At 49.4% G+C, this 71,841-nt stretch overlaps 1 protein-coding gene across 3 annotated transcripts; it reads left to right on the forward strand.

The window, feature by feature from the left end:
* Nucleotides 1–19,038: 19,038 nt before the first annotated feature.
* Nucleotides 19,039–38,370, forward strand: LOC130682335 (uncharacterized). 3 transcript variants are annotated; one of them, XM_057496716.1, is made up of 4 exons: nucleotides 19,042–20,755; nucleotides 36,404–36,740; nucleotides 37,221–37,485; nucleotides 38,315–38,370. In XM_057496716.1, coding segments are annotated over exons 1-4 (867 nt in total). In that variant the 5' UTR covers nucleotides 19,042–20,491; the 3' UTR covers nucleotides 38,316–38,370. The 3 variants fall into 3 exon arrangements, with proteins under 3 accessions (XP_057352700.1, XP_057352699.1, XP_057352701.1); XM_057496717.1 differs by lacking the exon at nucleotides 38,315–38,370 and having other exon boundaries at nucleotides 19,039–20,755; nucleotides 36,490–36,740; nucleotides 37,180–38,164; XM_057496718.1 differs by lacking the exon at nucleotides 38,315–38,370 and having other exon boundaries at nucleotides 20,077–20,755; nucleotides 37,180–37,352.
* The last annotated feature ends 33,471 nt before the right edge of the window (nucleotides 38,371–71,841 follow it).

The following is a 71,841-nucleotide window of genomic DNA, read 5'->3' on the forward strand; positions in this document are numbered from 1 at the left end:
CTACTTAACCTCAAGTATATTGTCTGGAAGGTGAGGTTAATTCTTTGTACTTCAAAGATTTCAAATTTAAGTCAATTGGTTTACCTGGATTTTCAATATCTTGCAAAATGAAATTATTTTATATTTTAGTAACAGTTCAGAGTACTAACATTGCTAAGTACCTTACCTCAACAGCTTCAGTAATTAGATTTTTATTACTTTTCCAATTCAGTCATTTGCTTTTATATTCATTTCTTGTCCCTTTTAAAATTTCACACTATTGAATGAATTACATTGTACTTATCACTGAATGAAGGAGAAAAATATCTTCATTGCTCATTACACTGTACAGCTCAGACTTGGAATTCTAGAAATATTTAATGGTGGAAGGATTACTGCAACAACTCAATTAAATTACAATTTGAAATAAAATGTGTACCCATTTCAAGCCCTGAGTATTAAATATAAAGCTTGCTATTGATTACCAGTCAACAGCTTAATTTTTGTCTCTAAAATGCCACACAAATACTACAATAGTATAATTTGAAACATATTGGCCACTTAATGTAGACTAAATTGAGCAGAATCACAGAGCAGAGGACTGTAGCAAAATACATGATTTATAAAATGGGTCAATTTGTAAACTGTTCTACATCATAGAACGATTGTAGAAAAATGTAAGTTCTACATGTTGTTTCAAAGAACCAGTCACTTTATTACCTTAGGCATGCCAATCAAATGAAAATTATTCCAGTGTCTAACGTTTAGATATGATTCAAAACCAAGATGCATCTTTTACTGGCAAAAACAGGTATGTAGACGGTCTCTTTTCTGACTACCCTATGAGTTCACCTGATTAAGATTTCTAATGCAAAAGAGGCAGGCCAGATGCTGGGGACTCAAATGCCATCTCCTCATCTGAGTGCTGTTAAGCAGTTCCCATGGCATTTCTCACAGACTTTCAATGTGTGCTTGTCACTAAACTCAATCCCAGACATAAAACAGAAAATGTAAACTCCTGAGGGAGAAGCATTGAGTAAAAAGCTTTCCTGAAGTCCTCAGAGTGCTGTGCTTTTATTGCCAAGGCCTCAGTCAGTAATCTCATTCCCCTCATCTTACACAACCAAGGGTTTGACATGGATGGATATTAGGCTGAAGTAAGGAATGCACAATAAAAATAGGACGTAGGTGTACACACATGCATACATATGAGTGTTCACAACTAATCTCCATGTTTAAGACATTGCAAATTCCATCTTCCATATTCATTCCTAAAAATGTGTGTTGTTATTTAGAAAATATACTTAGCAGGTAAAGCTGTGTTTGTAGGGTAGAGAAAAAGAGAAAAATATTTTTAAGGGTTATTGGTTCAATATTTTATATATTTTTATTATACTGCATATAATATACATACATGCATAATACACACATATTACAATTTCCGTGTTTTTACAATTCTTATTTTCAAAATAAAGCTGGAAAAGAAATAATTTTACAGATATATTCTTCTATTGTTATCTAAAATAATAGAACATCAAGATATTTTCTTAAGAATTTGTCAAGTAAATAAAAGATACCTGGCAAAATTATTTAGCTTAAGTCTTCATTAAAGAAGACTATCAAAAGCTATAACTTATCAGAGGCTATAAAATAACTAGTTAGAGATGGGAAGACTGAAACATAACTCTTAGGGAAGAAAGAATGCTCAAAAAAATCTTGAGAAATTGGCTCCTTAGGAGAGAGGAGAGAGAAAGAAGGGCAAGAGAGAACTGAGCTAATTATACACTGAAGCAGAGTAAGTTGGAATGTCCTGGGCACACATGCGGGAATTCCAGAGGGTGCTGATGACTCCAAGAAGTGATGACTGTTTTTGCTGGTTTGGTTATGCAGTCATTTTTGTCCCAGGAAAATTATTCCCCATGCATAATTACAAGATGATTTGGTTCTCTCATGAGCTCCCCAAGTTATAAGTACCAGAATTGAATAAAGAGAATTGATCATGTACAAATGTTGATTGATTTCTTAAACTTCTTTAGCTCAGGGATAGGAGAAATACTGTTTCCTTACATGTATCTCACCAAATTTGCAGACAGAGTAGCTACACATGGGTTAGCCCTGGGTGAGAGGGTTCCTTCTATTCCTTAAATATAATTATAATAATAAAACAGTAGTAAGAAAAGCTACTAACTATACTTCAGCCAGTGTTCTTTATATAGCATAACTCATTCAATCCTTTCACCATCTCTAAGAGTAAAGTGATGTGTAAATTAGGACTCCAAAGTATCATAGTGGTGAGGATAGGATTCGAGCCCTGAAAGGGCTCTGTTTCCATCCCCTTACACTCTAGAGTAAGTTCCTCTAAACTGCTTGCACTGTTTATAGAAGGAAGAGAGAAACTACCATTTATTGAGCTCTTTCATTTTGATGTTGTAGTAACTGTATATATGCTCTCTCACTTAAATACCTCCCCACATTCTGTAAGTTGATTATTACTGCCCCAGATTACTTAAAATAAAGTAATTTGTCAGAAGTTATAGTGCTAGTAATTGACAGGATATATTCACACTCATATCTGTCTGACATAAGAGCGCATATCTGATTGCCTTTTCAGCCAGTGAGTGGAATACTATCGTCAGTCCAAAGCCTCTGTCAGAGTTTAATTTCATCTGCAGTCTTCCTAGTACCTTTAAGCTTTATGAAGGAGCTTAAGTTAAAATGATGATACCCAAATTTTCCTTATAGTGATAGGAAATCTTTGGGTTATATGGGCACACATCTTTCTAAATGAAAATGTGATCTATACTGTGTCTTCAAGTATTATTTTGGAAATTTGTATTAAGCCTTGGAAAAGAGTAGACAATGTAAACATAGATTTTCTTTCTTTTCATGAATGAAAAGACCACCTTAAATTTTCTTTAAAATTCTTCAAGGAAGAAGAGAGAAATTTTCTTCACGAGCCAAATGCAACGCAAGGCTTAATTAAACAATGAATATACAGGCATGAATACAAAGCTGTTGTTCTAGATGTTGTTCCAGTGGCATTATTTTAGGGAAAGCTGAATGAGAGTTTCATGATGTCTCGGGTTCCTTCCTGTTGCGCGTGTTTCCAGGGCCAGTAATAGCGCCCGGCGTAGGTATGCCCTCGGACTCACCTGTGCTGAAAGAAGGGGCTCAGCATGGTTGTGGCTGAAGCACGTGAGAGCAACAGAACAACATTTATTAAGTATACCTATTAAAAGAATTTTGGAAGCTCCATTTGTCCATGGGACCTTTTTAAACTTTGCTGGCTGGGGCAGAGGAGTGGTACAGACTTGTGAGAATTAAAACAATCAAGTCTACTGCCGAATCTCAGTAGCAATCATTAAACTCAATTCTAGAAATCCGTAGTTTGGTCACACTACCAAAACGGTGGCACTTCACCACTACCTAGATGGTAGGATCTATATAGAATAACTTGCAAGGAATACCCTCAAAATATTATTTGAAGTGGAGGCAGGGAAGAAAGAACTGAATAGGATCTAAACAGAAATAGAGAAAATGTGTGTGTGTGTGTGTGTGTGTGTGTGTGTGTGTGGCATATATAGATGAGGATGCTTTAAATATCAATGGTTTTTCCTTCCCCTATAAGTAACATTTGACTTAAGCCAGAGCTAATATTGCCAAATGAGCAAATATGCATGCATAAACCCCTAACATCTGGCAACGTTTTGGAGTTAGCTGACATTTACTTCTTGCAAAGGAGCAGGGATTAAATCAAACAGAATCTCATAGGATCTAATATTGGTAAAGATTTCTCTCAATTTTTTCACTGTTTTTGAAGAAAACCAGGACAATTCATTATCAACTAAGAGATTAAAAGGAGAAATCATACATGATTTATCTTTTTAATGTATATATTTTTGTCAGTAGGTACATGTAAAAAAATGCAAAGCAAAAACATGAATTGTAGATGATTTAGAAAATGCAGAAACATGTAGATAAGAAAGAAAAATAGCTCATAACTCCTTAATTCAGGGAGAAATACTCTTAAAATTTTTATGTTTCTCCACTATGTTTTCTTTATAGGTACAGATAGGCAGATGACAGAAATGATGAAAGAAAGAAAAATAGACCTAGTTAGAAGACAGATTGCAAGATACATTACTTGTGTGCTTTATAAACATTTTTTGAAGAACTAAAATCAAATTATATAAACTCTTTGTGACATGCATTTGACTGCAAATATATGCTGAATATTTTCCAATATCATCCAATTCAACTTCTTTGCTGGTAATAGGTCTATTCAGGTTTTCTGTTTCTTCCACGGTCAGCATTGGAAGGTTGTATTTTTCTAGAAAGTTGTCTGTTTCTTGTAGGTTATCCAGGCTGTTAGCACATAATTTTTCATAGTAATCTCTCATAATTCTTTGTATTTCTGTGGTGTCCATAGTGATTTTTCCTTTCTCATTTCTGATTCTGTTTATGTGTGTACACTCTCTTTTTTCCTTGTTAAGTCTGTCTAGGGGTTTATCTATTTTGTTTATTTTCTTGAAGAACTAGCTCCTGCTTTCATTGATTCTTTCTGTTGTTTTATTCTTCTCAATTTTATTTATTTCTCCTGTAATCTTTATTATGTCCCTCCTTCTACTGACATTGGGCCTCATTTGTTCCTCCTTTTCTAGTTTCATTAATTGTGAGTTAAGACTGTCATTTGGGATTGTTCTTCTTTCCTGAGGTAGACCTATATTATAATATATTTCCCTCTTAGCACGGCCTTCACTGCATCCTACAGATTTTGTGGTATTGAATTCTGGTTGTCATTTGTCTCCATATATTGCTTGATCTCTGTTTTTATTTGGTCATCGATCCATTGATTATTTAGTAGCATGTTATTAAGCTTCCATGTGTTTGTGGGCTTTTTTGTTTTCTTTGTGTAATTTGTTTCTAGTTTCACACCTTTGTGATCTGAGAAGCTGGTTGGTACAATTTCAGTCTTTCTGAATTTACTGAGGTACTTTTTGTGGCCTAGTATATGATCTACTCTTGAAAATGTTCCATGTGCACTTGAGAAGAATGTGTATCCTGTTGCTTTTGGATAGAGTGTTCTGTAGATGTCCATTAAGTCTGTCTGTTCTAATAAAAAAAATATCTGTCTGATAAAGGTACTGCAACTCCTGCCTTTTTCTCCCCATTAGTTGCATTAAATATATTTTTCCATCCCTTTACTTTCAGTCTGTGTAAGTCTTTGGGTTTGAAGTGAGTCTCTTGTAGGCAGCATATAGATGGGTCTTGTTTTTCTATCCTTTCAGTGACTCTATGTCTTTTGATTGGATATTTTAAAGGGACTGCTCTAGAAGGAAGCACTCCTAAGGCTTAATAGATGTCACCAGAGAAAATAAAATCACAGTAAAAAAAGCACACCAACCAAATACTAACTAAAGGCAAAAAATAAAATCAACTACCCACAAACACAGACAAAAGAAACACAAATGAGTACATATTAAAATACCTAACATATAAAGAATGGAGCAGGAGGAATAAGAAGGGAGAGAAATAAAGAATCATTCAGACTGTGTTTATAATAGCGTAATAGGAGAGTTAAGTTAGACGATTAGATAGTAAAGAAGCTACCCTTGAGCTTTTGGTAACCACGAATCCAAAACCTGCAATGGTAATAAGTAATTATCTATCAGTAATCACCCTAAATGTAAATGAACTAAATGCACCAATCAAAAGACACAGAGTAATAGAATGGATAAAAACACAGGACCCATCTGTATGCTGCTTACAAGAGACTCACCTCAAACCCAAAGACATACACAGACTAAAAGTGAAGGGATGGAAAAAGATATTTCATGCAAACAATAGGGAGAAAAAAGCAGGTTTGCAGTACTTGTATCACAGAAAATAGACTTCAAAACAAAGAAGTAACAGGTCTCGAAGAAGGACATTACATGATGATAATGTGGGCAGTCCAACAAGAGGATATAACCATTATAAATATCTATGCACCCAACACAGGAGCACCGACATATGTGAAACAAATACTAAAAGAATTAAAGGAGGAAATAGAAAGCAAGGCATTCATTTTAGGAGACTTCAACACACCACTCACTCCAAAGGACATATCAACCAGACAGAAAATAAGGACACAGAGGCACTGAACAACACACTAGAACAGTTGGACCAACAGACATCTACAGAACTCTACACCTGAAAGCAGCAGGTTACACATTCTTCTCAAGAGCACATGGAACATTCTCCAGAATAGACCACATACTAGGCCACAAAAAGAGGCTCAGTAAATTCAGAAAGATTGAAATTCTACCAACCAACTTCTTAGATGACAAAGGTATAAAACTAGAAATAAATTTTACAAAGAAAACAAAGAGTCTTACAAACAGAGGCTTAACAACATGCTCCTAAATAATCAATGGATCAACGACCAATTAAAAACAGAGATCAAGCAATATAGGGGACAAATGACAACAACAGCACAATGCTGCAACTTCTGTGGGATGCAACAAAGGCAATTCTAAGAAGAAAGTAAACAGCAATCCAGGCATATTTAAAGAAGGAAGAACAATCCCAAATGAATAAAGTCACAATTATTGAAACTGGAAAAAGAAGAACAAATGAGACCTAAAGTCAGCAGGAGGGACATAATAAAGATCAGAGAAGACATAAATAAAATTGAGAAGAATAAAACAATAGGAAAAAAAATCAATGAAATCAAGAGCTGGATCTTTGAGAAAACAAACAAAATAGATAGCCCCCTAGCCAGACTTATTAAGAGAAAAAGAGAATCTACACACATAAACAGAATCAGAAATGAGAAAGGAAAAATCACAATGGAACCCACAGAAATACAAAGAATTATTAGCGAATACTATGAAAACATATATGCTAACAACCTGGATAACCTAGAAGAAATGGACAACTTCCTAGAAAAATACAACCTTCCAAGACTGAACAAGGAAGAAACAGAAAATCTAAAAAGACCAATTACTAGCAACAAAATTGAATTGGTAATCAAAAACTACCCAAGAACAAAACTTCCAGGCCATAGGGATTCAACTCTGAATTTTATCAGACACATAGAGAAGACATAATACCCATTCTCCTTAAAGTTTTCCAAAAAATAGAAGAGGAGGGAATCTTTTCAAACTCATTCTATGAAGCCAGCATAACTCTAATACTGAAACCAGGCAGAGACACCACAAAAAAAGAAAATTACAGACCAATATCCTTGATGAACATAGATGCAAAAATACTCAACAAAATAGTAGCAAACCGAATTCAAAAATATATCAAGAGGATCATACACCATGATCAAGTGGGACTCATCCCAGGGATGCAAGGATGGTACAACATTTGAAAATCCATCAACATCATCCACCACATAAACAAAAAGAAGGAAAATAAAAACATGTTCATCTCCATAAACACTGAAAAAGCATTAGACAAAACTCAATATCCATTCATGATAAAAACTCTCAACAAAATGGGTATAGAGGGCAAGTACCTCAACATAATAAATGCCATATATGACAAACCCACAGCCAACATCATACTTAACAGAGAGAAGCTGAAAGATTTTCACCTAAGATTGGGAACAAGATAGGGATGCCCACTCTCCCCACTGTTATTCAATATAGTACTGGAGGTCCTAGTCATAGCAATAAGACAAAACAAAGAAATACAAGGAACCAAGATTGGTAAAGAAGAAGTCAAACTGTCACTATATGCAGATATCATGATATTGCACATAAAAAATGCTAAAGAATCCACTCCAAAACTACTAGAACTAATATCTGAATTCAGCAAAGTTGAAGGATACAAAATTAATATACAGTGAAATCTGTTGCTTTTCTCTACACTAACAATGAACTAGCAGAAAGAGAAATCAGGAAAACAATTCCATTCACAATTGCATCAAAAAGAATAAAATGCCTAGGAATAAACCTAACCAAGAAAGTGAAAGACTTATACTCTGAAAATGACAAGACATTCTTAAGAGAAATTAAAGAGGACACTAAGAAATGGAAACTAATCCCATGCTCTTGGCTAGAAAGAATTAATATTGTCAAAATGGCCATCCTGCCTAACGCAATCTACAGATACAATGCAATCCCTATCAAAATTCCAAAAGCATTCTTCAATGAACTGGAACAAATAGTTCTAGAATTCATATGGAACCACAAAAGACCCCAAATAGCCAAAGCAACCCTGAGAAGGAAGAGTTAAGCAGAGGATATCTGGCTTCCCAATGTCAAGCTCTACTACAAAGCCACAGTAATCAAGACAATTTGGTACTGGCACAAGAACAGACCCACTGACCAGTGGAACAGAATAGAGAGTCCAGATATTACCCCAAACATATATGGTCAATTAATATACGGTACAGGAGTCATGGATATACAATGTGGAAATGACAGCCTCTTCAACAGTTGGTGTTAGCAAAACCAGACAGCTACATGTAAGAGAATGAAACTGGATTATTGTCTAACCCCATACACAAAAGTAAATTCAAAATGGATCAAAGACCTACATGTAAGTCATGAAACCATAAAACTCTTGGAAAAAAACATAGGCAAAAATCTCTTGGACATAAACATGAGCAACTTCTTCATGAACATATCTCCGCAGGCAAGGGAAACAAAAGCAAAAATGAACAAGTGGGACTATATCAAGCTGAAAAGCATCTGTACAGCAAAGGACAGCATCAGTAGAATAAAAAGACATCCTACAGTATGGGAGAATATATTCATAAATGGCATATCGGACAAAGGGTGGACATCCAAAATATATAAATAACGCACACACCTCAACAAACAAAAAGCAAATAATCCAGTTAAAAAACGGGGAGAGGAGCTGAACAGACACTTCTCCAAAGAAGAAATTCAGATGGCCAACAGGCACATGAAAAGATGCTCCACATCGCTAATCATCAGAGAAATGAAAATTAAAACCACCCTGAGATATCACCTCACAGCAGTCAGGATGGCCACCATCCAGAAGACAAACAAGAACAAATGTTGGTGAGGATGTGGAGAAAGGGGAACCCTCTGACACTGCTGGTGGGAATGTGAATTAGTTCAACAATTGTGGAAAGCATTATGGAAGTTACTCAAAAAACTAAAAATAGAAATTCCATTTGACCCAGGAATTCCACTCCTTGGAATTCACCCTAAGAATGCAGGAGACCAGTTTGAAAAAGACATATGCACCCCTTTGTTTATAGCAGCACTATTTACAATAGCTAAGAAATGGAAGCAACCTAAGTGTCCATCAGTAGATGAATGGATAAAGAAGATGTGGTACATATACACAATGGAATATTACTCAGTCATAAGAAGAAAACAAATCCTACCATTTGCAACAACATGGAAGGAGCTAGAGGGTATTATGCTCAGTGAAATTAGCCAGGTGGAGAAAGACAAGTACCAAATGATTTCACTCATATGTGGAGTATAAGAACAAAGCAAAAACTGAAGGAACAAAACAGCAGCAGAATCACAGAACCCAAGAATGGACTAACAGTTACCAAAGGGAAAGGGACTGGAAAGGATGGGCGGGAAGGGAGGGATAAGGGGGGGGGAGAAAGGAGGCATTATGATTAGCATGTATAATGTGGTGGTGGGGCACTCGGAGGGCTGTGCAACACAGAGAAGACAAGTAGTGGTTCTACATCATCTTACCACGCTGATGGACAGTGACCCTAATGGAGTTTGTGGGGGGACTTGGTGATGGGGGGAGTCGAGTAAACGTAATGTTCCTCATGTAATTGTAGATTAATGACACCAAAATAAATTTAAAAACAAACAACAACAACAAAAGAAAACAAATCCTACCATTTGCAACAATATGGATGGAGCTAGAGGGTATTATGCTCAGTGAAATAAGCAGGATGGAGAAAGACAAGCATCAAATGATTTCACTCATTTGTGGAATGTAGGAAAAAAGCAAAAACTGAAGGAACAAAACAGCAGCAGACTCACAGAACCCAAGAGTGGGCTCACAGTTACCAAAGGGAAAGGGACTGGGGAGGATGGGAGGAAAGAGAGGGATAAGTGGAAAAAGGGGCATTACGATTCACACACAAATTGTAGGGGGTGTGGCAGCGGGGGTGGCAGTGCACTGGGAAGGCAGTATAACACAGAGAAGACAAGTAGTGATTCTGTAGCATCTTACTATGCTGATGTATAGTGGCTGTAATGGGGTAGAGGTGGGTACTTGATTATGGGAGGGGGAGTCTAGTAACCATAATGTTGCTCATGTAATTGTAGATTAATTATACCAAAATTTTAAAAATGATTTTTCAGATAAGACAGAAAAGTATGAACCATTAAATAAAATATTGATAAGCCAGAAAAAAACAAAACAGAACAGAGGGGCATTCCCTACTGATGGAAGTTTATAAATTAATGTTTAAAGATATAGTTCAGGCTAAATAGGCATAATTACCCAGGATGTATGTAGATGTGTAGTAAGCAGAGAGACATATACAGATTAATAACACAATTTAAGGACAGTTTACCATCCTTCTCTCTGCATGTAAGATAGGCTTCTTGGAAAGCCTTTATCAAGTTCATTTGTTTTTCTCAGCATAAAGTATCATATATAGAAGAAAAACAAGTTTAATGAAATCTTTTATCTACTTAGGTTTGTTGAAAAATCAGAGGGAAAAAAATACCACTGCATTTTGCTTCACTTCAACTCCTCATTTCTACCCTGCAATCTCAAAATTATAAAGGTAAGGTAAAGAGGATGTGATAACCTGGAACTACTGATACACTGGATAGGGACAGACAGAGAACCTAGGCAAAACCTGTCACTTGTCACCTACTGTTCCAAACAGAACGGGCAATGGTGGGGGAGTCCTTCTATCACCCCCAAGTTGGAACCAACCCATTTCCATGATTAATCTAGGTTTTATTACAAGTGACCTAGCTTACTTTGTGCCTTAATCACATTCAGTACAAGCAATGCAAGGAATCCATAAGATGACACAAAATGAATCCCACATTGAGTCTTCCCTGCACTATGTTCTATTCTACCTGTATTTATATTTATAATGCCCAAATGAAGATGTGAATTAATAAAATGTGTAGGAGCTGCTGAACAGGGCATCAGACACTGAGCACGTAATAGGTTGGGGCATAAAATTACTCACACAGATAAATCCTGGAAACAGCTGCCTAAAATATTCTTTATATTGGAAAGGTCACTACTCAGGATTTTATAGGCCATTTCTTGGCTGAGGCCCAGATGGCTTATGGCTTTACAGAAAGGTGACGTTGAATTCTATGTTTGATAGGTGGCTTTTATCACATCTCTGCATTGTCATTTGTGGGAACAGGACCAGCAGACCCCTGTAGACGTGAGCACCTTAGTGGTGCATGTAGGCAGAGTCTGTACATCTGGCCTTGAGTGGGGCTCCCCATACGGTGGCCACAGAGAACCTGGGCTGCTTTGGTGACACCAGAAGTTCAGGAAGAAGCCCAGGGACAGGGCCGATCCAGTGCCTTCTGAGCAGGTCTCGCGGCATGAGGTGAGGAGCAGGGATGGGATGAGTCAAGGCCCAGCCCAGAAGCCCCAGTCTGCCCTCAGCTGCCGTGGTGATGCTGGGTCCTGGCCTGAGAGGAGCAGGGGGCATGGGCTGGGGGTGGGGGTCTTGGTGCCCAGGGCACTCTCAGGCCTGGCTCTTTCCCTCAGGAGCCACCACCAGTGCTGCGGTGAAAGGAGGCTGTCCGGGGGGAGCAGCAGTCTGTCTGGGCCAGGAAGAGCCCGTCAGCACTGGGGCCAGCTCGGATTTCTCCAGGGCCCCGCGGGTCCCCCGTCACACTGACGCCCCAGCCCTGAGCCTCCCAAGCCAGCCTCCCCACCCCATGGCCAGGTGGTGTCTCTCACTCTGAGCAGAGTGTGCTCCAGGCCGCTGGGGCCCCTGCTCCCCACCGTTGCCATGTTTTCACTGCATCAGTGGAGCCAGGGAGGACCACAAAAACACATACAGAGGCTGCGGGGACACTGAGTCCTTGCTAGCCCCAGACCTCAGGGGTCCCCATGGAGATGGGGGCCCCAGGCTGCCGTTGACTTCCCCTGGAACATGCCCCTCCTTCCGTGGTCTATTCCCGAGTCCCCACCCTCACTTCTCTCTTCTTAGCCTGGCCCCTCAGGTGAGAACACGGGTGTGAAGATTTGGATATTTTCAGAGGTCTCAGCAATTTGGACTATAAATATGTCATAATGAGAAGTGGAGAAGCAGGAGTCAAAGGGTGGAAATACACTGGGTGCCCACAGTGCAAGGGTAATTTTCTAGAACATTCCACTTTGGCTTCCAGGCCCTCCTCCTCCAGGGCTGCATTCCCGGCCCTGCCCATGTTCCTCTGTGTTCCAGGATGGCCCGTGTCGCCCGTGGTGGGCACGGCCTGCCCAGACAGCTGCCCCTGGGCTCCGGAGTTGTCCTTGCTGTGGGCTCAGGTCCCACACAGAGCCAACACGACAGGGCACAGAGGCTGGGGCAGCTCTGGAGTGCGTTCATTCCTGAACTCCTGGGCAGGTCCTCTGGGTCCTGGAGCTTTCAAACCCAGGCACCCAAGGGGCATTTGGACTCTAATGTTGCCCCTGACCATGGAGGCCCCAGAGGGGGCCGGGCAGGACAGCAGACCAGGGCCCAGGGCCCAGCCCACCGGCGAGCCCAGTGCAGGGGCGTTCTGGTGTTGCTGGACAGAGAACAAAGGGAGTGTGTGGTCATGGCTGATTTCAAACACCAGAGGCAGGGAGGTCTGAACAGCCAGTGTTTACTTCTCAGTTGGGAGGCTGGGCATCTGATATACGGCAGATCTGGTGTCTGGTTGGGGCCTGGGGCCTGGTCACTAGAGGGCTGTCTGCTCACCGTGTCCTCATATGGCCCAAGGGACAAAAGAGCTCTCTGGGCTCTCACGCAAGGGCACCGATGCCACTCATGGAGGCTCCACCCTCCCGACTCAGGCACTTCCCAATGGCCTCCCGTCAGGCTTCAGGATCTGCTTTGGGGGACACAAGTCCTCAGTCTGTTGTAGAAGTGGTGCAGGAAATGTTCTGGGGTCAAATCTCATCCCAGGGCCCAAATCCACCATAAATTAGAAGGGGTCTGGCCCTGCCTGACTGGTCACATCCTTATCACCCACTATGTAAACAGCATGAGGGATGGAAGCACCCAGACCTAGGACAGCAGGACAGGGTAACAGGGAGGCTGCTAGTCAGGGGGAGAACCCAGAGGGCACCCCAGAGGAATCTCCTGCAGGATGAGAGCACTGCGGGCCACACCCCCACCCTGCCGCCCTGCACCCCTGCCGGTGCCCCACCCAGGAAAGGGACAGCCGCCCACCCCGCACCATCTGCAAGCCTCTGGCCACTCCTGCTGTGGTGAGGAGACCACCCTGGAACCCCCAGAGACCACCAAGGCCAGGGAGGGGGCCACCAGCCAAGGATGAGGCCCCTCGGGCCCAGGGTGCTGCATGCGTCTGCAGCAGTGGTTTTCCAGGTCAAACCCTGCTCAATCAATCTGGGTCTCATATCAAGAGCTGTGCCTGCTCCTCAGAAACCCAGGGCCTCTGCTGCTCAGGGGCGCCCACATGCAGGCATTGGAGCTGGGGCTTTCCCAGTGCTGCTGACTCAGGGCTCTGCGGGGCCTCGGCAGAGTGAAGAGGGACAGTGTGCTCAGGGGGGCCCTTCGGGCCACTTGGGTTTGCCCCTGACCTGGGGGTCTGTCCTACTTCTCTCCCTGCCCCTTCCCTCCCTGGGGTGGGCTGCGGGTGGCATTCCCTGTGTGACTGGGCCCTCTCAGCACCACAGCCAGGATCTCCCTCATCCACACAGACAGGCCTGCTCTCTGGAGGACACTGATCTGGGACATGGGCTTTAAAGCACCATATTTCTGAAAGCCTAACAACCCTGTAGCTCTGGCCACTAGAAACAGAAAAACCATAAAGGGTGAGTTTGCTGAAGTACTGGTGCAAGAGCTTCGGGAAAGCATCCTGGTAGGATGCCAAAGCAGACCCAGTCCTCCCTGGGGACACACTGGCCCTCTTCCTGTGAGCTCCTACACATGCCTCAAGACCTCTCTAGCGTCTCTGCTCCTGGGACCCCTCCCTGCAGGGCCTGATTCTCCCTGCTCCACTGGCTCCCGCCTCCCCACTCTCTCTGACTGTTCAGGTGGCCCACCATCTTCACTTGGGCGTGGTTTGGCCTGGCCTCTTCACAAGGGAGCTGAGACCAGCAGTGCTGGAGGAGGGCCCAAGCCTGGGAAAGGTGCCGGCAGAGGGACTGTGGGGACCAGGGCCATGGAGGCCGGGGACTCGGGGACCCGGGAGTTAGTGCCACCGAGCACATGCTGAGTGTTGGTGCCAGGAGCCCCCCACTGCATTTCACCACCACGACACCCACAGGTGGGCCCCGTCCCCAACAGGCGGGGTGGAAGCAGAGACCCCACAAGGTGGATCCAGGCGATGAAGAGGGTGAGAGGCAGACCCTTCTTCACTGGCTGACCTTTGCGGAGGGGAAGAGCATTGGCCCCCCCCCCCATCCTCAGAATCTTCACAGTTACAATGAGGAGCAATGTGGGGGTTTCATCCCAACAAATCTGTCCGTTTCTAAAATCTGGGCACGATGCTGCTGCTGGGATTCACACCCAGGCGTATGCCCGTGTGCCCACTGCCCCTCTGCCAGGGCTCTCCTCACATCCCTCTGCTGCCACCTCTGTGCCAGCCTGTACTGGCCTGGTGCTGCAGGTTCTGCTCTGGATGGATGAAGGGAACAGGTGCGTGGCCTGTGGGACAGCCAATCTTGGCGTTTCTCTGAGGCTACCTGGAGTCCTGGGCAGTAAGGGGACCCCAGACCCTACAGCCCAGCTCTGTGGCACAAAGCTTCAGTTTCCTCTTCTGGGCACAGGAGGAAATGACAGCTAAGCAGGCCTGGAGAGCGGGTGTGTGAAGTGTGGCATGCCCAAAGGTGCTCAGAACAGGGTTCCTGCCCATGGGAGGCATGGCCACTTTAGAGGAGCCCGTGCAGGGTGACTGGGCTGTGCTCTGGAAGTGGAGAGGTTTTGAAAGTGAGGAAACCAGTGAAGGCAGCATAGCAGGGGTGTCTAGCAGCCGTAGGGCCTCAGGTGGGGCCTCCCTGTCCTGAGGAGGAGAGGCAGGAGCTAACGTGGTGACAGTGTCAGGCCCTGGACACTCCCGGGAGTACCCAGCCCATGCTGCTGGAGGCCACTCAGGCCCACCCTCCCCTGGACCACGTCTGCCTGTGAGCCCTCAGGGAGCGGCCCTCCCAGAGAGCCCAGTGGAGACAGAGGCTCTGCCCATGAGGCTGGCTGGGCCCAGGCACGTGTGGTCGTGTGTGCTCTCGATGTGCTGTTTTGGTGGTGGTTGTGGAGTCAGACAGGAGGGTTGGCCGGGCACAAAGCACAAAGCAGTTTTCACTGGGGTCACGTCACAGACTCTCAGCCCCACAAGGACTGCAGGCTTTTGTCTTCCTCTGAACCCACCTGGCACCAACTTCCTGTCCATCTTGAGTGGCTGATGCTGGTTTCAAAGCAAGACCCCTGGGCCCTCTAACCTCCCCTTATCCCTCGAGCCCACTGGCAGCCAGGTCACCCACCCTTGGGCTCTGGGGGTGCATGCCACACCCTACCTGGGAAGCCGCTGAGCCTACGGCTGTGCATCATTTCCTGGAACATGGAGGAATTCACTGGCACAAGGTGTGTTTCCCTGGGCCTCTGTTGGAGTCACAAGTTTTCTGAAAGCTGGCCAGTAAAATTGTGCAGTGAGGGCAGGCTTCCTGGGAGCAGCTGTATTGCTGAGTTGCTGTGTGACTTTGGGCTAGCCCTTTAATCTTCTGCGCTACTATTTTTACATTATTTTGAATGACATGAAAGATTATGTAATTGTTAGGCATCACTGTTGTATGAGGTTGTCTCATTGCTGTCATCTTCCTGGTGGACCAGAAGAAACCCTGGGAATCCCCAGTAGGCAGTTCAGCTCCTACTCATCTAGTATAAGAGCTACTCTGTCACATCAGCAGGACGAGCCAGCCAAGGACGGGCTCACCAGGGCTTACCAGCCAGCTGTCAACTGCAAGGCCCCAGGGAATTAGGGCAGAGCGTTACTGAGTGGCTGGGCAGATGTACACACACACCTGCACATGCCTTTCCACACCTGAGCATGTGCCTGTGTGCACACACAGGAGATAGGTAGGTGCACACACACATGTATGTCACACACGTGTGCATGTGTGTTCACATATATGTGCATGCACTTGTTTGTGTACTCACATATATGTACAGCTCCACACCAACTCTTTGCACCAGCAGGAACTACACTGAGAACTGTGAATGGACACAAATGCAAGGCAGGTATGACAGCAGGCTGACATCCATGTCCATGTCCCAGCAGACACAGCAGATGGGCAGAAGCCACTGTTTAGGTAGCTCCTGTCATGGATCCAAAACCTGCCTTGGAAGTAAACTATAAAGGACAAAAGGCTAACCTGCCCCCTCTCTAAACACACTGGGGTGCTAACATGGGCCAGGCACCCCTGTGGACCAGGGACATACCTCTTGCTGCCCAGCTGTGCATGCATTCCCTGTAACTTCCAGGATAGTCTTAGTCTGTCTCCTCCTGAGTCTCTCCGGAGTTAGAGCTCTGAAGACAGAAGGCACCATTGTGTGCTCAACCTGGAACTTAAAAATTGAAGCTGATATCAGTGCAGACCATGAACCCAAGGCCAGGGGAGGCAGTGTCACCCTCACTTCTGGGTGCCTTGGAGGTGGGTGCCAGCCTCTCTGATGACCTCCTCCACACTCTGAGGGTCCTGGGCGCTTGGGGTTCCTCTTGATCAGAAGAGCGACAGCACAGGGCAGGGAGTGGCAGTGTGTGTGTGTGGGAAGTTAAAAGAGACACCAACACCTGAATCCTCCTGGATCCAGGAGGAGCCACTGGGGCAGATGGTAAGGGCTTTTTAGTTGCAGACTTCTGCATCTTCAAGAGACACTGTACACACAGTAGCCAGAGGATGGGGGCCTGGAACACCATGTACCCTGCCCTGGCAGCTCCTCTGACACAGTCTCCCGGAGGGTGCTGAAGGCCCTGCCTCCTGGGTCCTTTTACAGGGGGGCAAACACAACTGAAGGAGCAGGGGCATCACCCCAGCACATCCAGGTCTGCCAGACCATGCTGGCTTCTGGCAATGCCCCAGAGCAGAGGGAACAGGTTCCCCATGGCATTCCAGGCAGAGAACACACAGAATAGAGCAGGTGAAGCTGTTAGGCTCTGAGAAACTTCCAGCTTTCTAAAAAAAAAATGCAGAAACTTCTCTCTGGGCCAAGGACAAATTAGCTAAGGACAGACACAGTGCGATGATCATTTATCCTCTGGAGCCAGAGAGGATACTGGGATCCTGTCCTTGCCTCATGACTCAAGGTCAGAAGTGGCTGTTTTCCCTCATTATTTCTATTTTTAACAACTGTGTTCAGGCCTCTTGCAAAAATAGCAGGAGGTGAGAACACTTCAAGTGCTACATGCCCCCCACTGTCAGAAAACTGCAGGATGCGGGGAGAACTGGCCAGGACTGGGGCAATGCGGCATTAAGTCCTCCACCAGCAAGGCTACAGTGGCCCCTGGCGATGCTCTGATTCACCTGCTCACTGCACCAGTGGGTAAACTAAGGCAAGCCAGGGCAGGCACATGCCAAGGTCACACATGGAGAGAGGTCTCAAAAGAGTGGGCACTGGTCCTTCTGAAATGCAGGCCCAGAAGGGAGACCTGGCTGCAGAGAGCCTGATGGCAGGGGGAAGGAACAGGACTGCCCTGTTGGGTGCCCCAGCTCCTTAAGGTGCCTTCTGGAGCATACTCGGAGAGCTCAGAACCTAGACATGACCCCTGCACAAAGAAGCTAGGACGAGCCCTGTGGGGGGAGAGCTGAGGGATGAGGGACACACCTGGGAGTCTCTTCTGTGCATATGTGTGTGGGTACATGTGAACTCATATATGTATGTACATGCCATGTCCCTAGGCCCGGAGGAACAGGACTTCTCTGGATGGGTCTGGAGGCCCCAGCCAGACCCCGGCTCCTCCCACCGCATGAGGCTGGGCGTCAGCCCCCACCTGGAGCCGCTGCACGGAGATGAGTAACTGAGAGGACAGAACTGCAGGGCTCTGCCTGCCTGACTCAGAACCACCTGTGCGGGTCCCAGGTCAGTGGGGGTACGGCTCTGGAAAGGGCTGTCTCCACCAAGCACCTGTTCTCTTCCCCCTACTAGGTCTCAAAGCTATCGTGTGGCTCCAGGCAGAGCCAAGTTTCTGGGCCCTTGGAAAGCATATGGGAGGGGCACAGCAGCAGGACAGCCAGTGCCCCACTGGGGGCAAACCTGCCCACACACCCCAGACCCACCAGCTCCTGGCCGCCCTTGGCAGCACTGTGGGCCCCTGGGACTAATCCTCTGGGGCTCACGATGGCCTTGCATCTGGTTCCCTGACCCTGAGCTCACTAAGCAGCCATCCTGGAAGGCCTTTGAGGAGCCTGGCCTGCCCTGAGTCTGGGACACAGAGAACTAGGAAGTCATGGGCCATGAGGAACAGGGACATGCATCGGGCCCCAGATGGTAGATTCTCAGTGGGCTGCATGGTCAGAGGCCTGGGGCAGGGAGGCTAGTGGCCGGTGCCAGCACTCTGAGACTTGCTGTGTGTCACACAGCCTGACAAAGGAGCTGCAGTGCCTCCGGAGCAGCGGAGGGTGGGAGAGAGACATGGAATGTCCCAGGAAGAGCCATTGTCCTGTCACCCGCCTATTAGAAGTCAGTCCCCAGGGCCTGGCCATGCACAGGGGAGGGGACCCCATCTGACACAGAGCCCTGCGAGTCACCTGTTGTGAGCCTGTCACCTGGCTCCGTCCAGCTCTGTCCTTGGGAAACCCACCCAGGTGCCACAGGTGTCCTGGCAGATCTGCATGGCCTCCTTGGGAATCAAGACCCACAAAGCTATTCATCCCTATGGACCCCACGAGGAAATCAACTGTAGAAACAAAGGAAAGCTTAGTAACAACAACAAGAGGTAGGCTCGCGTTCCTGGAGACCCTGGTGGCTTTACCTGTGAGTGCTCACATGGGGGGAGAAGAAGCATGTCTGCACCTGCGGGATGGAAGGTGAACGATGGCTCCAAGGGTGCTGGGATATGATGCAGTTCATACAGTGGTCGTTTTCAGAGACCTAGATCTTGAGAAAATAGTGCCAAGTAGATGTAAAAACAATTTGATATGTGCACTAGGGAAAGACCATGTAAAACGTCCACATTAGTAATGAAAATGGTAGTGGATGTGAGCAAATGGGAGCAAGAATTTGTACAGTAAAAGAATTACGGGTGTGTTTTCTTCTCAAATTTCTCTTTCACAAAAAGTCAGCATTTGCTAAAATATAAGACATGAAAGGAGTTCAGGTCAGGGGATCCCTGCTGAGCTGGAACGGCCTTGGGGACTGGGGACCGCAGAGGGAAGCCGGACACAGGTGAGGTAGGCAGGCCGGTCTGAGTAGAGGAGCGGAGGTGGGGAGGAGCCAGCCCCTAGGATCCTCCTATCAGGGCTTACCATAATTAAAGGATCAAAGATCAATGTTGTTAACATTCTCCCAAAATGATGATGGAGAAGTAATTACTGAGATTTTTTTAAGGTAATGGAAAACAGTATGTGCATGTAAATATTTTTGCCTTTTAATCAGTTGTGATTAGAAGAGCCAACGCTTTGAGCTACTGTCTGGTGCATCTTGCCCTTCTTCCAGTTCCTGGCCATTACTTAGCTGGGGACTGGATGGGAAGAAACACATCGTCCCACTGGCTCATTTTAGGACTCACTAAACAAGCATAGCAGACGCCCATTACTGCTTTTTGGCATTTGGGGGATTTTGAGATGTATGTACGGCTAACGATGGAATCAGCGCAGGTCAGAGCAGATGTTAATGGAGTTCATACCACATGGTCGGTAGAAGGGCCTGTCTCCCTGCCTGGTCATGTGTGGTGTTATTTAGAGCAAGGCTGGAACCGCACAAGGAAATAGCAGCCCCTGGCAGGAGGCATCTGAGTGACTGATGCACAGGGGTCCCCAGGTCTCGGTGGGTCCTGGAAGGGAGGGTTGACCAAGGTAGCAGGAGGGAATAGACACATCTGGCTGCCAGCGCCGCTGCGCCGCGCGCTCATTGGCTGTGAGGTCCGTCAGTCGGAGGCGGGCCTGCGCCGCGGCGCCTCGCGCTCATTGGTAGCAAGGGCCGTCAGTCGGGGGCGGGCAGTCATTGGGCGCAGGGGCGTAAGTCCTGCGGCTGCGTAGTAGCTGTAGGCTCCGCTACCACCGTATTCAAGTCAGTAGCGTCTCGAGCGCCGCGGGCGAGGCAGCTTCGGCTGCTCTCTCCGTGCTTCGGTCCGCTGGCCCCGGGCAGGAGCGGCCCCTGCGAAGACCAGATGTTGATGGACCCGCGCCGCTGCTCGGCTGCGCCATCCTCCCGGCGCGCATGCGGGGGCGGCACCGACCTCGTGCCCGGCCTCGGATCGCCGCCTCGCGCCCGCTGGGCTCCCGGTGCCGCATTCGCCTTTCTCGGGTCTCCCGCAGCGGGCGGAGGGCTGCGATCGACCCGGACTTGGAGCCGCTGCCCCGGTCGGACTTCAGAGAGCTCGGCCGAGAAGCGGCTCCCGCTGTCGCATTTCTGCAGTGGAGGTTCCAGAGCGGGCCCTACTTCAGGGGTGAAGGCGACAGCGACAGCCCTGCGGGCTGGAAGGTACGTGGCCGCGGGGCGCGGCGGAACCCGGATGGGGCGCGGGGACCCCTGCCTCCGTCTGAGGGCGCGGTGGAGCCGGACGAGGGGGCGGCCGTGCAGGTGGCTCGGCGGGCAGCGCGTGGCCCGCGGGGCCGGGAAGCGGCCGACGTGGGTGGTGGGCTCGTGGGGCCCCGCCGGGGCCGGGAGTTGACGCGCTCCGCCGGAGGGGCCGCCCGTGAAGGGAGGGTGCGGAGCAGGTGCGCCCAGGGCGGGCGTCCGAAGTTCGCCCTGGCAGGGGGGAGGGGCCAGCCGGAGCCGCCGCTCCTCCTTTCCGGCCCGGGTGGTGAGGGCGGCTGCTCCGCTCCGTGGCGCGCGTACGCTCGGCTCGGGGTCGCGCCGCCGACCTGCTCCCGCCGCCCGGGCCGGGGCCGAGCAGACGGGGAGGCCGGCGGGCGTTTTGCCGTGTGTGGGTTTTTTCGGCGAGGGCCGGGCCGGCTGAAGTTCAAGTGTGACCCGCGGCGGGGGAGAGGCCGCCCGGAAGCAGCGCCTCTAAAATTAAAATCTTTTTCATTTAGGTATCTCTCGTAATTTTTTATTTGGTAATGAAGTTTCTTTACTTTGATCTGGGAACTGACAGTGCATTTTCTTGTATTTAGAAATTAATATCTTTCTGTCATTTCTGTTTGAAATCTGCAGCTGAGTAACTAACTTATAACTAGCCACAGGGATTCTGAGAGAGGGACCATGGGTGTAGTGAGAGTAGGGTGGGGGCCTCTGGAAAAAGACCCCTACCAAAACTCCGTATTAAACAATTCAGCAAAGTCAGAGTCATATTAATTCTCTAAAGTAAAATATCAAACTGGTCGTATAAGCATTCTTCCGTGAAGATCAGTTAAAACTAAAAAGCCAGGAGTAACCTGGCCTGGAATGTTTGAACATCCCCCAGATAAGAAAATACCTCAGCCTAGCCCATGTCTTCATTGTGTCAATTAAGTGAGGGTATTGTAAAATTTACTTTAGCCTGCTAAAAGACCCAGTTTATCTTTAACTTTGCCTAGATGCTGCTCTTCCTCCTCCAGCCCCTAATCAAGTAATATATAACCTGGGCAATTAATATAGCAAGTAAGCCCAGCCACAAGCAATATATAGTAAAAGGCAGAAAGGATCCCATCTTAAAGATAAGATTGCATTTTAACACCCAGGAAGTTAAGAAGTAAGATTCTTAACTTACTGTTTAGCAAACAGACAGGTCTAAGACCTCAGCCCACCTTGGGAGAACTGTCTGGAGAGGTGGAGGTGGAGGGGAGAGGTGGCAGTGGGGTGGGGGCTGAGCAGCATTCAGAGGGGTTGCGCTCAGGGTTTGGAAGGCCGGATGCTGTGTTTACAGGTGCCTCCTACTAGGGCAGCCCGCGTGTGTGTCAGTCCCTCAGTCCCAGGACTGAGTCGCCTCCTGTGTGCAAAACCCGTTTTCATACTAGAGTCTTCATTTTGTAAAAGAATCCCCTACAGGATCCCTGAGAATGGTGAGCTCCTCCCACCCCATTCCCCTCAGGTAGGGTAAAATAAGGTTGACAGGTTACACTCCCAAACACCCCGACTTAGGAAACACCCACTGTGCACCCGTGAGAAGCCCCAGGAGGGCGAAGTTTGCAGTTATGTAAGGCATTGGGAGAATGGGGGCAGTGTACGTGTGCGTGTCTACCTTCAGGTGTCTGAGCCTTGCTGGTTTCCTGACAGGCTGTGGGGCCTTAGCTCAGTCCCTTTTCTTCTTTGTGCTAGTGACTAAGTTGGATTAGATGGTCTCTGCAGCCCCTTCCTGCCCCGACTCTTTCAGAAATGTGTTTGATAGAAGTTTCACAGAAGTGGTGAGGGCTTGCAGAAATTGGAATTGACATGAGGAAAGAATTCATTCTTCCTCTGGGACCGTGGTCTAGAAAAGACCTAGACATCTCAAAGGACATGTGTCTGTAAAGAAATGGGAGGCAGAATCTAAGGCTGGGGATCAGCGCCCACCTCTGAGAGCCAGACAGATAGCACGTGTGAATGTACTTGTAAGTTGTAGAGTGTTGTGCCAACATACTGAAGCATTGTTGCGAAATGTTGTGAAAGTCCCTCCGCCTCCCTACATTAATTTTACACCTTTCTTCCATCTGCCTCTCTGCTGTGCTGAGGCCCCCAGGAAGGAAACACGCACTGACTGGGGATGTGGAAGCTACAGGAGGGCTGGTGACAGGGATGAGCACATGAGCAGGATTTGGCATAAGCTTCCCTGCACTCCTAGTACAGGCAAAGCCAGGTGGCAGGAGTTCTGTAGGGAACCCCTGGCTTCCAGTCCAATATGTTGGCGACAACGTTCCCCCCCCCTCCACCAATCCCAACAAAATACTGCAAACACCTCCTCCTTTCAGGGCCTGAAAGGGCAGGCAGGATATGGATGGGGCTTCTTCTGTTTGGCTCTTTGGGCACTAAGACTGTGATCTGTAAAGCAGTTCTCATGTGTTAAGTGACTCCTGGACAAGTGTGCAAAGTGCATACACACTCACTAGGGAAGAAAAACAGGAAGAGAAAGGAGGCACCTCTAATGTCCCTCAAGCCTACTTTCCCACCTCCAACATCATACCGTACATCTAAGGCAAAGAGCACTGTCCCCAAGTCATCACCTCCCTGAAAGTTGTCAAATATCACCCTGTCTGGTCCCCAGTATAAAAATTCATACCTAGCCTTCCCAGACTTGTGGAAACAATATCCTCCTTAGACAAACCAAGGGTGACAATAACTGAGCTTTAAAAGCATAATAATTGACACCTCACTTCAGGAGGCTGCCGCCAGAGCATTCTCCTTAGGAATCTGAACTTCCCAGGAATCTGTTCATACTCAGAATGTTCTAAGGCTCTTACCATCTCCCTTGCTGCTGCAGGCTTTCCTAGCATTCTTCCTTCACAGCTTTTGTCATGATGTGCCATAACTCTTAACAGTTAGTTATTGGACTGTGTGTTTGGTGTCCACCTGCCTGCCTGACTGTCAGCTAATGGAAGGCTGGGAAGGGATCTGTGTGGTTGCTCTACTGGCACATAGTAGAAGCTCACTAACATGGTTGGTTCAGTTAGTTAATTAGTAATATGAAACACACCTTATGGTTCCCCCCAAATTAATTAATTGCAATGTTGATTTTTCAGAAATGATAACTAAATCCTCACATCAGGACAGTTCTTTGTGACTTGCAAAGGCCTTCTTAAAATTTGAATGAAGTGGTCATGTGGGTGAGGCGCACAAGACCAAGTTATCTGTCTAGATCATAAGTTGTCTACCTGATAAATAATGGCAAACATCTTATGAATTAAAGCAAACATGACTATATATGAATTAGAGTGCAAGATGCATATGTGTTTTTAAGATAAAACATGAGACCAAAAATCATTCCAGTAGACCTTTCTTGTCACGTCCCTGTCCCCAGGTGGGTGTGTGTACTGTCTCCTGTTGGACTGTTGTCAGGGAAGGAAGACTTAAGAAACACATCTCATTGCATCCCCATAACTACTGTGTGGGAAGTAGGACTGTCATGTCCAGGATACTGGGGAAGGAACTGTATTTCAGTATTAATAACATAACTGAAAATCATCAAGCTCTTACTGTGCTAAAGGCACTACCCTCAGCTTTTTACATGGCCTTTCTTAGAATACAGGAGCAGACAGGGGCTATGAGTATGTATTATCATTAATCCCCACCTCGTAGGAAAGCAGGCTTGGCAGGTTTGTTAATCATCTAGAGCTGCCATTACAAAATACCAGAGACTGGATAGTTCAAACAACAGATTTATCTTCTCACTGTTCAGGAGGCTGGAAGGCCAAGATCAAGGTGCCATTCAAGTTGGTTATCAGTGAGGCCTGCCTCTCTTCTGGGCTTGTACGTGGCTGCCTTCTCACTGTGTCTTCACATGGCCTCTTATGTGTGCATGTATGGAGAGAGAGATCTCTAATTTATCTTCCTCCTCTTAGAAAGACATCAGTTATATTGGATGAGGCTCCACGCCTATGACCTCATTTAACCTTAAGGACCTCCCTGTAGGCCCAAACTCCAATTATAGTCACACTGGAGGTTAAGGCTTCAACATATGAATTGGGGGGATACAGTCCAGCCCACAGCAGTGGGGTTGGGTTGCTGACATTAACTTGCACAGTCATTCACCATCTGTGAGACAGAACTGACCATGAACCAAAGTCCTGATCTAAGCTTGCTGCTGACTGTCTCCATGGTGGCAGGTGACCTGTCCAAGCTCTAGGGCAGGCCCTGTATGCCAAGTCTTCCTGCTCCAGGTCCACTGTGCCTCAGCTGCACTGTTCAGCTCCCCAGGAACAATTACAGCATAGAAGCTCAGCATCAAAGTCAACTGACTCAGGAATGAGAACAAATCTGGGAAGCAGAATTTCTCTTCTAACAGGATATGTGTCTCACCATGAGTAAAGCAGGATCCATATGATGCAGTAACAGACACAGAAACCACTATAATGAAATCCCTTCCAGTAGGATTCCTGAATGTCATACAAAGAGAATCAGCCTTTGGTGAAGGTAACACTTTCACTTACAGTAATGACTGTAGACCACCTTCTACAGGACAAGTTAATCAACTCTCTATCCTCATATGAGGATAAAACATGGATATTAATAACACCTAGTTCTTGGGGTTATTGTAAATATTAAATGCATGGAAAATAGTTCAAACAATGCCTAGCATGTGGGATCCACTTAATAAATGATGGCTACTGTAATACTGACAATAAATATCTTTTTATCAGACTCAACACAATAAAATTGATTTATAGAATTTCACTTGGTTCTTCTCCAAGCTGATCTGAACACTTTTTGAGTCCTTACTCTGTTTTAAGTACTGAGAGAGACACTTTTGTATACAACTCAGAGCTAGGAATCATGTCATAATCTTGCCTGTGTTCCAGAGCTCCCTCATGGTGCGTGTCCCTTGGAAATCCATCTCTGATCTTCAATAACTGGACCACTATACAACTGCCATTTCCGAGTGACTGAAAAACTACTAATACATATGCCAGCATGTCCATTTTCTCCTTATTCTACTTATTTCTGCCTATTGATTGTGGTTGTGTCTTCACAACTTTGCTTTTGTGAACTTTTTGGTCTCAAGCTATCCTCTCTTTACAGTCTCTGATCTAAATCTTCTCTGCTTTTTAATATGCTTTCTTAATGTCCAGGTTTATGTATGATCTGCCTGGCTCATATGAAGTAACTCATTTCCCCAAAGTTCCTTTCCTTCCACTTCACAACTAGTTCTTTTTTAAGTAGCTGAATTCAGTGCAAGATGGGATTTTCTTTTGCTGCCATCTGTATTCTTCGGGAGATCGTATTGTCTACTGAGAAACTCAAGAAATAATCTGAAGCTCTGCTTTTTAGTACATGAGATTTTTACTGCTTAGGAGATGGTAGAAAAAACTATTCTGTCTTGCCTCTATTAGACCAGCTTTGAGATCCATGTTAGGAAAGCCACATCTTCCCCATCCATAGTGTTCAAGGGCCAAGAACATGTAACCTGTAGCTTCTCCTATGATGAGTTCCTTCCTGTCCAGTGACTCACCACCCGACCTCTGTCCCCAAGGGTATGAATCCCCACTCCGATATACCTCTTCCCAGACATCCCAAGTTCATTCTCTACTGCTTCTGTTGGTTACTGTCTTTCAGAAAGGAATTCTTATTGATATTCATCTTTTCCATCCAGATATGTTCCCTGAGGTCATCTCTGCCAGCCTGAAGACTCAGTAGGGCTGATGGTTCAGGAAATGGACAAACTTGGGTTTGAGTTTCGACTGCAACTTTCTCGTTATGCAAACTTGTATGAATTGAGTAAATTAACTTAATTTCCCTGAAACTTCAGTTTCATTTCATTTTTCATGCCATGCAGAAAGGTAATACATGTAAGCTTGCACTTAGGAAACACTCAGTAGTAATAGATGTTGTATTTATCAAATGCAATTATTTGAATTTTGGCTATTCTCTGTGATAGCCATATTACAGAGTAATACGGAGCTATGAGATTTAATCCTCCTCTTTCCTGTAGAGGCTTCCTACAGGCTGCAACACTGGCGGTGTTTCCATTTCCTTGTATACTCAGTCTCCACAGCATTTGGCTCCTCTTTTTCAGTCAAGGTTTTTCCTGCCTCTCCCTCAAATATCAGTTTCAAACCTGCCTTTCTCACTTGGGTGAGCACCCTGCCAAATAAGTTCCTCGCTCCTCACCCTCTGCCAGGAGCCTGTGATTATTCCATTCTGACCTTTGGTCAGGAAAACAATCCTGTTTTTGGATACTATCAATTTCTCATACCCTTCTTACTCTTCCAAAAAAACTTATAACTGAACAAAAAAGTAAAGCCCCCCACACAAACCCACTACCCCTAAGCATTTTCCTCCTTCCTTTCCTGGCCACTCTTCTCAAAAACATGATCAGTGCTTACAGCCTCTTGTTCCTTCCCACATATCCCCCACCCGGTCTCATTCCCATTCACATGGTCTGCAGAGAGCCCACCTTCAGGGTCACAGTGGCTCCATTCTGTCTGACTTTTTGCCTCTTCCAGGCCCCATCTCTTGGACTTCTTGTAGGTCTGCAGTTCTGCTGACCTCCTACTCCTTTCTAGATGTATTCTAATTTGCGGGGCTAGAGAAAGCATGGATTTGGGAATCAAGTAAGTCTAGGTTAGATAACCTCTGCTCCATCCCTCCAGGAAGCCTTTCTGCCTCTCCTTGGGCCACACAGCCCCACTGTTATTACAGATATAGCCTCTGGGCTTCTCTTGCCCTAAGACAAGTTACCGAGCGACCTAGGGAGCCGAGTCTTGTTCCCTCTGTCTGTAAAGCAGGAAGAATGGCACCCAGAAATGGGAGACGGGAATGTGGTAGTGTTTGCCTAGCCCCCAGTGCCTGGCCTCTGGTAGATATTTACTAAACGTTATTTCCCATCTTCCCCCCAGCTCACTTACTTTTCTTCTTTGGTGGTTCTTGCCCCTCTCCTCACCACTACAGCCCTCTCTACACTCACTCCTATAGTAAATCAAGCCCCTCTATAAGGGTAATTGTCAATGTCCATCTTCAGAATGAGTTGGGCTCCACTCCTGCTGTGGTACATTTCCATTCGGAGGGCAACTCAACCTCTGAGTGACTCAATTTTGAACTCATCTTATTCACCACCAAATCAGATCACCCTTCCTGTTTCCCTTTTTCTGCTAACAAGACAACCACATAAGGAGCTATTGTAGGAAATGGGGCTGTTTGTGAACAAGACTAAATTTGAAGGGGGGACATGGGATCAGTCAGTCCTGTAGAAGATGTAATAGAAAAACTCCCCAGAAGGCTGCACAAGAGGTTAAACAGAGGCCAGTTTGGGCTTGATCTAGGCAAAGCATACAAATGAAAAGAGTATTCAGTAGTAGAATTGTAGTTCCCAAGGATATAATGAAGCAGAAGTTGTATGGCCACAGATAAGGAAGCCACAGAATTGCTCCTTTGGGGACCACAATAACGTAAACATTAAGAACAACTGTCACTTAATAGTCAAGAGGTTTCCATAGAAACCAGGACTTCTAGGAGTGCATATTTCAACCAAAGCATTCATCTTTTACTTAAACGTACACTCTATCATAACTTTTAATGGGCCTTAGGATTTGTCTGTGCTTAAGGATAGAATTGGGAAAGAAGAGGTCCTGATGCAGTCAAAGCCAGTGATTTAAAAGTATAGATTTGGTCATACCACCTCCCCCTTGAATCCTTTTGGTTACACTAGACATCAGATTCTGGGCATGTTTGGCAAAATCCTTAAGCTACAGCACTTGATGCTGAGAATAAGGAAAGCAAGTTAATGTCGTGTGTTGTACTAAGACACTTTGAAAGCAGCCCCAGGCAGAAAAGACCATCATATTTGGAACCACCCAGACCAATGCCTGAGTCCCTGCCACTTCCTAACTGTGTCCTTAGCCAGATCCTTCACTACTTTGAACGTGTTTCCTCATCTTAGAATGGAGAGTTAAAGACTTAGTTGGTCTGGGTTGTGAGGAGGATCGAAGGAGCTAATGAATCCCAGGACTGGGCACAGAGCCTGATGCCTTAGTAGGCAAGCCATTCATTCATTCATTCATTCATTCCACAAATAGTACTTGCTGTGTGCTAGTTTCCATTTGGGGCACTGGGGGTATACCAGTGAACAAAACAGAACGGATAAACATCCTCTCCTTATGCAGCACATGTGCCAGTGGGGAAGGGGCAGGGAGACAGATAAATCAAATCATTAAGTCAGATTTACAGGATGTGAGAGAGTGGTTGGTGATAGCAAAGGAATAAAGAGGGGAGGAAAGACAGTGCTTTGGGAGTGTGGTGCTGTGGGGGTACAGGACTCCTGGTTTAACTAGGGTGACCAGGTAGGGCCTCACTAGGAGGGCAGCATCTGAGATAAGGCCTGAGGTGATGGAGAAGTGTGTTCCAGGGCGGGGGGGTCTCAAGGGCAGAGGCCTAATAAGGGCAGAGGGGTGGCAGGGCCAGATCACGTGGGGCCTCAGAGGTCATGGTCAAGTCTTTGGCTTTTCTGTGAGTGAGGTGGGAGCCATGGAGGGTTCTGAACAGAGGAAGCATCCAATCCCCATGCTGCTGCTTGCAGTGGGCCTCCCCCTCAGCAGCCTTTGGTAACCTGGCGGCCCCTCCCCACGAGGACTCTAAATAGCGGACACCCTCAGAGCATTCTGCTCCAGCCTGATTCCTTGGAGATAAAGAGGTTTAGACAGTTCTGCCAAGAGGTGGATAAGGAAGAAAAGGGCAAATGCCAAGCTGAAAACAGAACCCAGAAATCCCTTCTCTGCCTCATACTCCTCCATGAAGGCTAGTGAGCTCACTTAGAGCAACTAGGCCCCAAATGGTAATCACTCCATCTCAAAATCACTCCATCTCAAGAAAGCAAAATGTGCAGCAGCTTTATGCCAGGCCCTGGTGAGTTCCAGCAAGAGTGTCATCACACAAGTTAAGGGGGTGGTGGGAGAAAAATCCACTCAAGACTAGGTCCCAGCTGCCCTCTTTCCCCAGAATGTCACCCTCCAGCCTCCCGATGGCGAGGTTCATTGCCCTATGAGAAACTGTATTACTCTATTCGGACTCTGCCTATAGCTGGCTGCGTGACCTTGAGCTGGTCACTTGACCCATCAGAGCCTGTGTTTCCACATGGGTACCATAGGGTTAGTAGTCCTGTTCTTCTATGGTGGCTGTGAGGATGTAATGGTTTGATGATACATAAACCTTGGTATATGCAAAATTCTGGTGTTCACTTCCTTCTACTGACTCGCAGTAACCCCAGGCAAGGCAGGCCAAGTCCTTGATGTCAGCTGGCTGGGAGGAAGACCTGGCTAGAAGTGACACACCTGAACTCATGCCTCCCACATATTTCAGTAACAGAAGCAGGCATCTTGGAGGCCTGAGCCAGCCCTGACAGCTAGCCACTCCCTTCTGAGGCAGTGTCTGCTTCTTTCTCCCTTTGCCCATCTGTTAATCTTTTTACAGGAGCTCAGTGAGTGAGCTCCCTGAGAGAGAGCAAGTGGGCCCCAAATGGTAGTTTGTCCTTTAAGGGATCATTGCCCTTCTGATTAGGTGTGATTATGAGACACTCTAATTACCTCTTGGTGATGGGTAGGTAGGGAAATGGTGCCTGAAACAAAGACTATTTCTAGGGCAAAGTTTGGTTACAAAATGTATTTACACCACTGAGTGGGAGTGAAGTTCTTGCATTTGCCAATAGCTGATATTTCTTATGGCACTGTTGCCAGCCCTGGGGCTTCCCCTCCTGGAGGCAGGCTGGGCTCCTGGACCACTCTCTGGTCTCAGTAAGGCCTCTGGAGCCTTCCCAAAGAGGGAAGAGTTAATGGTGAACTGGGGGGCTGTCCACTGACCTGAAGGGCTTCTTTGGAAACAGCCTGAGAGTCTGCAGGGCTGAGGCGAGAAGGTGGCACTGTTGTTTAGAATGGCTTCTGAACATTCCTGGGCTGCTACAGACTCCTGGGAGTCATACTGCCCCTAGAGAGTGGGAAGGACACCAGTGAGACCTTGGTGACCCTCCATTCTGGCCTGCCCAGGGCCGCCGTCCTGCTCTTACTCTGTCCTGTTGTCCTCTGAAGGATGTGTCTTTGTGGCAGATCATATGCTCTGATTTTTGGAATCACAAGAGTCACTTATTTGACAATAACATATTGATGGCTGTGAGCTAAGCTTTGAGGCTCTTGGTTGCTATAGTGAGGACAGGACTGTGAATTTGTGGTTGCACACAGTGGGGCCGGGACTGCCCACCTTGTCCCCTGGCCTCCTGTTTGGAGGAATTTCAGGCGCCGAGGGGGTAGGGAAGAGGATTCCTGACACTCATCTGCCTGATCAGCCAACCTTTCCAGCATGTACGTCCTCCTGTCACCTTGGCCCAGGAACCCCCTTGGCTGGCCTGGCCTCCTGGAACCTCTCACACACCTTACTTACGGTCTTCCCACCTGCATGCACGCTGCTTGGCTCTGGAGTCCTCTCTGCAGGTCAGAAGCCTATCTGTCTGTCAGGGTCTGGTTCACGTTCTTTCCAGGTGTCCTTCTTTCACAGGAAAGGCTGTTTGCCTCGAGAAGACAACCATATAATGTTAGAACCAGATGGCCCCAAAAGATCACTGCATAGCAGTTTTCAAACTGTGCTGTTGAAGAACCCTGCTGCGAACGTGCTCACTGGAGCAGTGACACTTTTCCTTAAGGTGTCCTTGAAGGAAGGGCCAATCGGCTTTAAACCACATTTGAAACCCACTGATCTTGTCCAAGCTCCCCATTTTATGGATGAGAAAATAGATGAGGTCTATGGGGTGGGGTGGGGTGGGGGGTGTCTTCCTTAAAATCACCAGTGGGTGAGTGATGGAAGCACAGTGGGTCATAGCTCTGGCCTGTGAGTTCAGTTGCTTAGTCCCAAGTGCGGTTCTGCTTTTTCCTAAGAGAGTTACTTTATCTTATGTAGAATAGTAATACACACCCCCAGTCCCTGTTCTGAAACCCTTGGGGCCAGATGTGTTTCTGAATGCAGAACCTTTCAGAATGTGGAACATATACTGGATTATATGGCGCTGCTGGTGGGGTTTAGGGGCAGCACTGTGTAAAACGTCACTATTTCTGATTCAAAACGTATGAGCAGTCATTGCAGAAGGGGTAGATAGGTCATAGTCTTGTGTTGGTTCAGTTGAAGCTCTGCTGCCCAATCAATTAACAACAAAATCAGCTTTTGGTTTTTAGAGAGTCCTGGATTTTAAAAATTATGGATAAAGGATTATGAACCTGTAATAATAGTGCCAAACTTCTAGGGTGGTTGTAAAGACCAGATGGGAGGGAAGGAAAAACCCCAACCAGCACCCCTGCCTGTAACTGCCGGTCAGGTGCCCATGCGGGGTGAGCCTTCAGCCACCGTCTCTGGCGGGTGTTGTCGTCCCCTCCCCCATCTCCCAGTTCAGGGCTGTTTCTCCCCTACACTGCCCATCTCAGTGCAGACCTTGTCTCCTCACCTAGGTGGTCGGTGTCGAGAGGACAGAGGGCTGTTTGTGCGGTCATGAGCTGTCAGGCTCACACTTGGTGTGCCGTGCTGAACTGACACACAGGACTTTCTCTAGATGCCTCAGCAGTCGGAACAGGCTTAGAGAAGTGAGGCCAAGGGCCTTCTGGAATGGAAGTGAGTGCCAAAGTACAGGTGGTGGCTGTCCCTGAGAAGTGGTGTCCTGTGAGGACTGGTGTTTACTTCTGGGGCTGCTGTTGTCAGGTGGCCTGGGGACATCCAGAGGCCCCCTGGTTTTCAGTCCAGCATTTTCCACTGCACTCACTGTTTTCCAGACTGAGCCCAGGTTTGCTCAGTTCTCAGCCTCTCCAGTTGCCTGCCTTCTGCTTCACTGTCTGTGTCTGTGGATAAAATGAGAGTTCCTGTGGCCAGGATTCTCACCTGGCCCTTGTTGACTAAGCTCACTGCACACCTGTGGGCAATACATGGCTGTTGACTCTATATGAAGAGCTCTGCCCGGTGCTCTGGGTGCAACACGGTGGCAGGGCTGCAAGGCTGCAGGAGAGCAGAGCAGAGGCTGGAGTGGTGGCAGTGCCGAGGACAGAGGCCCATAGAATAGCTGTGTGGGACGACTGTGCAGAGAGGCTTGGGGAACGACTGTGCAGAGAGGCCCGGAGGACGGCTGTGTGGGATGGTTGTGTGGCAGAGGGGCCCTGAGGATGGCTGTGCAGGATGGCTGTGTGGACAGAGGGGCCCTGAGGATGGCTGTGAGGACAGAGGGGCCCAGTGGACAGCTGTGCGGACAGAGGGGCCCAGAGGCAGAGACCAGCTTGCTGCATGCAGACTCGCTCTGAGTGAACGGGATTTTAGTGACTGACTTGCCACCTGGAAATAAAGTTGGGTATAACCTTTTCACCCCAAGAACGTTTTGCTGTCATTTACTTTGGTCACACGGAATCCATAGCGAACTTGCCCGGGGTTGAAACCCATTGTCGAGACAGTGGCCCTGGGCTCTGGCTTCGTGGGTCCGCTCCCTTGCCTGGGATTGGCTGAGGTATGAGCATGTCGAGTGACTTAGTTCCTGCCAATGAGACATTAGAGGCAATGGTGGTAGGAGTGGGAACTGTACATGCCTAAGAGGGAAGAAGGATGGTCTTTTTCCTCTGAGAATGTTGTTCACTTTTGAGGCCTGGAGCTGCAGCCATCTCGTGGCCATGAGATGAGGAGTGAGGCTGGCCCGTGGAGGGTGGTCTTCTGCTTTGGGAGGTCTTTGTGCGGCTGGAGTTCAGGAAGCAGGACTGTTAACTAGCTTCCAGGTGGTTGTGGCTCCGGGAGTCCCAGGACTAGACTGTGAACATGACTGTCCAAGTGGTGGGACAGAATGTCTCCTTGAGGAGAGCAATGACAGCATCGTTTCCAGGACTGCAGGGTGCAGCTGGGTTCCTGGGGGGGCTAAGGTTCTCTTGTTGAGACTTCTCTCCCTGTAGATCATACTTTCCAAGGGCAGGGACTGAACTGGGGCTTGAAGTCTCCAAGAGATGCTTGTTGATACGTGTGGGTGTCTGTGTGCCTTGTCTGAGTGCAACTGGCTTCCTGAGAGAGCCATGTTTTGGGCATCAGTGTTGTCTGGAGCAGCCTGACTGATGGAAAGGTTCAGATACTCAGTCCTGTACAGGGGGAGGAAGCCGGCAGGGCAGCAGTGGCCGCAGGGGGGATGGGGGTGGGGAGTGTGGATGCGGATGGGGCTTCTGGCGTACTGCATGCTGCTTACCGCCTGCGTCTGATGACAGTTGGTGTTAGCTGGGCTCAGAACTAGTCAGTGCCGAGCCAGGGCTTCAACCCAATTCTGAGACACCCCGCCTCCCACAGTCCATTCATTCTGCTTCAGTGAGCCTGGCATAAGGAGTGGGGATGCTCTGACATGTGATGTGATGGGGACACAAAGGTGAATGTGGCCACTGGGCTGTCAGCCCCAGGAGGGCAGGGCTCTTGTGCTCTTTTGCTCATGGTTATGTAGCAAGCACCAATAACATGTCCGGCACACAGTGGGTTCTCTACTAATTGTTAAAGGAACAACTCGGCCTCAGCCTTTAAGGAGTTAACTTGGGTTCATTTACTCATCAGATACCTGCCGAGCCCCCACTGTGTGTCAGCCCCTGTCCTGAGGACCTGGAATGCAGTGATCACGAAGACCATCCTTATGCTCAAGTCTAGGACACCGAGGCTGGGCATACATGTATGTGGTCAGGGCTTGCAGTGGTAGAGGACAAGGGCTGTGGGGTCACCCGAGATGCTAGGACTCTTGGTGTCATCCCTAGGGGGACTGTGTGGGGCCCTGCCCTCCTGGGGCTGAGTGTCTGACGGATTGCTGTTTGGGCTGACTGAATGCCTGTGACCTTCTCTCCCCATGTCTTTTGTGCACTGTGGGGTGGACCCTTGCTGAGCAGCCTTTCTCAGGGGTGTTCTTGGACTCCTATGTTCTGCTGACCATTCCTGTCCTGCTCTCCTCACGTATGGGTGGCTCAGCCGCTTTGCTCCCTGAGACCTGCCCTCTCTGACCCTCGTCGGATCCAGCCTAACAAGGAAGCAGTGTTTTCTGTCAAGGCAGCTGGGTGTAGGGGGGAGCGTCCAACTCGGTGAGGTAACAGTGCTGGTGGTGCCAAGCCAGGGGTGTGCAGTAAATACCACTCCCTTCCTGTTGTCCACTGGGCCAAGGGAGTCTGCTCTTGGGCTTGGAGGCCTCTGAAAGTGGTTCCCTCAGTCCTTTCACAGCTGCCCACGTCCTGTGGTAGCCTCTGCCCCTGCCCCACCACACACACCACTTGTGTCCAGGCTCCCTTCTGCCTGGAGTCTCACTTGGAGAAATTCCTCAAGCCCGGCTCAGACCTCACTTCCTTCTGACACCCTTCTGAGTTTCCTGGTGGCCTGTCCACACCACCAGGTCAGGACTTGTTGAGACTTCTCCCTGTAGATCATACTTTCCGAGGGCAGGGACTGAACTGGGGCTTGAAGTCTCTGAGGGACGCTTGTTGACATGTGTGGGCGTCCGTGTGCCTTGTCTGAGTGGAGCTGGCTTCCTGAGAGAGCCGTTTCCAAGCCTTCTGGGCTGGCCTGATAACATCCCCCTGCCCTATTAGAGCCATGTCCTGCCCTGCTCAGTTGTGGGGACAGGCCAAACCAACCCCAAGCTAATGGCCTTTAAGTCCTTTTTGTTTGACTAGGTTTCTCTAGGGGAAGTGTGTGTGTGTGTGTGTGTGTGTGTGTGTCTCTAAGGGAAGTGTGTGTGTGTGTGTGTGTGTGTTTCTCTAGGGGAAGTGTGTGTGTGTGTGTGTTTCTCTAAGGGAAGTGTGTGTGTGTGTGTGTGTGTGTGTGTGTCCAGTATACTTGTCTATTCCGTCAGCTCAGTGCAAGTACTGTTTCCTGTTCCCATATTTTACCCTCCCATCCTATCCTTCCAGCTTCTCCATATATATAGACATGGTGAGGAGGCTTTGGCATGAAGCTTGGACTCCGGCTACCAAGATTTTCCCAGAATATTGTTTCTGCTAACTTATTTTGAGCTCCTAAATTTTTGTTGTATGCCGTCTTTGTTTTTTTAATTTCGGTGTCATTAATCTACAATTTACATGAGGAACGTTGCTTACTAGACTCCCCCTATCACCAAGTCCCGCCGCATACTCCATTACAGTCACTGTCCATCAGTGTAGTAAGATGCTATAGAATCACTACTTGTCTTCTCTGTGTTGTACAACCCTCCCCGTGCCCCTCTCTACATTATGTCTGCTAATAGTAATGTCCCCTTTTCCCCCTTATCCCTCCCTTCCCACCCATCCTCCCCAGTCCCTTTCCCTTTGGCAACTGTAGTCCATTCTTGGGTTCTGTGAATACCATCTTTTATTTTACATGGATGCTGCACAGAAAGGGGAGTGTGGGATTGATGCGCGTGCTCTGTCGTTGGGGCTTGGGGGCAGCGCCTGAGGGGGGCGGGGTCTGCCCGCGTCCAAGGCTGCGCACACTCGTCCCACCTACCAGCGCCGCCCTGTTCCGGAGCCCGCCGCGCACGGGGGGCGGGGTCTGCCCGCAACCAAGGCTGCGCATGCTCTTCCCGCCTTCCAGCACCGCCCACTTCCAGTGCCTGCTGCGCATGCTCCTCCTGCCGGCCAGCGCCACCTACTTCCGGTGCCCGCCACGTGTCCGTCCAGCTGCGCCATCACCTGCTGCAGAGAAGGAAGCTTCCTGCCTGGTCCCGCCCGCCGCTCGCCAGTGCCTCCCACTCATACCGTCCCCGCCGGCCAAGGCCTCCTCCCGCTGATGTCGCCGTCGCTCGCCAAAGCCCTGCACCGCCGGCCGGAGCCCTCCAACAGCGGCTGCCTACCGCCGGCTCCAGGGCCCCACCTTGCCAGGGTCCCTGTGCCCTTCTCACGCAGGCCTGGCCTCGCAGCGGCAGCTCACCGTAAGCAGCCGTCCCCAGGGGGCAGGCGGCTTCGGGTTGGGGAATGAGTCGGCTGCGGGGAGCTGCGGGCTGTTGCTCCTCGGCGGCGGGGTCTGCGGCCGGGGGCGGAGTCCAGCCCGCCATCTGCAGGTGCGCCGTGAGAGGCGGCAGAGGCGGTGGCGGGGAGCAGGGTCTCCAGTGGGCGGCAGCGTGGACAGGCCGCGCTCCATGGTGGGCCATGGCGTCTGCTGGGCGGGTGTCTGTGCCCGAGGTGGACTTCCGAGGCTGCCGTTGGCAGGTGCGCAGCCAGAGGCGAGGGCAAGGCGACGGAAGCATTGGCAGTGGGAGGGCAGCGTCCATGGCTGGTGACTGTGTCGGTTCTGGGGGCTGAGCAGCAGCGGCGTAAGGGGACGGAGTCGCCCGCAGCCAATGCCCAGCATGCCCCCCCTCCCCGCGCCAGGCAAAGCCACTGGCCTCCATCGCCGCTTCTCTCCACCAAAGCGCAGCCACCGTCCTGGAGCCCGCCCCTCTCCTGCCCTGCCCGCCGGTGCCTCCCGCTGACACCCGCCCTAGACGCCTGCCGCTACCACCATCCTCCAATGCCTTCTTCCGCTGATGCCGATGTTGCTGCCTTCACCAGCGCTCATGGCCCTCCACTGCGAGATCCCTCAGACTCGTACCACCGCCAGCAGGGGCCCCCCTGCCAGGGACCCGGTTCCCTGGTTCCCTTGCAGGCCTCGCCGCCTTGCAGCAACCTCAGTTCATAGTAAGTAGCCACCCCCATGTTGGCTTTTCTATCAGGGAGTTTGGGGGTGTTGCATGGTCCTTGGGAGGAAAGTGGAAAGCTGTGGGTGGGCATTGGAAAGCAATGGGCAGCGCATGCACCTACCCAGCCAGGAAGGTGACTGGGTCTCAGCCAGGAGCTCCCCAGGCCTGCCAGCTTCTCTGACTTCGGGTAATGGTTCAGATGTCTGGTCCGTGGGTACGTGGGCATGGCTGCTGCGAGGGTGCATCCGCGGGGTTCGGGGGGTCTCCTGTGCTCCCAAACGGGTAAGCGCGGGAGTAGGCCAGTAGACCAGGGAGTGTGTCAAGGTACCTGCGGCTGCGTGTTGGCGGCTTGGCCCACTGGTGAGTGTGTCGCTGTGGTGTCTGCTGCCCTCTGCGTGTGTGTGCGTGCGTGTGTGTGTGTGTGTCTGTGTGTGTGCGCGGTAGCTCTTGCACGTGTGGTGTGTGTGAGAGCACTGTGCGGCCTGGGACAGTGTTTGTGTCTCTGGGTGCCTGTGCACTAGGAGAGCTTGAGGAAGGCAGCTGGTTTTCCATAACTGCCTAGCAGAGAAGTCAGGTGGGGAGACTGGGGCGGGCTGCTGGGGAGATTGGCCTCAGCAGGGAGGCCCCTGGAGCATGCATAGTCATAGGTGAGAGCATCCTTCCCCACCCCCTTCCACCTGGCAGGTTGTCTGCAAATCAGGGCTTCCCCTGTGACCCACTGCCCCTGCCTCCAAAAAAGCCATCTGCTAGTGGACTGTCCCTTCTTAGTGGGGAAGCCCAGTGGGTGAGGTTCACCCTCTTAGTGACATTTTTGTTTTCCCTATAAGGTTTCCACAGGGAACAACTTTGTCTGAAGTCAACTCATGAAAGTTCTACTTGATCCATTTGTGTAAACATCTGTTCCCTACCTTCAGGGTTACACAAGGCAGGTAGGTAAGTTCTTTTAGCATCCTTAGCAAGCCACCATTCAGTGTCCTTCCTAATCCGATAGCATTACAGAGAGCACAGCTGTTCTCTAAGAAACCTCCGTCCTGCTTTCTGTGGTGGCTGCATTAACTTGCAGCCATTGTCCCACCAGCATTCTGTTGTCTCCACATCCTTGCCAACACCTGTAATTTTTTTGTCTCTTGGATTTTGGACAGTCTGACTAATGCGACGTGACATCTCATAGGATTTAATCTTGCATTTCCCTGATGATGAGTGATATTGAGCATCTTTTTATGTCTGTTGGCCATCTGTATGCCTCCTTGGCAAAAATGTCTTTGAAGTAGGTGAGGGGTGAGAAAATGAGAATATTTGATATCTTGATCTAGGCGATGGTGATGTGTGTACATACATCAGACTTCATCGAGCTTTGCGATTTGTGCATTTTATTGTATGTATTTTGGTGTAAAGTTTTTTTAAGAACAAATATTATGGTCCTTTGACAAGGGTCAGTGTTGGAGAGACACACTGCGTGTATTCTGGCACTCTGTGGAGGTGAACTTGGGCTGCTCTAATATACATGCATCCGTGGGTGTAGGAGTGGGTAGTTTCTGTCGTGCAGCCATCTAGGCAGGCTACTTAGTGAAGTGGTCATTCCTGCTTGCTGATGCCACCCAATCTGGTACATGCTATTAGAAAATTAAATAATGAAGTACAGTATAGGAGTTAATATTTTGTTCCATGGTGCTATCAAAACAGAGGGTAGCTTTTGGACAGAGGAGGTGAGGAGGCCTGCAGCGCACATAATCTCCTGGCCCCCCTCTCCTTGGCGTTACTTACAGACCCTGATGAGCACCGGGAAGCCCAGCCAGAGGGTCAGTTTCCTGGGGTAAATGTCAGGTAGCATCGAGTTCATTCTCCCTCTAGGCTTGTGGCTCCCAAGGCCTTAGCCTGAGTTGAAAGGGGCATGCTATGGAAGTATGAAGGACTTAGACCTATAATTTAACATTGACAAAGTTATGTAAATTTTACTAATACTTCAGTAATTGAGAAAGAGGTTATGATATTGGCTTGAAAGCATTTTTTGGTGGTTTGATTCCTTGTTTGTTTAAGTTGACAAAGGCAGGCTCCTCAGATGTATGGTAAGGTGGGGAGCAGCTGTGTAATCATTCAAGATTGGTATTAGTTAGTTCTTCTATGTGCACTTCTCATTTAGAAGCTAAAGCTTCTCAGATTATAAAAACTATCAGCAGTTAGTGAAATAAAGGATCCTCTGGGCGACACAGTATTTCATGTTGTGTAAGCATCTGGGTAATCAGAATAATGTGGTATTCCTGAAAGTCTGAGAAAATGTTGAGGGGGGAAAAATTATATTAACAACTACAAATATAATTGTAAAGTGAATCTTTGTTCATGTAGGGTTGAAGGTATATCCTGAAAATAGAGGAAATCAATCTATAAATCCCCCCATAATAGCAAAAACCGCACCTATGGAGAGAACATAATAAAATGGGCTGTACTACATAGTAAGTATCTTAAAGAATAATATCTAATGGTGAATTAAGTAGTACAATACCAGTTAAGCCCCCTACTGTAAGCAAGAAAATAAAGCTCAGGGCCCATAATGTGGCTGGGGATCATTTTACATTTACACCATGCAGAGTTGCTAATCAACTGAATACTTTCACACCTGGTGGAATTGCAATAATTATAGTGGCGGATGTAAAAGAGGCTTGTGTATCAACGTCTATGCCTACTGTAAATGTATATGCTCATATAATGAAGCCTAGAAAGCCAATTGACATTATTGCCCAGACTCTGCCCATATACCCAAAAGGTTATTTTTCCCAGAATGGTAGGTTACAATATGAGAGATGATTCCAAAGCCAGGAAGGATTAAAATATATACTTTGTGGTGACCAAAAATCAGAATAAGTGTTGATATAAAATTGGATCCCCTCCACCAGCAGGATCAAAAAATGTGTTTAGGTTGATATCTGTTAAAGCATAGTAATGCTGGCAGCTAGAACATGGTAGAGACAGTAGTAGGAGTACGGCTGTAACTACAACTGATCACACAAGTAGTGGAGTTTGATATTGGCTTATAGTGGGAGGTTTTGTGTTAATAATAGTTGTGATGCAGTTACTAAAGCCCCTAGAATTGACACCTGCTAAGTGAAGAGAAAAAAAGGTTAAATCCACTGAGGCCCTTACATGTGCTAAATTACCTGCTAAGGGGGGCATATACGGTTCACTGGGTTCCAGTTCCTGTTTCAACTGTAGAGGATGCTAGGAGAAGAAGAAAGGAGGGAGGGAGGAGTCAAAAGCTTATGTTATTATTTATATGGGGAAATGCTATGTCTGGGGCACTAATTATTAAAGGCACTAGTCAGTTTCCAAAGCCCCCTATTATAATAGGTATCACCATAAAGAAAATTATTAGAAAGGCGTGCACGGTTATGCTTACATTATAGATGTGGTCACTACCTAAGAGGGTCCCAGGCTGGCCTAGTTCAGCACTGTAAGGAGGCTTAGAGCGGGTCCCACTATTCCAGGTCAAGTGCCAAAAAGAAGGTATAATGTGCCGATGTCTTTGTGATTAGTTGAAAATAATCAACGATTGATGAACATGGGTAAGGTGGCTGAATAAGTATTAGACTGTAAATCTAAAAATAGAGGTAAAGTCCTCTTCTTGCCAAGTCCTGAGGTGTTTTACATACTGAATTGAAAATTGAGAGAAGCAGCTTCAATTCTGCCGGGACTTCTCTCGGCACCTTTTTTTTTTTTTTTTTATGGCGGGAGAAGTAGATTGAAGCCAGCTGATTAGGGTTTTTAGCTGTTAACTAAAGTTTCATGGGTTTGTATCCCATCAATCTAGTGAGGATTTAGCTTAATCAAAGTGTTTGATTTGCATACAAGTGATGTAGGATAGAGTCTTACAGTCCTTAGGATCAGAAATTAAGTGTTTTATACTTGCTTAGAGCTTTGAAGGGTCTTGGTCTGTGTAATCTAAATTTCTAGTTTAGAATTGATATGGTCGGAATTAGTGGAAGTATTTATTGTGGATAGAATATTTAGGGGTGGGGCTAATTTTATGTGTTCCATAGTTTCAAATTGTCACTTTTATGTTGTTGGTTATTGGAAATATTGTTAGTGTTGTGGAGTATGTCAGTGCATATAAAAATACAAGTTTAGTAGAGCTGTCACTGCTATTATTGGCAATATTATGTTGTTGTTTCTGCTAAGTTCTTGAATGATCATGCACTTAGGTAAAAATCTGGATAATGGTGGAAGGCCTCCAAGTGATAGGATTGTGAGCATAATGGTTGTAGCTAGCAGTGTCTTATTTGATAGGTGAGACAAAGATACGGTTGTTGTCAATGAGTTGTATACTAGCATTACAGATATTGATAGGGTCATTATAATATATATTAGGCGATTTAGAATAGTAATAGTTGGGTTATATGTTGTTATTATTATTATTCAACCTGTGTGGGCAATTGAGGAGTTAGCTGTAATTTTTTGTAATTGTGTTTGGTTTAGACCCACTCAGCCTCCAATTAAAATTGAGTGTTGCCATAGGTATTATCAAGTTTATGTTAACTGTGGGTGAAATTTAACACAGAACTGAGATGGGTGTGACTTTTTGTCGGGTTAATAGTGGTATGCCCTATGACAGCAGGGTTCCTGGTGCTACTTCTGGAAGTCAGAAGTGGAATGGGGCTATTCCCAGTTTTATGGCTATGGCTGTGGTAATGATGATAGATGCCATGGTATCATACATTTTTGTGATAGCCCATTGTCCATAGAATATGAGATTGGTAGTGATGGCTAGCATTAGTAATATAGATGCGGGCGGTAGCTTGTACTAGGAAATGTTTTGTTGTTGCCTCTATAGATCGTGGATTGAATTTTTTCATTAAAATAGGAATTATAGCAAGTATTTTTATTTGGAGTCCTGGGGGAGACCTGGAGAGAGCCAGATGGACTTCAGTGCTATAGAAGGTGCGGCAGTGGCAGACACTGTCCAGGGACGGATGGACGGGAAAGGGGAATTGGAGAGAATTCAGGAGCCCAAGTCCCTGGGTTAGGAGTGGAAGCCTGGCCTCACCTGCTTTTCCAGGGATGTGGCTGTGGGTGTGGACTCAGCCCATGTGGGTCTCTCTCCTATACAGCAGCAGCTGAATGCTGGTGTTGCTGGGCAGGTCTCTCCCTGGGTACTAGGTGAAACCTCACCCCGAATCAGGGACAGTTCTTGACTCTGATAGGGAAAGAATTCTCGACCAGGTCAAATGTGTGCCAGGAAGAAAGGAATTCATTAAAGCAAGAGTAGAAAGCGAATGTCAGCAGCTGTGCAGGCAGCAGAGAGCAAGGCAGAGCAGAGGGAGAAAAGAAAGTTCACTGAATTGCTGCTTGGCACAGGGCATGTTCCTTGGCAACTCCTGGCACCTGGTGTCCACTTGATCTGTACGGCGTGAGAATTATATCCCTACAGTCCCAGAATTTGGGGAGCCATGGAGCACTGGATGGAGTGAGATTATGTCCTAAGAACTACTGCTTCCCCATTGGCCTTAAATAAAACAGGGAGAGAGAAAAGGATTATAAAACTAGAAAGCTGAATAAAGTAGCGAAGTGACAGAGACATTTACCTTTGGACGTGGAGGTCAGAGGGTTTTTGTCTTAGGGTAAATAGTTCAGAGACAAGTCCAGTTGGCTTGTGCAACAAGAAGGTTCATTTAATGTCAGACAGTGTACACACCCAGACGGGAGTGCAGGTGTCCTGAGAGAGGAGGCGCAGTTAAGGGCCTTTTGGGTAGCTCTGGGTGTAAGGCATGCTGCATACAGCTGATTCCTAATTCCTTTGAAGTTTTGTCTTAAGAGTAGAATTATTCAGGGGACTGTGTTGATCCAGATCTCAGCATTTTTTATCACCCTAGGTTCATTTGCCCTTCTCAGGTCTCTCTCCCATCGTGGTTACAATGTTCCTTAATTGATAGAGGGGCTGGAAGAAGCAGAACAGCATGTAGATGAAGTTAAAGTATAAAGTGGGCTTTTCTTAGGCTGAGTGTATTTTACAGTGGCATGAACCTCATCCCATTTCCCTGCTCTGTGTCACTGCAAATGCAGAGAGTGGATGGAGAAGGTGTCTCAAAAACTTCTGTACTTTCTTTGACAGTCAAAACTTCCCAGTAACATCCAGTTAGTTCTCATCTTGGTCACCAGAGGCAGCTGCGAACGGGTGATGTGGGTGCTGTCACTCAGAAGTGGGACCTGCTGCATAGACATTCTTTGTGCTCCATTGTAGTCAGAGCAGCATAAAGACTGCTCATACTCAGGAAATTAAAATTCTAGGCTTGGGAAATTCCCCCCCTAACTACACCCTATCGTGCTGCCTTGCAAGTGCTCAGACAGCCAGGAAGAATCTCTGGCGGAAGTGGAGCTTACGCTGCCACATTCGACATGGCGACGGGGAGTCACTGGGCCACCTCATCTTCCCTGTCGGGTTTTTCCAATCTGAGCCCTGAGGGGAGCGGAGCCCCTAGCATTGCACAGCTGAGCACATACGGCAGCTATCCAGCTGCTCTGACTCCAGGGTTTTGGTCTTGTTATTTCTTGTTTTTTGGTACAAGCCGTTCTGACTGGTGTGAGGTGATAGTTTGTTGTCAGGTTTTTTTTTTGTTATCATTAATCTACAATTACATGAACAACATTATGGTGACTAGATTCCCCCCTATTTCAAGTCGCCACCCCATACCTGATTACATACCATCAGCGTACTCAGATGCTATAGAATCACAACTTGTCTTCTCTGTGTTGTAATGCCTTCCCTATGTGCCAACACCCCTCCCCACACAGATGTTATGTATGGTAATCGTAAGGTCCCCTTTCTTTTTCCCCACCGTTATCCCTCCCTTCCCACCCATCCTCCCCAGTCCCTTTCCCTTTGGTAACTGTTAGTCCATTCTTGGGTTCTGTGATTCTGCTGCTGTTTTGTTCCTTCAGTTTCTCTTTGTTCTTATACTCCACATGTGAGTGAAATCACTTGGTACTTGTCTTTCCCCACCTGGCTTCTTTCACTGAGCCTAGTCATAATACCCTCTAGCTCCATCCGTGTTGTTGCCAGCGGTAGGATTTGTTTCCTTCTTATGGCTGAGTGATACTCCATTGTGTATAATGTGTACCACGTCTTCTTTATCCATTCACCTGCTGATGGACACTTAGGTTGCTTCCATTTCTCGGCTCTTGTAAATAGCGCTGCGATAAGCATAGGGGCGCATCTGTCTTTTTCAAACTGGGCTGCTGCACTCTTAGGGTAAATTCCTAGAAGTGGAATTCCCGGGTCAAGTGGTATTTCTATTTTGAGCTTCCTGAGGAACCTCCATACTGCTTTCCACAATGGTTGAGCTGAGATGTCCATTCCCACCAGCAGTGTCGGAGGGTTCCCCTGTCTCCACATCCTCGCCACCGTCTGTTGTTGTGTGTCTTCCCGATGGTGGCCATCCTGACTGGTGTGAGGTGATACCTCATGGTGGTTTTAATTTGCATTTCTCTGAGGATTGGCGGTGTGGAGGATCTTTTCATGTGCCTGTTGGCCACCTGAATTTCTTCTTTGGAGAAGTGTCTGTTCAGATCCTCTGCCCATGTTTTAATTGGATTATTTGCTTTTTCTGTGTGGAGGTGTGTGGGCACTTCATACGTATTTTAGATGTCATCAACCCCTTATCGGATATGCCATCTATGAATCTGTCCTCCCATACTGTCGGATGTCTGTGTTCTACTGATGGTTTTTAAACAGAATCTTATACCCCCTGCCATCTCATTCCAACTCTGAGTCAATTTTTTTTTTTTTTTCCCTCAGAACACCAACCCGCCCAGAAAACTGGAACGAAGAGGAGAAGATGTGATAGAGGAACATCGAGCCTAAACTGAGAGGTGAGATGGTGGAGACTGGTAGTAAGTATCTTTCCATGTGCTGCTTTCAAGGTTCACGGGGAAAAAAGGTTGCCACGGAGGTAAAGCCCGGGATGTGGACGTCACCTGGTATCGGTGGAGCCACCTAGCCACTAGCCATTCATGGGAAGGCTAGCGTGCGGCACTGTTATTTCCTGCGGAGTTACACGTGCGGCGTCCCCCCGTTGCAGTTCGGTCAGGCCCCGTGTGGGACTGCCCTGGCACTGGCCGGGGTGGATCTGAGAGCTGTGCCCGTTCCTGCTGGGCTGCCCCAGCATCCCTCTCAGAACAAGGCCTCCAAAGTGCTCCTGGGAGAGAGACAGAGAGAGAGAGAGAGAGAGAGAGAGTGAGACAGAGACAGAGAATTATGCCCAAGAGACAGGGGCAACTTTTTGCTGGAGCTCCATGAGCATGTTTCTGATTTTTATGTGGGGATCCCTCTCACAAAGATGGATCGAGTCCAGTTACCAGGTTCCTTTGGCTTTGACGTTTCGTATTTGTAGGTGGCGCCCTGTACAGCGCCCAGAAGCTTTTCCCTCTGGAGCTGCTCAGCCCTTGGGGTGATGGCAGGCAGGGGTCACGGGGGCGGCGCTGGTGCCCGCGGGAGGGAAGAGGTCTTTCCCGCTTCCCGGCCGCAGTGCCTGTGTCCACCGCCAGGGCCAGTTTGCGGAGCACGCGGGGAGAAGCCTCTGTGCTTTGCACCCGTGGCTGCCGTAGGTGGGGCCGTCCTGTCGCTGGCCTGGCGCGATGGAGGGGAGCAGCCGGTTTGCGAGCCGGTGCTGGCGGGGGAGGAAGGTGCAGCAGGCCGCCGTGTTGTGTTATCAGTCACATCACGGTGGGGGGCCTTGGAGCTGCGTAGGCAGCCAGGGTGCGTGGAGCGCCCGGAGCTCCTAAAAGTTCCCCCACCTGCTGGGCAGAGTGCACCCGGACAGGTTTGCGCACCTGTGCTTTCTCCCGAGCGGCGAGCTCTGTGCAACCCTTGCCCCTTTAGCAGCTCTCTCGCTGTTAGGAAGTCTCTCAGACTGCCCGCCTTTCTTTCATCCCACAGCAGCCGGATGTGGATCCCTGTGTTGCGCGAGTGGCAGGAACCTCAAGTCTCTCCAAGTGCTCCGCCTGTCTTTGCTTTCCAACCCCACCGGTCCTCCAGAGCATCATGTGAGGTAGGTCCGTGCTCCCGGAGCAGATCTCCAGGGCTGGGTGTCGAGCAGTCCTAGGCCTCCACCCGCCTCCCCGTTTCCGTTTCTCTTCCTCCCTCCGGTGAGCTCGGGTGCGGGAAGGGCCTGCCGGGTCCCTCCGGATCACGGCTTTGGTACGTCACCCTTCACCTTGAGGTGACGGCCTGCCGCGGCAGCCTCCTCTCCTGCTTCTCTTCCAGGATCTGGTGTAGTTGTGATATTTCCACATTGTATGTACGTATGCATGTATGTGGTTTTCGGAGGAGGTTTCTGCCTCCCCTCTCACACTGCCTGCCGTCTTTAATCCCACCAAGCCATCTTTAATTTTTTTTTTTTTCTTTTTCAGTTTCAGTTTCACTTGGATAGGGTACCTTTTCCCACCCCTTCAACTTGTAGTTTGTCTGTGTGCTCGGATCTCAAGTGAGCCTCCAGTAAGGGAGCACATAGGCGGTCTTGAGTTTTCATCCATTCATTCAACCCTGTGTCTTTTGTTTGGAGCATTTAAAGTCTTTCCCTTTACTGTGATAATTGATAGCTGTGTCCTTATGGCACTTCTTCAAGTTGATTTCTGTCTCCTTTTCGCTTGTAGTTCTTCTCTGTGCTTTCATCGTTGCTCTCCTGGTTATGAGCGATAGCTTTGTTGAGTATTATGCTTTCTTACCTGTCTGTCTGTCTGTCTGTCTGTCTGTCTATCTGTCTATCTTATCTATCTGATCTCTCTACTCTCATCTATCTACTGTCATCTCTGTGTCTATCTATCCAAACTATCTAATCTACCACCTATCTGTCTGTCATCTGTCATCTATATGTATCTATATCAATGTGGCTATCTAACCTGTATGTATCTATATCATCTATCTAGTCTGTCATCTTTATCAATCTATCTACCTGTCATCTATCTATGTGTATCTATAGGTGTCTGTCTAATCTGTCCACCTGATCTATCATGTATCATCTATCTAATCTGTCTGCCTAGTCTGTCTAATCTCTCTGTATGTATCTATATGGTCTATGTAACCTATCATTCTATCTCATCTGTCAGTCTGATCTAATCTATCCATCTATCTAATGTATCTGTCTATCTATCTATGTGTTTGTTCATTTTGTCCATTTTTGTCAACGTACCGTCACTAGGCGCGCAGTCATTCCTCTGTCTCCTTCTCAGTCTTGATTCCTTGTGTTTGTTTCTGTGAGTTAGCTGTGTCTTTGGGTCTTGAGAGGAGTGGCCGTGGGTTGGAACACCTGGGTAGGTGGCCCGAGTCCGCTGGGTGTAGATGGCCGGCTGGACTCTCTAACCAGTGCGGGCTGGGGCCCTCCGGGTGCTCTGCCCTGGCGCTGGCCCTGCCGGGGCGGCTGCGTGAGCTGCGGGGCAGATCCGAGGCCCCACAAAGGGAGCACCCCGGCCGGCCTGCTGGGGCCGAGGCAGGTGCACGCCCAGTAGTAGGTCTTTGTGCCTGCGTGCCGATGTCACCTCGATGGCCCTGCTTGGCCGCCCATCTCCAGAGAGCATGTGTAGTCGCAGGTTCAGTGAGCCGCCTTCTTGGGGACACGCGGGGCTGGTGTGGGCTAGTGGCCCGTGGGCTTGCTGAGGTGGCAGGCCAGCTAGCTCGCGGGGAAACTGCTCCCCTCTGTTGTCAAGGTGGAGGTGGAGTTTCAGTGCATTTAGGCATTTAGATGTGAGTGAGGTCTATCTGAAATGGAATAGTAGCATTTAGAGCTGTGTTTTCTGTTGGTGTGGAAAGGGTGCTGAGCATAAAGAGTTGGGTGGCGGTGGCAGGAATTCGAGGAATGTTGATGTCCTTGCATTTATTTATGTTCTGTCAAGGGAAGTGATTCTGAAGTAACCTTTTACTCATGTATGAAGGTGGTGCGTAAGGGTCACCCCACGTCAGTCGTGGTGAGATGAAGTGAGGTGATAGAATTAAAGCCTGTACCCCTTGGCCTTATACGTAGGAGACGCACCGTGGGTGCTCTTTGCTGCTCTCCTGTCCTGGCTTATTGCCTTAACTAACGTGATGGTTCAGAGTGGTCCCAGCGAGATTTCCAGCAAAATCTTTCTACAATTGCATAGAAACACTTGGGATATCCATATCCCCAGAGGCTAGTGGAAAAGTTTACTCTTTCTGGTCACTGTTTGCAGGTTGTTCGCTCTATCGCGCATTTCTTTGTTACTTTTAGACCGATAGGGGCAGTGGTACACGCACACGCACACGCGCGCGCGCGCGCACACACACACACACACACACACACACACAGAATTAAACATGTTTAAGAACCAAAACGAAAAGAGTGGTTTTCTGTGTCACAGCAGGGATTCCCTAGCCTGCGGCGAGCTCAGAGCAGTGGCAGAGAAGAGGGAAGGGGCCTCGTTAGCCAACCCGGTCTCCCTCCTCTGGACTTGCCTCCCCCTGGGCTGTCATCCCTTAAACGCTCAGCACGCAGGCCTCGCGTGGAGCACGCACAGTCATAAAACGCGGCTACTTCCACATCCCAGTCACTGGGGCGTGGGGCATGTTACATTGTTCGGTGTGGCTCAAAGCGTTATCACTCGTGTATGTGAGTTCTTCCTCGGTAACAGAGTGAAAGAGTAAAGACAGCCAGAGGCATATTAGCAAGAACAGGGTTTAGTGGGAAAATATAATACACCCACACAGATCTGGGAAAGACTTTCTTTAATGGATAGCAGGGAGGATAGGAAGCCCCAAAAAAAGGACATGGGCCTTGTACGGGGCTGGGGGAGACCGGTAGACGGCCGCAAGGGTGGCGGCGTGTCCAGCGCGTCACCGTCGTCGGGGGTAGGGCTGAGCCCGGCGGTTGTGCCACGTGTGGCATCGGGCCGGTGGGGACCGGAAGATGGCCCGCAGGGGCGACGTGGTGTCCATAGGCGCACCGACCGTGTCAGAGTCCGGCCCCAGGGCGGCGGCGGCGGCCCACGGCGGCGGCGTGGTGTCCATAGGCTCGCCGGCCGTGTCAGAGTCCGGCCCCAGGGCGGTGGCGGCGGCCCACGGCGGCGGCGTGGTGTCCATAGGCTCGCCGGCCGTGTCAGAGTCCGGCCTCAGGGCGGCGGCGGCGGCCCACGGCGGCGGCGTGGTGTCCATAGGCTCGCCGGCCGTGTCAGAGTCCGGCCCCAGGGCGGCGGCCCACGGCGGCGGCGTGGTGTCCATAGGCTCGCCGGCCGTGTCAGAGTCCGGCCCCAGGGCGGCGGCGGCGGCCCACGGCGGCGGCGTGGTGTCCATAGGCTCGCCGGCCGTGTCAGAGTCCGGCCCCAGGGCGGCGGCGGCGGCCCACGGCGGCGGCGTGGTGTCCATAGGCTCGCCGGCCGTGTCAGAGTCCGGCCCCAGGGCGGCGGCGGCGGCCCACGGCGGCGGCGTGGTGTCCATAGGCTCGCCGGCCGTGTCAGAGTCCGGCCCCAGGGCGGCGGTGGTGGCCCACGGCGGCGGCGTGGTGTCCATAGGCTCGCCGGCCGTGCCAGAGTCCGGCCCCAGGGCGGCGGCGGCCCACGGCGGCGGCGTGGTGTCCATAGGCTCGCCGGCCGCGTCAGAGTCCGGCCCCAGGGCGGCGGCGGCCCACGGCGGCGGCTTGGTGTACATAGGTTCGCCATCCGTGTCAGTGTCTGGCCGCAGACCGGTGGCCCACGGGGGCGGCCTGGTGTTCAGAGGCTCGCCCTCCGCGTCAGAGTCCGGCCCCAGCGGCGTGGTGTCCATAGGTCCTTCGTTTGAGGCAGGCATGAGAATAGGGTACGAAGCTAGGGAGAGCTTCCAACTCCTCCTCAGGCCGAGCGCGCACGGAGCTGCCCAGCTAGGGTAGCCTCTGATAGGTCAGCCAGAGGACGCATCACAGAGCAGCCGCCCGGGCAACCGTGATGTCACCCAAGGGGGAGGGGAGCCCCCACTGCCGTGAGCACACCAGCCCCACCCAGAGGAGACCCTGGCCTAGTGTCACAGGGTGTGGCCCCCACGCCAACCCCAGTAGTGTCCCCAGCTTCCCCCCCACCCCCCGGGACTGCCCGCCGAGGGCCGTGCAGGTGTCAGGGCCAGCCAGACCACCATGCAGACCGTTCAGGGCCGCAGTGCTCGCGTCTGTCAGAGCTACGCCCGCCCGGGTGTCGCCTCTGCACGCGCTCGGGACCCGGGGTGCGGCGGCCAGTGCTGTGCCCCCGTGGTCCCTGAGGCCGGGGCTGCCGGGGCGCCGCCCGCCCTCGCCCCGGGCCTTCCCATCTTCTCTGGGAGGCCTGGAGCCAGACATGCTTCCTCCGCCATGGCCAGCCAGGCGGGTGACAGATTCCGAGGAGGGGACCGTCCGCGTGACTTCCCTTTCTAGCTAGCGGGCAGGTTCTTTCTTCGCTTCCCGGAAAGCCTAGGTCAGGGACCACCAGGTTTCAGCATAGCAACATTCCACGTTCTGACTGAGCCTGGCAGCCCAGATTTTTCTCTTTGGTCTCGTTTTGGGGCCTGTGTCTGGTATACGAGTAACACAACACAGTAAACTGGGAAACACTTTTTATTTTCTTACTGTCATTTTCTTATGTTTATTCATTTTGTTATCCTTAATCTACAGTTACATGAAGAACATTATGTTTTCTCGACTCCCCCCTTCACCAAGTCCCCCCCCACAAACCCCGTGACAGTCACTGTCCATCAGTGTAGTAGGATGCTGTAGAATCACTACTCGTCTGCTCTGTGTCGCACAGTCCTCCCTATGCGCGCCCCCCCACCCCGCCCCACATTATACATGCTAATAATCGTAAGGCCTCCTTTCTTTTTCCCCACCGTTATCCCTCCCTTCCCACCCATCCTCCCCAGTCCCTTTCCATTTGGTAACTGTTAGTCCATTCTTAGGTTCTGTGATTCTGCTGCTGTTTTGTTCCTTCAGTTTCTCTTTGTTCTTATACTCCACATATGAGTGAAATCCCTTGGTACTTGTCTTTCTCCACCTGGCTTATTTCACTGAGCCTAGTCATAATACCCTCTAGCTCCATCTGTGTTGTTGCCAACGGTAGGATTTGTTTTCTTCTTATGGCTGAGTGATACTCCATTGTGTATAATGTGTACCACGTCTTCTTTATCCATTCACCTGCTGATGGACACTTAGGTTGCTTCCATTTCTCGGCTCTTGTAAATAGCGCTGCGATAAGCATAGGGGCGCATCTGTCTTTTTCAAACTGGGCTGCTGCACTCTTAGGGTAAATTCCTAGAAGTGGAATTCCCGGGTCAAGTGGTATTTCTATTTTGAGCTTCCTGAGGAACCTCCATACTGCTTTCCACAATGGTTGAGCTGAGATGTCCATTCCCACCAGCAGTGTCGGAGGGTTCCCCTCTCTCCACATCCTCGCCACCGTCTGTTGTTGTGTGTCTTCCCGATGGTGGCCATCCTGACTGGTGTGAGGTGATATCTCATGGTGGTTTTAATTTGCATTTCTCTGAGGATTGGCGGTGTGGAGGATCTTTTCATGTGCCTGCTGGCCACCTCAATTTCTTCTTTGGAGAAGTGTCTGTTCAGATCCTCTGCCCATTTTTTAATGGGATTATTTGCTTTTCTTGTCTGTTGAGGTGCGTGAGCTCTTTATGTATTTTGGATGTCAACCCTTTATCGGATCTGTCATTGATGAATATATTCTCGCATATACTTTAGGGTACCTTTTTGTTCCATTGAGGGTGTCCTTTGCTGTACAGAAGCTTTTCAGCTTGATGTAGTCCCACCAGTTCATTTTTGCTCTTGCTTCCCTTGCCCGGGGAGGTTATGTTCTTGAAGAAGTCGCTCATGTTTATGTCCAGGAGATTTGTGCCTATATGTTTTTTTTCTGAGAGTTTTATGGTTTCATGACTCACATTCAGGTCTTGGATCCATTTCGAATTTACTCTTCTGTATGGGGTTAGACAGCGATCCAGTTTCATTCTCTTACGTGTAGCTGTCCAGTTTTGCCAGCACCGTCTGTTGAAGAGAGTGTCATTTCCCCATTGTATGTCCCCGGCTCCCTCATCATATATTAATTGACCACATATGTTTGGGTTAATGTCTGGAGTCTCTTATTCTGTTCCACCCGTCTGTGGCTCTGTTCTAGTGCCAGGAGCAAACTGTCTTGATCAAGACTGTGGCTTTGTAGTAGAGCTTGATGTTGGGGAGCGAGATACCGCACCCACACACAAACACACACACAGACCACACACAGACACACACACACACACACACACACACACACACACACCACACACACACACACACACCACACACACACACACACCACACACACAGACCACACACACACACACACACACCACACACACACACACACACCACAAACACACACACACACACCACACACACAGACCACACACACACACACACACACCATACACACACACACACACACACCACCCACACACACACACACACCACACACACAGACCACACACACACACACACACACCACAAACACACACACACACCACACACACAGACCACACACACAGACCACACACACACACACACACACACACACACCACACACACACACACACACACACACACCACACACACCACACACACACACCACACACACACACACACACACACACACACACACACACCACAAACACACACACACCACACACACAGACCACACACACACACACACACCACACACACACACACACCACACACACACACACACACACACCACACACACACACACACACCACACACACAGACCACACACACACACCACACACACACACACACACACCACACACACACACACACACACACACACACACACAACACACACACACACACACACCACACACACACACACACCACACACACAGACCACACACACACACACCACACACACCACACACACACACCACACACACACACACACACACACACACACACACACCACAAACACACACACACCACACACACAGACCACACACACACACACACACCACACACACACACACACCACACACACACACACACACACCACACACACACACACACACCACACACACAGACCACACACACACACCACACACACACACACACACACACACACACACACACACACACACACACACACAACACACACACACACACACCACACACACACACACACCACACACACAGACCACACACACACACACACACACACCACACACACACACACACACCACACACACACACACACCACACACACAGACCACACACACACACACACACACCACACACACACACACACACACCACAAACACACACACACACACCACACTCACAGACCACACACACACACACACACACCACACACACACACACACACACCACACACACACACACCACACACACAGACCACACACACACACACACACACACCACACACACACACACACACACACACCACATACACAGACCACACACACACACACACCACACACACACACACACCACACACACACACACACACACACACACCACACACACACACACACCACACACAGACCACACACACACACCACACACACACACACACCACACACACACACACACACACACACACACACACACACAGACATGCTTTCTTACTCCTTCTCAGGATTGCTTTGGCTATTCGGGATCTTTGGCGTTTCCATATGAATTTTTGACCTATTTGTTCCAGTACGTGGAAGAATGCTGTTGGTGATTTGATAGGGACTGCACCCGATCTGTAGATTGCTTTGGGCAGGATGGCCATTCTGACGATATTTATTCTTCCTAGCCAAGTGCGTGGGATGAGTTTCCATTTGTTAGCGTCCTCTTTAATTTCTCTTAAGAGTGTCTTATAGTTTTCAGGGTATAGGTCTTTCGCTTCCTTGGTTAGGTTTATTCCTAGGTATTTTATTCTTTTTGATGCAGTTGCGAATGGAATTGTTTTCCTGATTTCCCTCTCCTTTGGTTCACTGTTAGTGTACAGGAAAGCCTCAGATTTCTGTGTGTTGATTTTGTGTCCCGCAGCTCTGCTGTATTCCGGTTATCAGTTGTAGCAGTTTTGGAGTGGATTCTTCAGGGTTTCCTTACGTACAGTATCGTGTCATCTGCAGATGGTGACCGCCTAGCTGCTTCTTTACCAGTCTGGATTCCTTGTATTTCTTTGTCTGTTCTAATTGCCGTGGCTGGGACCCCCGGGACTGTGTTGAATAACGGTGGGGAGAGTGGGCACCCCTGTCTCGTTCCCCATCTCAGAGGAACGGCTTTCAGCCTCTCGCTGTTGAGTATGACGTTGGCTGTGGGTTTTGTCATATACGGCCTTTATTAGGTTGAGGTGCTCGCCCTGTATACCCTCTTGGTTGAGAGTTTTTATCGTGAGTGGATGTTGCATTTTGTCGGATGCTTTTTCAGCATCTGTGGAGACGATCGTGTGGTTTTTGTCTTTCTTTCTGTTTATGTGGTGGATGGTGTGGATGGATTTTCGAATGCTGTCACCATCCTTGCATCCCTGGGATGAATCCCACTTGATCAGGGTGTTTGATCCCCTTGATGTATTTTTGAATTTGGTTTTGCTAATATTTTGTTCATTTCCTAGGTATTCTTGCTCCTCATCCGCAGTTCCTGAAAATCCTTCTGAGCCACAACTGTCCAATGGGTGTCTCGTTAGGTTAATGCAGAGGCTTTGGGGCCCTAGCCCAGGGTAGAGGCTGGTCGCCAGGGGCTCCAGGCTTGTGGTTAGCGGGTGGGAACTTGCAGCCCCCAGCCCCCAGGGAAGGAAGAGGAAAGGGATGAGGGCTGGAGGTTGAATCAGCAATGGCCAGCGATTTAGTCAGCCATGACTCTGCAGTGAAGCCCTCCCAGAACCCTATGAGAAGAGCACAGCTCTCTCTCTCTCTCTCATCTCCTGCTTCTCTGTCAGAGCTTCCATGCTTGGGGAACCAGGTCGCCTGCACATGCCACCATGCCATTCCCCAAGTCCCGGGAGGACAGAAGCTCCTTTACTTGGGACCTTGCCGTGTGTGCGCGTGCGTGTGCGTGTGAAGCGCGCGCGTGCGCTGCTGTGTCCTTTATGATAGTCTTTGTTAAACTGGTAAACGTGTTTTCCTGAGCTGCTGAGGCACCCTAGCAACTTGGGCAGTACTTACTAAGGGGGAGGTCGTTGGAACTTCCAATCCTAGCCTGTATGTAGGTGGGAAGCACAAGCTAATTGCATGGGCCTGGCAACCGGGCTCTGGAGTTGGGGGTGGAGGGCAGTCTTGAGGATAGAAACCTTACCCTGGGGAATCTTGTGCTGCGTCCAGGCAGATATCCTCAGAGTTGAGTTCTCAGAAACCCTGCTGGTGTTGGAGAATTGCTTGGTGTTATATGCATTGGGAACAGGTCCGGTATCCTGAAGGGAGTTCCACTGCTGTGTATGAAAAAGAACGCTGGGTCATGTGGTACCGCTATGGATATTTTTAGGAACCTCCACACTGTTTCCCATAGTAGCTGCACCAATTTACATGGTCACCAACAGTGCACGAGGGTTCCCTTTGTCCACTTCCTCATCAACGCTTGTTATTTCTTGTTTTGCTTTTTTTTGTTTTTTTTTTCTCTTCTTTTGGTACTAGCCATTCTGACTGGTGTGAGGTGATAGCTCGTTGTGATTTTTGCGTGTGTGTGACCGTTAATGTACAATTACATGAGCAACATGGTTACTGGACTCCCCCTCCCACTATCTTATCAAGTCCCCCCCACCCCTTACCCCATTACAGTCACTGTCCTTCGGCGTCGTAAGACGCTGTAGAATCCCTACCTGTCTTCTCTGTGTTATGCTGCCTTCCCCGGGCCCCGGCACCCCCGCCGCCCCACCCCCTACGTTATGTGTGCGAGCCGTAATGCCCCTTTTCCCCACTTATCCCTCCCTCCCCACCCATCCTCCCCAGTCCCTTTCCCTTTGGTAACTGTTAGTCCACTCTTGGGTTCTGTGAGTCTGCTGCCGTTTTGCTCCTTTAGTTTCTGCTTTGTTCTTTTACCCCACAGATGAGTGAAGTCATCTGATGCTTGTCTTTCTCCATCCTGCTCATTTCACTGAGCATAATACCCTCTAGCTCCATCCGTGTTGTCGCAAACGGTAGGATTTCTTTTCTTCTTACGGCTGAATAATATTCCATCTTGCATATGTACCACCTCTTCTTTATCCATCCGCCTACTGACGGACACTCACGTTGCTTCCATTTCTTGGCTATTGTGCGTAGTGCTGTGATAGACATAGGGGTGCGTGTGTCTTTTTCAAACTAGGCTCCTGCATTCTTAGGGTACATTGCTGGGAGTGGAATTCCTGGGTCAAATGGTATTTGTACTTTTCTGTTTTTTGAGGAACCTCCATACTGCTTTCCACAATGGTTGAGCTGAGATGTGCATTCCCACCAGCAGTGTCGGAGGGTTCCCCTCTCTCCACATCCTCGCCACCGTCTGTTGTTGTGTGTCTTCCCGATGGTGGCCATCCTGACTGGTGTGAGGTGATATCTCATGGTGGTTTTAATTTGCATTTCTCTGAGGATTGGCGGTGTGGAGGATCTTTTCATGTGCCTGCTGGCCACCTCAATTTCTTCTTTGGAGAAGTGTCTGTTCAGATCCTCTGCCCATTTTTTAATGGGATTATTTGCTTTTCTTGTCTGTTGAGGTGCGTGAGCTCAACCCTTTATCGGATCTGTCATTGATGAATATATTCTCGCATATACTTTAGGGTACCTTTTTGTTCTATTGAGGGTGTCCTTTGCTGTACAGAAGCTTTTCAGCTTGATGTAGTCCCACCAGTTCATTTTTGCTCTTGTTTCCCTTGCCCGGGGAGGTTATGTTCTTGAAGAAGTCGCTCATGTTTATGTCCAGGAGATTTGTGCCTATATGTTTTTTTTCTGAGAGTTTTATGGTTTCATGACTCACATTCAGGTCTTGGATCCATTTCGAATTTACTCTTCTGTATGGGGTTAGACAGCGATCCAGTTTCATTCTCTTACGTGTAGCTGTCCAGTTTTGCCAGCACCGTCTGTTGAAGAGAGTGTCATTTCCCCATTGTATGTCCCCGGCTCCCTCATCATATATTAATTGACCACATATGTTTGGGTTAATGTCTGGAGTCTCTTATTCTGTTCCACCCGTCTGTGGCTCTGTTCTAGTGCCAGGAACAAACTGTCTTGATCAAGACTGTGGCTTTGTAGTAGAGCTTGATGTTGGGGAGCGAGATACCGCACCCACACACACACACACACACACAGACCACACACACACACACACACACACACACACACACACACACACACCACACACACACACACCACACACACACACACACCACACACACAGACCACACACACACACACACACACCACACACACACACACACACACACACCACACACACACACACACAGACCACACACACACACACACACACCACACACACACACACACACACACCACACACACACACACACACCACACACACACAGACCACACACACACACACACACACACACACACACACCACACACACACACACACACACACACCACACACACACACACACCACACACACCACACACACACACACACCGCACACACACACACACACACCACACACACACACACACACACACACACAGAGACATGCTTTCTTCCTCCTTCTCAGGATTGCTTTGGTTATTCGGGATCTTTACACACACACACACACAGAGAGACATGCTTTCTTCCTCCTTCTCAGGATTGCTTTGGCTATTCGGGATCTTTGGCGTTTCCATATGAATTTTTGACCTATTTGTTCCAGTACGTGGAAGAATGCTGTTGGTGATTTGATAGGGACTGCACCCGATCTGTAGATTGCTTTGGGCAGGATGGCCATTCTGACGATATTTATTCTTCCTAGCCAAGAGCGTGGGATGAGTTTCCATTTGTTAGCGTCCTCTTTAATTTCTCTTAAGAGTGTCTTATAGTTTTCAGGGTATAGGTCTTTCGCTTCCTTGGTTAGGTTTATTCCTAGGTATTTTATTCTTTTTGATGCAGTTGTGAATGGAATTGTTTTCCTGATTTCCCTCTCCTTTGGTTCACTGTTAGTGTACAGGAAAGCCTCAGATTTCTGTGTGTTGATTTTGTGTCCCGCAGCTCTGCTGTATTCCGGTTATCAGTTGTAGCAGTTTTGGAGTGGTTTCTTCAGGGTTTCCTTACGTACAGTATCGTGTCATCTGCAGATGGTGACCGCCTAGCTGCTTCTTTACCAGTCTGGATTCCTTGTATTTCTTTGTCTGTTCTAATTGCCGTGGCTGGGACCCCCGGGACTGTGTTGAATAACGGTGGGGAGAGTGGGCACCCCTGTCTCGTTCCCCATCTCAGAGGAACGGCTTTCAGCCTCTCGCTGTTGAGTATGACGTTGGCTGTGGGTTTTATCATATACGGCCTTTATTAGGTTGAGGTGCTCGCCCTGTATACCCACTTGGTTGAGAGTTTTTATCGTGAGTGGATGTTGCGTTTTGTCGGATGCTTTTTCAGCATCTGTGGAGACGATCGTGTGGTTTTTGTCTTTCTTTCTGTTTATGTGGTGGATGGTGTGGATGGATTTTCGAATGCTGTCACCATCCTTGCATCCCTGGGATGAATCCCACTTGATCAGGGTGTTTGATCCCCTTGATGTATTTTTGAATTTGGTTTTGCTAATATTTTGTTCATTTCCTAGGTATTCTTGCTCCTCATCCGCAGTTCCTGAAAATCCTTCTGAGCCACAACTGTCCAATGGGTGTCTCGTTAGGTTAACGCAGAGGCTTTGGGGCCCTAGCCCAGGGTAGAGGCTGGTCGCCAGGGGCACCAGGCTTGTGGTTAGCGGGTGGGAGCTTTCAGCCCTCAGCCCCCAGGGAAGGAAGAGGAAAGGGATGAGGGCTGGAGGTTGAATCAGCAATGGGCAGCGATTTAGTCAGTCATGACTCTGCAGTGAAGTCCTCACAGAACCCCATGAGAAGAGCACAGCTCTCTCTCAACTTCAGCTTCTCTATCAGAGCTTCCATGCTTGGGAAACCAGGTCGCCTGCACAGGCCACCATGCCAGAACCCAAGCACCTGGAGGATAGAAGCTGCTTTATTTGGGACCTTGCCGTATGTGTGTGTTCATCTGGCTCTTGTGTGCCTTGTGATATGTACTCTTATTTGAACTGGTAAACGTGTTCCCTGAGCTTCTGAGGCACTCTAGCAACTTGGTCAGACCTAAGGGGGAGGTCGTTGGAACCTCCAATAATAGCCTGTAGGTGGGAAGCACAGGCTAATTGCGTGGGCCTGGTAACCGGTCTCTGGAGTTGGGGTGGAGGGCAGTCTTGGGGACAGAAACCTTACCCTGGGGAATCTGGTGCTGCCTCCAGGCAGATGTCATCAGAGTTGAGAGTTCTCAGAAACCCTGCTGGTGTTCGAGAATTGCCTGGTGTTGTATGCATTGGAAACAGGCCCGGTATCCTGAAGGGAGTTCCACTGCTGTGTATGAAAAAGAACGCTGGGTCATACCGTACCGCTATGAATATTTTTAGGCACTTCCACACTGTTTTCCACAGTAGCTGAACCAATTTATATGGTCACCAAAAAAGCACGAGGGTTCCCTCCCTTTTCTCCACATCCTCATCAACGTTTGTTATTTCTTGTTTTTTGGTACAAGCCGTTCTGACTGGTGTGAGGTGATAGTTTGTTGTCAGGTTTTTTTTTTGTTATCATTAATCTACAATTACATGAACAACATTATGGTGACTAGATTCCCCCCTATTTCAAGTCGCCACCCCATACCTGATTACATACCATCAGCGTACTCAGATGCTATAGAATCACAACTTGTCTTCTCTGTGTTGTAATGCCTTCCCTATGCGCCAACACCCCTCCCCACACAGACGTTATGTATGGTAATCGTAAGGTCCCCTTTCTTTTTCCCCACCGTTATCCCTCCCTTCCCACCCATCCTCCCCAGTCCCTTTCCCTTTGGTAACTGTTAGTCCATTCTTGGGTTCTGTGATTCTGCTGCTGTTTTGTTCCTTCAGTTTCTCTTTGTTCTTATACTCCACATGTGAGTGAAGTCACTTGGTACTTGTCTTTCCCCACCTGGCTTCTTTCACTGAGCCTAGTCATAATACCCTCTAGCTCCATCCGTGTTGTTGCCAGCGGTAGGATTTGTTTCCTTCTTATGGCTGAGTGATACTCCATTGTGTATAATGTGTACCACGTCTTCTTTATCCATTCACCTGCTGATGGACACTTAGGTTGCTTCCATTTCTCGGCTCTTGTAAATAGCGCTGCGATAAGCATAGGGGCGCATCTGTCTTTTTCAAACTGGGCTGCTGCACTCTTAGGGTAAATTCCTAGAAGTGGAATTCCCGGGTCAAGTGGTATTTCTATTTTGAGCTTCCTGAGGAACCTCCATACTGCTTTCCACAATGGTTGAGCTGAGATGTCCATTCCCACCAGCAGTGTCGGAGGGTTCCCCTGTCTCCACATCCTCGCCACCGTCTGTTGTTGTGTGTCTTCCCGATGGTGGCCATCCTGACTGGTGTGAGGTGATACCTCATGGTGGTTTTAATTTGCATTTCTCTGAGGATTGGCGGTGTGGAGGATCTTTTCATGTGCCTGTTGGCCACCTGAATTTCTTCTTTGGAGAAGTGTCTGTTCAGATCCTCTGCCCATGTTTTAATTGGATTATTTGCTTTTTCTGTGTGGAGGTGCGTGGGCACTTCATACGTATTTTAGATGTCATCAACCCCTTATCGGATATGCCATCTATGAATCTGTCCTCCCATACTGTCGGATGTCTGTGTTCTACTGATGGTTTTTAAACAGAATCTTATACCCCCTGCCATCTCATTCCAACTCTGAGTCAATTTTTTTTTTTTTTCCCTCAGAACACCAACCCGCCCAGAAAACTGGAACGAAGAGGAGAAGATGTGATAGAGGAACATCGAGCCTAAACTGAGAGGTGAGATGGTGGAGACTGGTAGTAAGTATCTTTCCATGTGCTGCTTTCAAGGTTCACGGGGAAAAAAGGTTGCCACGGAGGTAAAGCCCGGGATGTGGACGTCACCTGGTATCGGTGGAGCCACCTAGCCACTAGCCATTCATGGGAAGGCTAGCGTGCGGCACTGTTATTTCCTGCGGAGTTACACGTGCGGCGTCCCCCCGTTGCAGTTCGGTCAGGCCCCGTGTGGGACTGCCCTGGCACTGGCCGGGGTGGATCTGAGAGCTGTGCCCGTTCCTGCTGGGCTGCCCCAGCATTCCTCTCAGAACAAGGCCTCCAAAGTGCTCCTGGGAGAGAGACAGAGAGAGAGAGAGACAGAGACAGAGACAGAGAATTATGCCCAAGAGACAGGGGCAACTTTTTGCTGGAGCTCCATGAGCATGTTTCTGATTTTTATGTGGGGATCCCTCTCACAAAGATGGATCGAGTCCAGTTACCAGGTTCCTTTGGCTTTGACGTTTCGTATTTGTAGGTGGCGCCCTGTACAGCGCCCAGAAGCTTTTCCCTCTGGAGCTGCTCAGCCCTTGGGGTGATGGCAGGCAGGGGTCACGGGGGCGGCGCTGGTGCCCGCGGGAGGGAAGAGGTCTTTCCCGCTTCCCGGCCGCAGTGCCTGTGTCCACCGCCAGGGCCAGTTTGCGGAGCATGCGGGGAGAAGCCTCTGTGCTTTGCACCCGTGGCTGCCGTAGGTGGGGCCGTCCTGTCGCTGGCCTGGCGCGATGGAGGGGAGCAGCCGGTTTGCGAGCCGGTGCTGGCGGGGGAGGAAGGTGCAGCAGGCCGCCGTGTTGTGTTATCAGTCACATCACGGTGGGGGGCCTTGGAGCTGCGTAGGCAGCCAGGGTGCGTGGAGCGCCCGGAGCTCCTAAAAGTTCCCCCACCTGCTGGGCAGAGTGCACCCGGACAGGTTTGCGCACCTGTGCTTTCTCCCGAGCGGCGAGCTCTGTGCAACCCTTGCCCCTTTAGCAGCTCTCTCGCTGTTAGGAAGTCTCTCAGACTGCCCGCCTTTCTTTCATCCCACAGCAGCCGGATGTGGATCCCTGTGTTGCGCGAGTGGCAGGAACCTCAAGTCTCTCCAAGTGCTCCGCCTGTCTTTGCTTTCCAACCCCACCGGTCCTCCAGAGCATCATGTGAGGTAGGTCCGTGCTCCCGGAGCAGATCTCCAGGGCTGGGTGTCAAGCAGTCCTAGGCCTCCACCCGCCTCCCCGTTTCCGTTTCTCTTCCTCCCTCCGGTGAGCTCGGGTGCGGGAAGGGCCTGCCGGGTCCCTCCGGATCACGGCTTTGGTACGTCACCCTTCACCTTGAGGTGACGGCCTGCCGCGGCAGCCTCCTCTCCTGCTTCTCTTCCAGGATCTGGTGTAGTTGTGATATTTCCACATTGTATGTACGTATGCATGTATGTGGTTTTCGGAGGAGGTTTCTGCCTCCCCTCTCACACTGCCTGCCGTCTTTAATCCCACCAAGCCATCTTTAATTTTTTTTTTTTTCTTTTTCAGTTTCAGTTTCACTTGGATAGGGTACCTTTTCCCACCCCTTCAACTTGTAGTTTGTCTGTGTGCTCGGATCTCAAGTGAGCCTCCAGTAAGGGAGCACATAGGCGGTCTTGAGTTTTCATCCATTCATTCAACCCTGTGTCTTTTGTTTGGAGCATTTAAAGTCTTTCCCTTTACTGTGATAATTGATAGCTGTGTCCTTATGGCACTTCTTCAAGTTGATTTCTGTCTCCTTTTCGCTTGTAGTTCTTCTCTGTGCTTTCATCGTTGCTCTCCTGGTTATGAGCGATAGCTTTGTTGAGTATTATGCTTTCTTACCTGTCTGTCTGTCTGTCTGTCTGTCTGTCTATCTGTCTATCTTATCTATCTGATCTCTCTACTCTCATCTATCTACTGTCATCTCTGTGTCTATCTATCCAAACTATCTAATCTACCACCTATCTGTCTGTCATCTGTCATCTATATGTATCTATATCAATGTGGCTATCTAACCTGTATGTATCTATATCATCTATCTAGTCTGTCATCTTTATCAATCTATCTACCTGTCATCTATCTATGTGTATCTATAGGTGTCTGTCTAATCTGTCCACCTGATCTATCATGTATCATCTATCTAATCTGTCTGTCTGCCTAGTCTGTCTAATCTCTCTGTATGTATCTATATGGTCTATGTAACCTATCATTCTATCTCATCTGTCAGTCTGATCTAATCTATCCATCTATCTAATGTATCTGTCTATCTATCTATGTGTTTGTTCATTTTGTCCATTTTTGTCAACGTACCGTCACTAGGCGCGCAGTCATTCCTCTGTCTCCTTCTCAGTCTTGATTCCTTGTGTTTGTTTCTGTGAGTTAGCTGTGTCTTTGGGTCTTGAGAGGAGTGGCCGTGGGTTGGAACACCTGGGTAGGTGGCCCGAGTCCGCTGGGTGTAGATGGCCGGCTGGACTCTCTAACCAGTGCGGGCTGGGGCCCTCCGGGTGCTCTGCCCTGGCGCTGGCCCTGCCGGGGCGGCTGCGTGAGCTGCGGGGCAGATCCGAGGCCCCACACAGGGAGCACCCCGGCCGGCCTGCTGGGGCCGAGGCAGGTGCACGCCCAGTAGTAGGTCTTTGTGCCTGCGTGCCGATGTCACCTCGATGGCCCTGCTTGGCCGCCCATCTCCAGAGAGCATGTGTAGTCGCAGGTTCAGTGAGCCGCCTTCTTGGGGACACGCGGGGCTGGTGTGGGCTAGTGGCCCGTGGGCTTGCTGAGGTGGCAGGCCAGCTAGCTCGCGGGGAAACTGCTCCCCTCTGTTGTCAAGGTGGAGGTGGAGTTTCAGTGCATTTAGGCATTTAGATGTGAGTGAGGTCTATCTGAAATGGAATAGTAGCATTTAGAGCTGTGTTTTCTGTTGGTGTGGAAAGGGTGCTGAGCATAAAGAGTTGGGTGGCGGTGGCAGGAATTCGAGGAATGTTGATGTCCTTGCATTTATTTATGTTCTGTCAAGGGAAGTGATTCTGAAGTAACCTTTTACTCATGTATGAAGGTGGTGCGTAAGGGTCACCCCACGTCAGTCGTGGTGAGATGAAGTGAGGTGATAGAATTAAAGCCTGTACCCCTTGGCCTTATACGTAGGAGACGCACCGTGGGTGCTCTTTGCTGCTCTCCTGTCCTGGCTTATTGCCTTAACTAACGTGATGGTTCAGAGTGGTCCCAGCGAGATTTCCAGCAAAATCTTTCTACAATTGCATAGAAACACTTGGGATATCCATATCCCCAGAGGCTAGTGGAAAAGTTTACTCTTTCTGGTCACTGTTTGCAGGTTGTTCGCTCTATCGCGCATTTCTTTGTTACTTTTAGACCGATAGGGGCAGTGGTACACGCACACGCACACGCGCGCGCACACACACACACACACACACACACACACACAGAATTAAACATGTTTAAGAACCAAAACGAAAAGAGTGGTTTTCTGTGTCACAGCAGGGATTCCCTAGCCTGCGGCGAGCTCAGAGCAGTGGCAGAGAAGAGGGAAGGGGCCTCGTTAGCCAACCCGGTCTCCCTCCTCTGGACTTGCCTCCCCCTGGGCTGTCATCCCTTAAACGCTCAGCACGCAGGCCTCGCGTGGAGCACGCACAGTCATAAAACGCGGCTACTTCCACATCCCAGTCACTGGGGCGTGGGGCATGTTACATTGTTCGGTGTGGCTCAAAGCGTTATCACTCGTGTATGTGAGTTCTTCCTTGGTAACAGAGTGAAAGAGTAAAGACAGCCAGAGGCATATTAGCAAGAACAGGGTTTAGTGGGAAAATATAATACACCCACACAGATCTGGGAAAGACTTTCTTTAATGGATAGCAGGGAGGATAGGAAGCCCCAAAAAAAGGACATGGGCCTTGTACGGGGCTGGGGGAGACCGGTAGACGGCCGCAAGGGTGGCGGCGTGTCCAGCGCGTCACCGTCGTCGGGGGTAGGGCTGAGCCCGGCGGTTGTGCCACGTGTGGCATCGGGCCGGTGGGGACCGGAAGATGGCCCGCAGGGGCGACGTGGTGTCCATAGGCGCACCGGCCGTGTCAGAGTCCGGCCCCAGGGCGGCGGCGGCGGCCCACGGCGGCGGCGTGGTGTCCATAGGCTCGCCGGCCGTGTCAGAGTCCGGCCCCAGGGCGGCGGCGGCGGCCCACGGCGGCGGCGGCGGCCCACGGCGGCGGCGTGGTGTCCATAGGCTCGCCGGCCGTGTCAGAGTCCGGCCCCAGGGCGGCGGCCCACGGCGGCGGCGTGGTGTCCATAGGCTCGCCGGCCGTGTCAGAGTCCGGCCCCAGGGCGGCGGCGGCGGCCCACGGCGGCGGCGTGGTGTCCATAGGCTCGCCGGCCGTGTCAGAGTCCGGCCCCAGGGCGGCGGCGGCGGCCCACGGCGGCGGCGTGGTGTCCATAGGCTCGCCGGCCGTGTCAGAGTCCGGCCCCAGGGCGGCGGTGGCGGCCCACGGCGGCGGCGTGGTGTCCATAGGCTCGCCGGCCGTGTCAGAGTCCGGCCCCAGGGCGGCGGTGGTGGCCCACGGCGGCGGCGTGGTGTCCATAGGCTCGCCGGCCGTGCCAGAGTCCGGCCCCAGGGCGGCGGCGGCCCACGGCGGCGGCGTGGTGTCCATAGGCTCGCCGGCCGCGTCAGAGTCCGGCCCCAGGGCGGCGGCGGCCCACGGCGGCGGCTTGGTGTACATAGGCTCGCCATCCGTGTCAGTGTCTGGCCGCAGACCGGTGGCCCACGGGGGCGGCCTGGTGTTCAGAGGCTCGCCCTCCGCGTCAGAGTCCGGCCCCAGCGGCGTGGTGTCCATAGGTCCTTCGTTTGAGGCAGGCATGAGAATAGGGTACGAAGCTAGGGAGAGCTTCCAACTCCTCCTCAGGCCGAGCGCGCACGGAGCTGCCCAGCTAGGGTAGCCTCTGATAGGTCAGCCAGAGGACGCATCACAGAGCAGCCGCCCGGGCAACCGTGATGTCACCCAAGGGGGAGGGGAGCCCCCACTGCCGTGAGCACACCAGCCCCACCCAGAGGAGACCCTGGCCTAGTGTCACAGGGTGTGGCCCCCACGCCAACCCCAGTAGTGTCCCCAGCTTCCCCCCCACCCCCCGGGACTGCCCGCCGAGGGCCGTGCAGGTGTCAGGGCCAGCCAGACCACCATGCAGACCGTTCAGGGCCGCAGTGCTCGCGTCTGTCAGAGCTACGCCCGCCCGGGTGTCGCCTCTGCACGCGCTCGGGACCCGGGGTGCGGCGGCCAGTGCTGTGCCCCCGTGGTCCCTGAGGCCGGGGCTGCCGGGGCGCCGCCCGCCCTCGCCCCGGGCCTTCCCATCTTCTCTGGGAGGCCTGGAGCCAGACATGCTTCCTCCGCCATGGCCAGCCAGGCGGGTGACAGATTCCGAGGAGGGGACCGTCCGCGTGACTTCCCTTTCTAGCTAGCGGGCAGGTTCTTTCTTCGCTTCCCGGAAAGCCTAGGTCAGGGACCACCAGGTTTCAGCATAGCAACATTCCACGTTCTGACTGAGCCTGGCAGCCCAGATTTTTCTCTTTGGTCTCGTTTTGGGGCCTGTGTCTGGTATACGAGTAACACAACACAGTAAACTGGGAAACACTTTTTATTTTCTTACTGTCATTTTCTTATGTTTATTCATTTTGTTATCCTTAATCTACAGTTACATGAAGAACATTATGTTTTCTCGACTCCCCCCTTCACCAAGTCCCCCCCCACAAACCCCGTGACAGTCACTGTCCATCAGTGTAGTAGGATGCTGTAGAATCACTACTCGTCTGCTCTGTGTCGCACAGTCCTCCCTATGCGCGCCCCCCCCACCCCGCCCCACATTATACATGCTAATAATCGTAAGGCCTCCTTTCTTTTTCCCCACCGTTATCCCTCCCTTCCCACCCATCCTCCCCAGTCCCTTTCCATTTGGTAACTGTTAGTCCATTCTTAGGTTCTGTGATTCTGCTGCTGTTTTGTTCCTTCAGTTTCTCTTTGTTCTTATACTCCACATATGAGTGAAATCCCTTGGTACTTGTCTTTCTCCACCTGGCTTATTTCACTGAGCCTAGTCATAATACCCTCTAGCTCCATCCGTGTTGTTGCCAACGGTAGGATTTGTTTTCTTCTTATGGCTGAGTGATACTCCATTGTGTATAATGTGTACCACGTCTTCTTTATCCATTCACCTGCTGATAGACACTTAGGTTGCTTCCATTTCTCGGCTCTTGTAAATAGCGCTGCGATAAGCATAGGGGCGCATCTGTCTTTTTCAAACTGGGCTGCTGCACTCTTAGGGTAAATTCCTAGAAGTGGAATTCCCGGGTCAAGTGGTATTTCTATTTTGAGCTTCCTGAGGAACCTCCATACTGCTTTCCACAATGGTTGAGCTGAGATGTCCATTCCCACCAGCAGTGTCGGAGGGTTCCCCTCTCTCCACATCCTCGCCACCGTCTGTTGTTGTGTGTCTTCCCGATGGTGGCCATCCTGACTGGTGTGAGGTGATATCTCATGGTGGTTTTAATTTGCATTTCTCTGAGGATTGGCGGTGTGGAGGATCTTTTCATGTGCCTGCTGGCCACCTCAATTTCTTCTTTGGAGAAGTGTCTGTTCAGATCCTCTGCCCATTTTTTAATGGGATTATTTGCTTTTCTTGTCTGTTGAGGTGCGTGAGCTCTTTATGTATTTTGGATGTCAACCCTTTATCGGATCTGTCATTGATGAATATATTCTCGCATATACTTTAGGGTACCTTTTTGTTCCATTGAGGGTGTCCTTTGCTGTACAGAAGCTTTTCAGCTTGATGTAGTCCCACCAGTTCATTTTTGCTCTTGCTTCCCTTGCCCGGGGAGGTTATGTTCTTGAAGAAGTCGCTCATGTTTATGTCCAGGAGATTTGTGCCTATATGTTTTTTTTCTGAGAGTTTTATGGTTTCATGACTCACATTCAGGTCTTGGATCCATTTCGAATTTACTCTTCTGTATGGGGTTAGACAGCGATCCAGTTTCATTCTCTTACGTGTAGCTGTCCAGTTTTGCCAGCACCGTCTGTTGAAGAGAGTGTCATTTCCCCATTGTATGTCCCCGGCTCCCTCATCATATATTAATTGACCACATATGTTTGGGTTAATGTCTGGAGTCTCTTATTCTGTTCCACCCGTCTGTGGCTCTGTTCTAGTGCCAGGAGCAAACTGTCTTGATCAAGACTGTGGCTTTGTAGTAGAGCTTGATGTTGGGGAGCGAGATACCGCACCCACACACACACACACACACACAGACCACACACAGACACACACACACACACACACACACACCACACACACAGACCACACACACACACACACACACACCACACACACACACACACACACCACAAACACACACACACACACCACACACACAGACCACACACACACACACACACACCACACACACACCACACACACACACACACACACACACACACCACACACACACACCACACACACACACACACACACACACCACACACACACACACACACACACACCACAAACACACACACACCACACACACAGACCACACACACACACACACACCACACACACACACACCACACACACACACACACACACACCACACACACACACACACCAAACACACAGACCACACACACACACCACACACACACACCACACACACACACACACACACACACACACACAGACACACAGAGACATGCTTTCTTCCTCCTCAGGATTGCTTTGGCTATTCGGGATCTTTGGCGTTTCCATATGAATTTTTGACCTATTTGTTCCAGTACGTGGAAGAATGCTGTTGGTGATTTGATAGGGACTGCACCCGATCTGTAGATTGCTTTGGGCAGGATGGCCATTCTGACGATATTTATTCTTCCTAGCCAAGTGCGTGGGATGAGTTTCCATTTGTTAGCGTCCTCTTTAATTTCTCTTAAGAGTGTCTTATAGTTTTCAGGGTATAGGTCTTTCGCTTCCTTGGTTAGGTTTATTCCTAGGTATTTTATTCTTTTTGATGCAGTTGCGAATGGAATTGTTTTCCTGATTTCCCTCTCCTTTGGTTCACTGTTAGTGTACAGGAAAGCCTCAGATTTCTGTGTGTTGATTTTGTGTCCCGCAGCTCTGCTGTATTCCGGTTATCAGTTGTAGCAGTTTTGGAGTGGATTCTTCAGGGTTTCCTTACGTACAGTATCGTGTCATCTGCAGATGGTGACCGCCTAGCTGCTTCTTTACCAGTCTGGATTCCTTGTATTTCTTTGTCTGTTCTAATTGCCGTGGCTGGGACCCCCGGGACTGTGTTGAATAACGGTGGGGAGAGTGGGCACCCCTGTCTCGTTCCCCATCTCAGAGGAACGGCTTTCAGCCTCTCGCTGTTGAGTATGACGTTGGCTGTGGGTTTTGTCATATACGGCCTTTATTAGGTTGAGGTGCTCGCCCTGTATACCCTCTTGGTTGAGAGTTTTTATCGTGAGTGGATGTTGCATTTTGTCGGATGCTTTTTCAGCATCTGTGGAGACGATCGTGTGGTTTTTGTCTTTCTTTCTGTTTATGTGGTGGATGGTGTGGATGGATTTTCGAATGCTGTCACCATCCTTGCATCCCTGGGATGAATCCCACTTGATCAGGGTGTTTGATCCCCTTGATGTATTTTTGAATTTGGTTTTGCTAATATTTTGTTCATTTCCTAGGTATTCTTGCTCCTCATCCGCAGTTCCTGAAAATCCTTCTGAGCCACAACTGTCCAATGGGTGTCTCGTTAGGTTAATGCAGAGGCTTTGGGGCCCTAGCCCAGGGTAGAGGCTGGTCGCCAGGGGCTCCAGGCTTGTGGTTAGCGGGTGGGAACTTGCAGCCCCCAGCCCCCAGGGAAGGAAGAGGAAAGGGATGAGGGCTGGAGGTTGAATCAGCAATGGCCAGCGATTTAGTCAGCCATGACTCTGCAGTGAAGCCCTCCCAGAACCCTATGAGAAGAGCACAGCTCTCTCTCTCTCTCTCATCTCCTGCTTCTCTGTCAGAGCTTCCATGCTTGGGGAACCAGGTCGCCTGCACATGCCACCATGCCATTCCCCAAGTCCCGGGAGGACAGAAGCTCCTTTACTTGGGACCTTGCCGTGTGTGCGCGTGCGTGTGCGTGTGAAGCGCGCGCGTGCGCTGCTGTGTCCTTTATGATAGTCTTTGTTAAACTGGTAAACGTGTTTTCCTGAGCTGCTGAGGCACCCTAGCAACTTGGGCAGTACTTACTAAGGGGGAGGTCGTTGGAACTTCCAATCCTAGCCTGTATGTAGGTGGGAAGCACAAGCTAATTGCATGGGCCTGGCAACCGGGCTCTGGAGTTGGGGGTGGAGGGCAGTCTTGAGGATAGAAACCTTACCCTGGGGAATCTTGTGCTGCGTCCAGGCAGATATCCTCAGAGTTGAGTTCTCAGAAACCCTGCTGGTGTTGGAGAATTGCTTGGTGTTGTATGCATTGGGAACAGGTCCGGTATCCTGAAGGGAGTTCCACTGCTGTGTATGAAAAAGAACGCTGGGTCATGTGGTACCGCTATGGATATTTTTAGGAACCTCCACACTGTTTCCCATAGTAGCTGCACCAATTTACATGGTCACCAACAGTGCACGAGGGTTCCCTTTGTCCACTTCCTCATCAACGCTTGTTATTTCTTGTTTTGCTTTTTTTTGTTTTTTTTTTCTCTTCTTTTGGTACTAGCCATTCTGACTGGTGTGAGGTGATAGCTCGTTGTGATTTTTGCGTGTGTGTGACCGTTAATGTACAATTACATGAGCAACATGGTTACTGGACTCCCCCTCCCACTATCTTATCAAGTCCCCCCCACCCCTTACCCCATTACAGTCACTGTCCTTCGGCGTCGTAAGACGCTGTAGAATCCCTACCTGTCTTCTCTGTGTTATGCTGCCTTCCCCGGGCCCCGGCACCCCCGCCGCCCCACCCCCTACGTTATGTGTGCGAGCCGTAATGCCCCTTTTCCCCACTTATCCCTCCCTCCCCACCCATCCTCCCCAGTCCCTTTCCCTTTGGTAACTGTTAGTCCACTCTTGGGTTCTGTGAGTCTGCTGCCGTTTTGCTCCTTTAGTTTCTGCTTTGTTCTTTTACCCCACAGATGAGTGAAGTCATCTGATGCTTGTCTTTCTCCATCCTGCTCATTTCACTGAGCATAATACCCTCTAGCTCCATCCGTGTTGTCGCAAACGGTAGGATTTCTTTTCTTCTTACGGCTGAATAATATTCCATCTTGCATATGTACCACCTCTTCTTTATCCATCCGCCTACTGACGGACACTCACGTTGCTTCCATTTCTTGGCTATTGTGCGTAGTGCTGTGATAGACATA

This window comes from Manis pentadactyla, unplaced genomic scaffold (assembly GCF_030020395.1).
Source record: "Manis pentadactyla isolate mManPen7 unplaced genomic scaffold, mManPen7.hap1 scaffold_290, whole genome shotgun sequence".
Lineage (NCBI taxonomy): Eukaryota > Metazoa > Chordata > Mammalia > Pholidota > Manidae > Manis > Manis pentadactyla.

Coding starts and splice junctions, on each gene's coding strand:
- LOC130682335 (XM_057496716.1), top strand. CDS start 20,492: ATGCGGGGGCGGCACCGACCTCGTGCCCGGCCTCGGATCGCCGCCTCG. Junction 20,756..36,403: donor ACAGCCCTGCGGGCTGGAAG/GTACGTGGCCGC, acceptor CCCGCCTTCCAG/CACCGCCCACTTCCAGTGCC. Junction 36,741..37,220: donor CCTCGCAGCGGCAGCTCACC/GTAAGCAGCCGT, acceptor TCTCCACCAAAG/CGCAGCCACCGTCCTGGAGC.